The sequence below is a fragment of the Ruditapes philippinarum genome, unplaced genomic scaffold, assembly GCF_026571515.1.
Source record: "Ruditapes philippinarum isolate M1 unplaced genomic scaffold, ASM2657151v2 ctg912_1_1_1_1, whole genome shotgun sequence".
NCBI lineage: Eukaryota > Metazoa > Mollusca > Bivalvia > Venerida > Veneridae > Ruditapes > Ruditapes philippinarum.
Genome location: NW_026852834.1, coordinates 1 through 55,465, shown reverse-complemented (window position 1 = coordinate 55,465; position 55,465 = coordinate 1). Strand labels below are relative to the sequence as shown.

Sequence of the window (55,465 nt, the reverse complement as noted above, 5' to 3'; positions counted from 1 at the left end):
TAAATTTGGTCGCAGCAAAAATTCTTCCTTTACTGCCATCTACACATTAAGGTTGTTCATCCCTGGAAGTTTAAGCAAATCTGCCATCCAGTTTAAGAGGAGTTGCGTTCACAAAATTTCTACATAGTATATAGTGAAAAAATCAACAAAGTGCAATAATTCTGTTTAATTTGGTCGCAGCGAAAATTCCTTCCTTTACTACCATCTACACATTAAGGTTGTTCATCCCTGGAAGTTTAAGCAAAATCTGCCATCCGGTTTTAGAGGAGTTGCGTTCACAAGATTTCGGGACGTACGGACAGACAGACGTACGGACGTTCCAACATTTTGGGTTTAGGGGCTATTTTCTTTGTTTTCTTAAGGGCAACTAGCCCATAAACCCTTTGATCACGGAATGAACCTATTGTTCTCTTTACTGTTACATAGCCCCTAAACCCAAAATGTTTGCTCGGACAGACGTACGGACAAGTGCAACGCTATATGCTCCCCACTTTGTGGGGGCATAAAAATGCTATTTTTGCCCTCTAACGGACAATAACTCAACAGATCAACAAGCCCAAGTATACAATATTGTACATAAGCACAGCATATAAATAACATCACATCCAAGGCCAAAAATTCTCTAAGATTCATCCAGAGAAACGTCAAAACCCAAAACAGGAAACTCAAAACATCAGCCTATGCTACTTATGTCCGACCACAACTAGAATATTGTTCCACCATATGGCACCCCTGGCAGAAACATCTAAGTCATAAGATTGAAAGTGTCCAACAAGCTGCGGCCAGATATGTCTGTAATAATTATAATTTCGACAGTAGTGTAACCCAAATGCTAAATGAACTTGGGTGGCCTTCCCTAGAAAGCCGCAGACTCCAATCCTCTCTAGTAGTGTTCTACAAAATCCAATACAAACTTGTATATGTTGACCATAACCATCTGACCCCAACTAGAAATCTGAACTTCCTGATCCCCCAGTCCCGTACCCAATATCATCTAAATTCCTACTTCCCTAGAACTCTCAGGTATTGGAATAGCCTTCCATATCAGGTCAAATCCAGTACCAGCCTAGATACCTTCAAGGATAGGCTGGCGACAGTCACTTTCTAGTCCCCTCCCCAGTATGTTTTTAATCTTGCACTATTCTTTTTATCCTTTTTTATCTGTGATCTTTATCTTTTAGTATGCACTAATTCTTTTAACACAGTTTTCTTGACAAGCGCCTCCCAGTCATAGTCAGAATTGATTGTTCGGGAGTAACATGTAGATGTAGATGTAATTTATTACTAATTTATTACTAATGTATATACAATCCTGTAACAATAATAATGAACTGCATGTTTTTGTACTGTCTTTACTATTTGGTCATATTCTATAGTCACAAACACAGATTTTGTTGTATTCCATCCTTTTAGATGTGATAAACAGCACCTTTTTTCAAAATGATACAAAAGGAGTGTTTGTTCATTCAGTACTATTTGATGAAAACATTTATTTTTCAGGAGGATACTCAACATAGAAAATATCTTACTGATCAAATTTAGTATTTTATCAACTGAAAAAGATAAAAACACAATGTAAATACCAACTACACATCAAATAGGTATAATTTTGGTATGCAAACATTAACAATTGCCGTTTAACTTGTACATTATATAATTATACACAACTGTGTTTTATATTGCATGCTTGTTAATTTTTTAGACAAGATTTCATTACAATTACCTAATTAATATATCATTACAATTAACTGTCACATATTTATATAATCATAAAGACACTGAAAAGATCTCATTGATTAATTATCTTTGTTTTACATCCAAAATGTTGTTGAGTCAATTTTTACACTTTAAATGCACACTGATAATCAAAAATATAATTTATATAGAGCACATGACATAATTTTGATATCATCAGTCAGTGCTTATTTTAAAGCACCATGTCTCCTGATGATCGAAAATATTTCAATAAATCAAACTTGTGAAAAATGTACTAAGAATTTTGGTAAAGCAAGTAATAATTTACATGTTATGAGCGATTATTGGTGAATTTTCCTGTGTAACTATATTTCTACTGCGATACTTACGCAGTGAGGGCATTTTATGCATATTTTGACCTCTTTTTGTAATTAACGTGGGTTGTAAGTGCCATTAATAATGTGTAAAATGTTTCCTTTTGGTAACTATACAATAACATACATTTTATTTCATTTTCAAAATTTTCATGAAAATAAGCATTAATCTGGAGGCGTGCTGCTTTAACATTAAGCAAACATAAAATTCTTTTTATCAACATATCATCATCTATCACACACAGAAAGTTTTACGTGGTATTCATCACATGAAACTTTTCCAAAATCTTCAAATTTGTCTTTCCAAACTTGTGTCAAACTATCAACATCTAACTTCTCTAACTTAAAGCATGTAAACTCCAGTAGACGTAAGGGTACATCAACAGATAGTTTCTCCGTTAGGGCATCTAGAAATTCTACAGATAGCGGTGACTGGATACCACAATGTTTGGCTATAACTTCTTCTAGATTAGAAGTATTGCTGGCGGATGACTGAAAAAGTTGCTGAAGGACGTGGTTTGTCAGTTTGGGATTCATCGACAAGTCTAGTTTCTGTAAATGCTTTACAACAGCTGGTAATCTATGGGGGTAAAAAGACTTTGGATTAATAAATGGATACACAATAAGATTTTAGACAGGTTGTGTGGCCCAGTTTTAATGATTAGGGGAATTACATAAAAAGCAAATAATTATATATTGTCATTAACCCATCAAAAATATATGTAACAAATTCATGAAACTGCAATATTCTTTCATTGGTTAAAATAGAAATTTATTAAAAAATCTCAAGCAGCCATGTATAGATAAAATAATTATAACAATTTTAGATTTTGCAATTGGATGTGGTGATATACAAAGTTTTTCTGTGTTAAGCACACAAAAATAGCAAATAGAATATTGTATTAGACAACAAGAACCGTCAGAAGGACAGCATGCCAATCTATTTGTAAAACAAAAGATTGGATAATTTCTAAGTTCTAAAAGCTAAAAAAGCAATTTTTACTTTTCCTTCTCTAACTGAAGAACAACAAAAACACATCAAAACATTGACTTTGTTACGGTCAAATGCCAATTTTACAGTATTTGAATTTAAAAATGTTACTAACCTAATAAGAAAATCAGCATCTTCCATAGCTAGGTTACACTGACACAGTATTAGCTCTTGTATTGCACAGCCATCCTGTAACAATATTATATAAAACTTACAGGTTACACAACACAGATTCAAGATTCTAGAGAAAGCTCCATAGGAGAAGTAGTTTCTTTCCCATCTGCCCTTGAACTTAGTTTAACTAAATCCCTTAAATGTGTTCCAAGTGCTTCTGCAGATTTTAATGCATGAAAAAAGGTGCATTAACCCTCTATTAACATACAGCTCATGACCTTGTTAAATAATGCCCCTTCACAAAACTGACATACATGTATATGATAGAAAGAAATGTTTCTATGAGGCTAACAAGAGGTTTAGAAATGGATTTGATTTTATCTAATTTCCAATTTATACATGTATATATGACCCAAGTTTTGGTCATGATTTTTTCAACAAAACGGTTCTTAACATTTTTAGAAAATTTCAAAATAAATACCGACTGAATAGCAAACAGTGCAGACCATTTTCAGAGGACACGAATGTGTTAGCTGAATTTTGTGTGTACTGATTTCATGAGTAAAATTAGTCATTAGTTGTTTAAAAGAGTTAAAAGATATTTCTTGTTTCATATACTAATAGAAACTATAAAACTTAGAAGCAATTATTTAAAAAATTATTTTATAAAATTTTAAGAAAGATAAAAACATTCAAGATCCAGGCAATATTTTACATGTAATGTGCGGTTTAAGACTGATTTTGAAGTATTTTATCACCATATTTCTATTGTGTTACTAATGCAGTAAGGGCTGTTTTTGCATATATTGAAGACTTTTGGGGTAACTTTTGTGAATTGTAAGTGTAAACTGCTTTATTTGTTCACCTCAAAATATTTTACTTTTAAATACATCTCCAAAACTTTCTTGAAAATTAACATGAATCTGGAGGCGTGCTGCTTTAACATAAGATGAGTATATAATTCCCAACTAAAGCTGCCATAGATGTGACAGATACCCCCACCTAATCTCTTTGACACTGGATATCAGCTAGTGCAATATATCATAACTTTGAAATTTTAAAATATATATATAAAAGTTATTTGAAAAGTACAGAATTTCAGTGCAGACAAAAAACATTCAAATTTTGACATATTACATTGACAATGAGACTGCACAATGAAAGGATGGGTTCAGGACATTGCCTTGTTAAGGTGAAAATATTATTCAAGTTTAAAGAAAATTCTTGATGCGGTATACGTTTTATAGAGCAGACACAGATTGTATGACATTTGACTTTCAACAGTTGTCTGACCATTTTACCAAAATATCAGCAAACAAACTTACCTGACTAGCAAAGTTATACAGTTGTCTGTACACCTGTGATGACCTCTGGTCAGTTATTGTTGAGGTCAAATCTAATGAGAGTATCTTTACTGGATTTTGACACTTCAAGAAAAGTTCGACTCCTACACACCCAAGCACATTGTAGGAAATATCAAAATGCTGTAAACTTGAACCTAAAACAAAATTATTCAAAACATTTCACATCTTACATTAACTCAACATATATTGTTTACGTCTTTTTTTCTTTAATTATAAATTAATCATGTTTTTTGGAATTGCATTAGTGACAAGTGACTTGGTTATTTACATTCATGTATGATTTTACACTACAACTTTGACCCCTTTCATGTCAAGATACATTTTAGAAATAAATGGGACATTTCTGAAATAGGAGCTTTAAAAAAAACAAAAAACAAAAACAAAACAAGCAATATAAAAACAAAGAATGTGGGAGAGTGAGTAATGGTAACATACTATGTAAAGCTTCGGTCAGCTGTTGTCGGTCATTTTGAAAGAGTTTCCCTGTAAGTTTACACGATGACACAGATAACCTATTGAGCAGTGGAAGTCCTTGTATTAGTGAAGATATACCAACCAGACAACCATCATACAAAGGATTATGACTTATGTCTAATACAGTCACATTCTGAAATATAGATTATTATGATGTTGATTCTGAAATATAGATTTTTATAATGTTAATAGGAAAACATAGATTAATAATTTAATTAACAACAATATAACATTCTATCACAAGTGGCGTCCATGGCCCAGTGGTTAAGGTCATTGATTTCAAACCGCTTGCCCCTGACTGCTGTGGATTTCGAGTCCTGACATGGACATTCAATTCTTTCATGTGACGAAGCTATCCAATGCTGTATTTCAATAAAGCAATAATCTTTATGTAAATATACATAGATTTTGATCTTGTGAAGAGCTTTCTCATTTAAAATTGTTAATTTATTTTCATTCTATATTTCACTGCATATTCATGGTTTAGAAAGAAGAGGATCAAAATGAATAAATAATATTCAATTTAATACTTGATATTGAGCTTTCCACCTTGTGAATTTACGGTTATACCTATGCACAAATTCTGTGCAATTAAATACCAACATGAAAATTACAAAAAAAATCCTATAATATATACATTTTTTCTTACTACAATTCTGTTTTCAAATACCGGTAAATGAAATAAAAGTTCAATTATAAATAGTAAATCATGAAAATAGTGATTAATTCCAGCATACCAAGTCTTCTATAAGTACATGTATAAATCATTTTAATATTTTTAATTTACCAAATTACAGAAGAATACTTTACAATAAGGAAATGTAATATTACCTGTAAAGTTTTACAATTTTCTCCATTAACAGCTGTACACAGAGACTTTAAACCTTCCACAGTGATGTCATTACATGATAGGCCAAGATAAGTTAAATTTGGTATAGTGTTTAACACTTTACACAAGTTCTCCAGCCCAGCATCACCAATTCTGTTTCCTAAAACAATCAACAAATGATCCTGTATTATCATAATGTTTGTACATTTTATAAGTATAATAAATACAATAAGAATCTATATGATTTCACAATGATAAACATCTTAAGAAGAACACTATAATTTATTTATTAACCTTCAATAAATGATATTTTTTTGCTCTTTCCACTTTAATAGGGTATTTTTTTATGTGAAATTGCATAATTGATAATGGAACACAGAGTCCTAATTGTAAAACTAAAATATATTCCATTAATTGTCTTTTAATTTTTTTTTTTATTCATGTGTATTTTGGGACAGAACCCTTTCTTCACTTAAATAATGTAGAATATGAATGGTAAAAATGAAAGTTTAATGTTCAGTAGAGCTGTCATTGATTGAAACTAAAATTAAGAATGTAAGTATAAAAGTGAAATAATATCTCAATTTATAAGTTTTTTTGTCATTATTTCTCATCCGATATTGATATATAATTAATATGCTTTTGACTGAATCAATAATGGCTCTAATCTAAAGTGTGTTATCACAACATTTTGTAATGCTGTCCGAGGCCAATTTCTAAGCACAGGTGTCCTAAAAAGTATATTTAATAAATACACTATACAAGACAAACAACTGTGATCAATTGACACATAATCATGACATAACCAGTATCACAGTTCAGTTAGCTCCTATTGTTGGTACTAAATTTTCAATAATATTTCTAACATTCTATGATACAGACGGATGATATTCATTACCAACAGAATGTTCTTTAACTATTCTAAACTCACTCTCAGATATCCCAACACTTACCTTGTAAATTTAGTTCCCTGAGGCAAGTTTGATGTTGTATAGCTTTAAGTACTGGTTGAAATCTTGTTGGGCGAAGGGCCAGGTCACCTAAACACAGCTTACCGGTTACCTCACATGACTGTAGTAATGTTGATATATTCTTGTAACATACTGAAATACATCAAATTGTTATATACCAAAACAAAGAAATTATATATAAATTAATTACAAGTGTCATAAAGTCATCTTGCTTAAAACCATATGAGCCGCGTCACGATAAAACCAACATGATTATATCTAGTGTAAGAGTTCAGGTATTGCACTCAGTACATTTGTATATTCGACGTCAATATTCTTGTAAAAGACATAAAACTTAAACTATACCTTTTAAGAAAGTTAAAATCAATTTAATTTACTTAATTACAGAAGAAACATGCAATTATTGTTGATAAAAGGCTGACTGATTTATCTACAACCACTGAACAAAGAAAACATATAAATCTCGCATTTTCGGAGATGTACGGGTTTGATGGTCATCTGGTTTTGGTGGTCCTTTACTAGTATATATCATTTTTATAGTTCCTTCTTTTCCACATTTGAATGCTACAACAGATTTACTGTTTTCAAATTTTAAAGTTACCTGTTTTGAGTGCACTGCATACATTTTTATAACTTTCTGCCATAGGTGGCTGTTCATCTTTACTTTGTACAAAACTTTCTACCTACAAATAAGTTAAATTTTCTATTTTAGCACATCAATGAAACTACATACATATCGATACATGTAGAATAAAATGGCATATCTAGAAATGCTGAAGTACTGAATGTAACATAAATCTGTAAATCTATCTTGTTATACTGGAACACCTTTGAATACATTTCACTATAGATTAAAGTGTTAAAATTTGTTCAGGTAAAAAAGTTGAACAAGAAAACTGCAATTGTTAGAATTGGTTTTTGGACAAATTGCGGCCAGAAAAGTCAGATTCTCTCCAACTTCACTGCTGAAGAAACACCTACCACACCTGTGTATTAATATCATTAACAAGCATGATCATGGTTATATTCAGTGGTTACCTGGCAATTAAGCTACATTTGTAGATAGCTTTAACAAATGCAAGAACTAACAAAAAATCCAAGGTATAGCGGTACAAAATAAGTAACTGCAATCACTCTACCATGGTAGCCATTATCAAAATACTAGTCAATACAAGGAAAGTTCAATTAAACATTCATATAATCACAGAAATGATTTTGAATTTCTTAACTATCAAAGAATAGTAACTTACCAGGTCATTATCTATCAGCATTAGACTGACAAGATCATCAGGTGAAAAGTGTGCTCCATCTTTGCCGAGAGTCAGTTTTAATTTTACACCTTTCATTTTAAAATACCTGGTGGCCGCTTCCTCTGCAAGCCAGGAAAATGTTTTAGTTCCATCATTGTCTACCACAGGGATCAGTAATAAAACACCTTCAACGTTCACTTTAACTCTTATCACATTATTTAAATGATTATTTACTGACTTCTCCCTACTGGTAGCACTAACAGATTCTCCCATAGACTGGTTTACAATTATTGCACTATTTTCAGTTGATTGAGCACTAGAGCACAGTCTATCATTTAAATGTGTTCTGGCTGACATAGTTACAGAACTTCCAAAATCTGTCAATTTCAGTTGTTTTTGAGGATTTTTCTTACCGAAAAAATTACCACTAGAAATTTTGGTAGCAACAGTTTCTTGTTTTGACGGAACTATTTCTACATCGGAGTCATAGTCACTAAATAAAACATCAACATCATTTCCACCTATCACAGTATTATTGAATTCCTCCTCACTATCAATATTTGTTGTATTTGTCAATCTAGAACCCTCATTTCTCACTTCGTCCTGCTGATTTACCACAACTCCTGCCTCACTCTCAGAATCAGAGTCAATAACTTTAATTCTTTTCTTCTGACTGCTACAAGAGTCCCTATTTGACCTATCGGAGTGAGGTAATGGACTAACTGATCCTGACCGACTTCGTTTACGTATATTAGCAGTAGATAGGTACCCATTTACATCAACTTTTCTCTGTTTCGATGGTTTCATATCATCTATCAGCCAATCATTCTCAATAAATTCTTCCTCAGCAATCAGAGCTGCTGTATCCTGATTACTTTGTTTCCTAGAAGACTGTTAATGTAAAACATAACAAAATAATAAATGCTTTTTTTTAAATGACAACCTTTATCATTTTTCTACGAAAAGACAAACTAAGATTAGAAACCTTAAGAATAACAAGATGGTTTGATCTCTTACAATAATTCCCCTTAAGATATTTTAATTTAAATGAACTTTTTTCTGTGACGGAAAGACAAAACCGTTATCAGGATTTTTTTTTTAGTTTTTAAGAGGTGTAACTCAATAAAAATTCTTGCTAAAATAATTGGACTTGGTCAGAGACCTACCATTATGTATGTTTCAAATGTAATGGTAACATAAATTTTGGTAACTTCACAAAGTTGAATAATTCAGAATAATGGGTCCTCGAAAGTGCCCTACAATTATGATCTCAAAGATATGTGTAAAGTTTAAGTGAATACTTTCACTGGTTTAAAGAGATCTGAAGTTACATGCAAACATGCAAAATCTTAAACATGTATTACATGAACACTGACACCTGGGAGAGTAGATAGAAAAGTTTTCAGTGTATATACATTGTTATCAATTTCAAATGTAGACTGGTTTAACATTAATCAAAAACACAAATGTTTGGACTGCAAATTTCTACAAATCAATGTAAATAACTCACCTTTGGTTGTGAAGACTTAGATGCTCTATATGCTGATTGACCAACATTAGATATTGCCTGTTTGTAAGCTTCTGTAGCACACAGATCATAATCATCAGGATCATCTGAGAAGTTTTCATAAGCATTTTCTGATTCAGTTTGTATAGGACTGTTACTTTTCCTCCGGGCACTTAAAATTATAATGAAAACTGAGAATGAAGTTTATTTTGCGACAGTTTAGACTAGAATTTTGTTCATTCATAATTGAACAATTTACCTCCATACTACACTTAATATTAATTACATGATTTTAAACAAAGTAATTACAATTTCTCCAGAGAGTCACTTACAAATCAGTGTAGGATAATGCTTTGATCAACAAGTCATTGTCGGAAAATGTTCTGATTCTAGAATTCAATTCAAATACATGTATATTAACTGTAAAAGAAACAACAAGAAAAAAATGCCTGAATGCAGGTAGAATGTGAAGTTCAGTTACTGTTCTAAATCAGTTTATATGACAAATGATACTGAAGATTTCTAAAACACGAGGCAACAAATACTATAATAATGATAATGATAATAATAGTACCTAGAAGAAGGAAATGGCAAAATTAAAATCCCCCACCCCAAGGACTTATCCTAACCATTAACACTATTGAAATATATACACAAAGTAGTTACATAACCATATTTAATACCCAAATAAATAAAACAAAGAGGCAATAATCATTTGCCAAGAATTATAAAATCAAAAAATAATCAATCTGAAATTACTTGAAAAATGTAGAAGAATATGGCAGGCATTATTTATGACAAGCCTGACGCCAGCCTGCCATTCATCAATCTAAAAACAATAGACAGCCTTACCTCAAACATTTCACTAAAGAATCATCAGAGTCGTCAGAATCACTGTATATCATCACATCATTTCGTGACTGAGATTTTTTCTCAGTTTTAGATTTACGCGAGATTGTTGGTAAATCATAATCTTCATTCTCCGTCACTAGGGCAGATGGTCTGGCCTGTGACAGAACCTTGTTCCGAGTTGTTCCTGTATCAAATATACATATGAGCCGTGTCATGACAGAACCAACATAATGGGTTTGCGACCAGCATGGATCCAGACCAGCCTGCGTATCCGCGCAGTCTGGTCAGGATCCATGCTGTTCGCTATCAGTTTCTCTACTTGTTATAGGGTTTGTAAGCGAACAGCATGGATCCTGATCAGACTGCGCGGATACGCAGGCTGGTCTGGATCCATGCTGGTCGCAAACCCATTATGTTGGTTTTGTCATGACACAGCTCATATATTTATTACCAAACTTTATGAAAAAATTATTAACAAGAAGTTGATCACAGGATAAAAACATGTTCTTTACACCCAACCATTTGCATGTTATGATTCATAAACTTAACATTCAGATTACCCTTTGAAAAGCCTGCTTTAAAATTATAAAACACAAACAAGAAAATTGTCTCTTGCAGTATTTCAATTTCTGTTGTAATGATATATATATAAACTGACCTCTGTAAGCAGGCATTTTCTCTCTCAATATTCCTACAATATTGTTAAACTGAATCTCAGTCTTCTTATCAAGCTTGTCATTTTCTTCTCGTAACTTCATCAAGTGATCTAATGCTGTCATTTGCTAATATAAGAACAGAGATAAACATTTACTGATAATCGTTACATCAAATTTTTCCAGCATATTAAGATAACTTATAAACAAAATAAAAAGTTTTAAATAAAAAATTGTTTTCCACATAAGCAGTTCAAGGAAAATCATATTCCACTGCTAGCAGGATAATTCTAATTGTATATATTGTAAATTGTAACACTAAAATCCCATTTAATCACAATGGACACTTCAAGGTTACAGACAGGATAAGTCCATTACCTAAATTCAGTGGTGTAAAAAAATTGTTTAGCTTTGTTTTTCTGTTAGCTACTAAAATACATTCAAGATTATGACTTGTAATATGGCTAAATTATGCTTTGTTTGTTTGTTTGACTGGGTTTTACATCACACTGACACAGTATAGATCATATGGCAATGTTCCAGCTTTACTGTTGGAGGAAGACCTCAGGTGCCCTTTCGCGCATTATTTCAGGCATGAACTGGAACCTGAGTAGAACCACCGACGTTCCGTAAACTAGCTGGATAGAAATTATGCTTTAAAACATAATTTAAAACTAAGCGCAAAAATAATAAAATATATTTTTTCACAATATTTACTTATTTGTTACCTATAAAATAAGACTGTTAATGATGTAATTCTTACAAAACTAGAAATGTGTCATCATGCCACGGATGCCCCCGCATGCAGCCAAAATTTCAGATGGTGCATTAATTTTTTTTTTTCATTTTAAGTTCAAAGCCCTTAAAACTTTTCAATGTTAACACAAACCATTTCCATACAACGTTCAAGGCACTGAAATTATTCAGTCTTAACCTTTAGAAAAAGCATATTGCATATTTGTAGCCAAAATAATGGCTAAAAGAATGAGTGCTGAAACTGAAAGTTCAAAATTTTTCCAACATTCAGGAAAGATAAGTTTGTCTAAAATCATTGAACCATGACCAAATTCAAACTTAAACTGCTTATTCCTAAGATGTATCTATATTATTTTCAAAGTGAAAGGGACATAACTCTGCCAAAAATCCATCAAACCATGACCAAATTCCAACTTGACCTGCCCATTCCTTTGACATATCCATATGTCAAATTAAAATTGTATATGTAACACTGTTAGGTAGATAATGAACAGAAACTGTAAATTTCATATTATTTTCAAAGTGAAAGGGGCATTACTCTACCAAAAATCATTGAACCATGACCAAATTTGAACTTGACCTGGGCATTCCAAAAACATATCCATATGTCAAATTTGAGTTGAATGTGTTGTACCATTGGGGAGATAATAAACGGAAACTGAAAATTTCATATTACTTTCAAAGTGAAAGGGGCATAACTCTGCCAAAAATCATTGAACCATGACCAAATTTGAACTTGACCTGCGCATTCCATCGACGCATCCATATGTCACGTTTGAGTTGAATGTGTTGTACCTTGAGGGAGACAATGAACGGAAACTGAAAATTTCATATTATTTTCAAAGTAAAAGGGGCATAACTCTGCCAAAAATCATCGAACCACGACCAAATTTGAACTTGACCTGCGCATTCCTTTGACGCATCAATATGTCACGTTTGAGTTGAATGTGTTGTACCTTGAGGGAGATAATGAACGGAAACTGAAAATTTAATATTATTTTCAAAGTGAAAGGGGCATAACTCTGCCAAAAATCATCGAACCATAACCAAATTCGAACTTGACCTGTATCTTCTCATGACGTATCCATATGTCAAGTTTGAGTTGATTGTGTTGTACCGTTCTTGAGATAATGAACGGAAACTGAAATTTCATATTATTTTCAAAGTAAAAGGGGCATAACTCTGCCAAAAATCATCGAACCATGACCAAATTCGAACTTGACCTGTATTTTCTCATGACATATCCATATGTCAAATTTGAGTTGAATGTGCCCAACCGTTCTTAAGATAATGAACGGAAACTGATGATGACGGAATGACAGAATGACGGAAGGACGGAAGGACGGAATGACGGAACAGGGTAACACTATATGCCCCGGCCATTACATGGCGGGGGCATAAAAATCTTATAACTAATAAACAATTTAATTAAATTGCTTACATGATCATCTTTGGCGAGAGCATTGGCACCATACTTCAGCAACAGCTCTACAATGTCCAGCCACCCGACACTGGCAGCATCAATTAGTGGTGTCATCCCCTGACATTTAGGTCCGCCTCTATGATTAATGTCCGCCCCATGCTTCAACAGGTACTCTGTAATGTCATACCAGTTATTGTTGGCAGCCTCGTGTAGCGGGATCCAGCCACTGTTATCTTGTACATTGACAGGGTGACCCTGACACAGTGTATGTAATATATTAATAAGTAATACACTCTGCATTTCATTATTAATATTTTAGTAAAGAATACTGTTTTCATGCCTTTACATTAGTCCGATTGTCCTATACTTTCTACATACAATAATGGATAAGAGCATGTTAGACGTTTTACAACTGAAAAAGTAGTGCTGAACATGTAGTTATGTGATGTAAAGATAGCAAAATGTAAACAAAGTAGTATTTTGACTTCCATACAAAATACTAATTGACTATTGTATCTATAATAACTGCTAACAGAGATAAAGATGCAAAAGATAGTTCATGTTTATAGCAAATGAGTATGCTTTTGGAAACTGTAACAAGATACCGAAATTAAACAGTTTTTGAGAAATAAAAATGATAGCATTTCTGAGGCATAATGGGCCTTTAAGATAAATTCGCTCCTAAATAATTACTACTAATTTTCTCAAAATTTAGAAATATAATTCTAAATTAACCAAACATGTAAGTACTATCGATAAAACCAATTTTCCTACACCAAGAACAAATTGACGGTCAATAACTGTAGTTTATGATGAGAAACAAAATTTACCTCAGATATCAATTGTTTAACTTTCTGTAATTCACCTTTAATACATGCACGATGAAGTGGTGTCTCACCAAAATCATTTCTCTGTGAAATACAAAACACTATATAATGATGTAAGAAAAAATAATTGATCATATTCTACTGCTTAGTTCAGTACCATACATCTTGCTTTTCTTTCAAGATGTTAAAACAACTGTCTCACTTTCATTGTTTAAGCATTCACTAGTGATCAATAAAACACATGTTTCTGGCGCATAATATTTATTAAACAACTTGATAGCTATATTTTTTCTCTATTTTATATACAACATTCCAATTTTGAGCATTTTGTTTAATAACTTTATTTTCATTCACAATAACTTCAATCCTCAAAACAAATACAATCAAAATATTACTTCTGGTATTTTACTAACTTCAACCATTTTTGAGACGGACGCGCCCTCAGGCGCGTTCAGAGCTAAGTCATCTACACATGGGATTTCGTTGGCTACTATCGCGCAATGTGTCCTAAACCAATTAACAGCCCAAGAAATAGTACATGAATTTGATCCTTCAAAACTCCCATACTTTGTCTGGATATCTTAATATCTTCCATATTAAGCCTTTTCAATTTCAAATTAAGTTATCCAAGTTAAAATATGAACGTATATTATTGATAAAACGTTGTAGTCCCGTAGTATTATTGCACAATATGCAAATTACTGCTGAAACGATTTACCGCTGTCGAAAAAGTAGGACAGCAAATTATACTACAATAAAGGTGTAACCTCTGAGTTCCAAGACATTATTAGTAGGAAATAAATATTTCTACATTATACAAAACATTATTATTAACAAATCAAAAGTTTTTCGTGACTCTAGGATAACTCGCGCATTAATAAAAGAAGAACTATTTTTGTGACTCATACCGCGGGTTTAGCTGAATATTCAGCAGTTATTAATATATTAGATACAGTACAATGGTTAGTATAAATATCTATTTTTGAAAATGCATGTAAGACACTTTACCGTCATGTAGTCTTTCATGGTAAGGAAGTTATAATATCAGTTCTACTTCCGATTCTTGTGGTTTGTTTACATATTTTACTAGGTCATGATATGAGTTAACCTTCGCTATTCTAAAAATAGATTCTGCTTCACCTGTTCTGAATTTGGACTGGCGATTAGGAAGTACACATTAAACATGTAATTAATAAACCAGCGGATTGTAATGCAATACTTTTAGAAATGCTATACAATTGTAAGAAGCAAACTAGTTGAAAATGGAATTTAGTGTGAAGTTGAAAAGGACAACTAAACACTGTAGTGCTTAAGTGACATTTAAATTAAAATAAAAACGATGTGCTCTGGCCTCTACATCTTTACCTTGTAAATAAAAAAATCTAAGAAATACACTATTAATTGCTGATGATTTCAACCAATTTTTTTTTTAATGAGACATATCCAAGAGAAATAAAAATACAAATGACTTATATTTTATTGTCTGTATGCCCACTATGATATAACACGAAGCAATTCTAAATAGCATTCTCAAATGTATAATGTATTATGTTTGAAGTTTATTTGCCTGGATTTATTCTAGAAATATTTCGTTGATAGTTTTTTTTCTATTTACATATCATTTCTTAGAATAAATCGATAAGGACACTGATTTACAAGTTTGACCAGAGTTTTTAGGCATAAATTTCATTCTGTATTTAAGTGCTTGAAATCGAAAATCTGAATTATATCAATTTGGGACACAAAATATATTGCTCTACAAATCTCGAACTTGTATGGAACAAATTTTCTCTGTTATATATTTTGTGTTTTGTTTTTGTTTTGTTTTTTTTTTCTAAAAGAAGCCTTAATGTCTCTCCGGTTGCATGTCCGTCGCATTCAGTGCTGCAGCACTTTGATTACCTTTTGTTCTTTTGATCGTTTACCATTCCGTCTTGCCATTCTCACTGTGTTCAAAACAATCTCATCATCGTCTTCTAAAAACAAATACATCAATTATCTGAAAATTTTCACCTGTATCTTATTTGAAATATTACATTTCTAAATAAAGCAAATCAGAGCTATAGATTGTAAAAGAGTATTCAGCAAAAACATCTATCTTATATGATATAAATCAACTAGCAGGGTTGCCAGCATCATAGATAAATAAAATTCCCTGACTTTTCCCTGACTTTTCACTGACCAAATTAGGTTTTTCACTGACTAAAACTACCAAACTTAAACGGTCTCCACCTCCCCTACAGCCGTCCAATTCACCCCAGGGCTTTCTTTCCTTCTATAGCAGGGGCCATTATAGGACTGTTTCCCTAAAAGAAATTCTTTAAAATCATGCAGTTTTCCCACAAAATATAATTTACATCAAGTGTTTTTTTCCCCTTTTGCAAATATACCATTAATGTATCCCCAAAATTAAGGGCAGGGCTGCTTCCCCAACCTGTGAAAAAAAGCCCTGCACCCATAAGTTTTTTTGTTGGTTTTTTTTTTAATGCTTTTAACAATATGGTCAACAAAACATGCTTTATACATCTAAGTTTGGTTTTTTGTGTTCAGTAAAATGTTTTTGATAAGATCAAGTCTGAAGCAAAACTATTATCTTGAGCTACAGAATACTGCCATAGCCAATATAATTAATAACAAGAGGGTCATGATGGCCCTGGAATTACTCGTCTGAATATAAAAACTCTCCATGAACAAGAATAATTTTGACCCCAGGGCTTTTATTTGAACAAAGTTGGTAAACACCCATTGGAAAATGTTTCATGCCAAATATCTAAGCTCTAGCTCTTTTGTTTTTTTAAAAGAAAACTTTTTAGTTTTTACTATATATACATATAAGGAAAATTAATGACCCCATGACTGGACCAGTTTTGACCCTAGGGCTTTTATTTTAACAAACTTGGTAGACACTTACTAAAAGATGTTTCATGCCAAATATCACAGCTCTACCTCTTTGGGTTTTTCAAAGAAGATATTGTTTTTTGTTTTTTTTACTATGTACATAAAAGGAAAATCAGTAACCTCCTGGGGTGGGGCTTATTTTGACCCAAGGACTTTTATTTGAACAAACTTGGTAGACACACACTAGAAAATGTTTCATGCTTAATATCTAAACTCTAGCTCTTTTGGGTTTGTTACAAGAATTTTTAAGTTTATATAAACATATAAGGAAAATCAATGACCCCCTTGACTGAGCAAATATTGACCCAAAGGCTTTTATTTGTACAAAATTGGTAGACAGTCACTGAAGATGTTACATGCTTAATATCTAAGCTCTAGCTCTTAAAAGAGGTGAACATGGTTTTTTTTCCAGTTTTTACTTTATACATATAAGGAAAATTCTTCAAAATTATTTTTCCCTGACTTTTCCTTGACTTTTAAGGATTTTTATTCTTCACTGACCAATTTTCAAAATTCCCTGACAATTCCCTGACCTTGAAAAAATATCAGATTTCCCTGACTTTTCAAGTCTGCTGGCAACCCTGACTAGATACAACGGTTTTGTACTATGCACTGAATACGCACAGTTTTGATATTATAACGTGGGTACAATAAAAGTTCAATCTTAGCAGTAATTTATTCAACTATGAGAAATCATTAAATTGCATCTGCAGCAAATTTTCATAAATACTCATTCCTGTAAAGTTTCACTGAAATATTATGTACTAACAATATGAAAGGAACTTGTACATTGGCAACACAAATACTGGTATCACTTCGTTGTTTAAAATAATTAATTTACAGAATAAATAATATGTCACAAAGTTACCTTCCTTATTGTGGTGCAGAAGCAGTATGCGTTAGAAAAAAAATCTTATTCTACATTAAATCTACTTTATTTTTACTTTCAGAAAAAGTTTTACCAGATTCTGTAAAATCTGACATGTCGACTTCTTCTTCCATGTTAACCATATCATTAAAGTCTGTCACATCATCATCATCTTCCATCACCTGACTCTCCTCCTCATATTCTACATCTGTTATATTATACTTGGTTTTCACATGATCTAACTGATCTGATGCTTTCTTCAGTGACTTCTCATCTTTGTTGATCTTAAACAGCTCCACCAGACATCTGAGTGCTCGACACTGTCACGATATACAAGAAAACACCAATAGATGTTGTCGGAACACAGCAAATGTGGGTTTTTCAAAGCTTATCCCCCGGTACAAACAAACTTCAATCATTACAGCTTAACAGTGCACTACCCGTCACAATAGATTAGTCAACATGTTGTGCTTAATTTCTCAACAAGTTGCATTTATTTTCGAAGCTATAACTGTAAAAGTTTGTACCCCAAGATTAGCTGGGAAAACCTCAAAATATTCTTAAGTCCAAAGTAAATCTATTACAGGCAACAATAATACATTATACCAGCGCCAAATAAATTAATGAATTATAGTGTTTAGCTAATAAAGCTTCATTAGGCACAAAAATTCTACTAAGTTTATCATTTCTATAATAATCCTTTCATGGTTAAATCATATAGTAGTAAACTAAAATCAACAAATCAATATTTAATCAGTTAGTGAGTAAAAGAATCATTTTGTCTAAAAAAATGTCATGCTACTGACATTTGTCAAACAAGTCACCTGTATTGACCATTGACCCTAACAAATGATAGTATTTAATAATTGTCATGAATTGAATTGCATGTACATGAATACACACATAAAACAAACATGCAGTATGATTTAACAAGATTATAGGAACTAGAAACATCCAATTAATCATGAACATTCAGCAAAAATATCAGGTGTTATAATATATAAAGGTATACCTGCAGTTTTCTGTTACCAGCTCTTTTAGCAGCATTGTGAGCATTAACATAGGAATTCTGGACTTTTTTATAATCTACATCATTCTTCTCCTCGTATGATGCTATATTTAACCAACTTCTACAAACCTGTAATATAATACATTTTGTCTCATCATTTTATTTATCATCTACTTTAATTTTCTTATACTAGTTGTTTAAAATTGTTCTTAAATAAAATACTTCAAACATTACATTACATTCTTTACAATGAGCATCAGAATATTGAAATAAAACTGTATTTATTTTTTATATAGTAATGTCCAAGAGTGAGAATACACTTCATCATAAGTATGTAGATGGTAGCAATAAAAGCACAAGCATTCCCTGCAATTAATATCATTTAATGATAACAATATACAAATAACAAATTATGTATTTATTTTTTATTTATTTTTTTTTGGGGGGGAGGGGGGGGGGTACTTTGTTCTAACACAGTAAAGGTCATATTGTGACTTTCCAGCTTCAGTGGTGGCGGGAGACCTCAGGTGCCTCTCTGTGCATTATTTCAGGCAAGGATAGGCACCTTAATAGAACCACAGACGTTAAATAAGCTAGCTGGATAGCTTCCTTACATTAAAGTATCCAGTCTCTGGCAGAAATCAAACCAAAAACGGTGTGGGACTAGTGGTTTGAAGTCAACTACCTTAACCACTTGGCCTCTTATGGCCCTCCTCAAATCTTGTTAAATTATGTACCACTCTGTCTCAGAAAAACAGAATATTTGGTGTTCACTCAATGAAATATACTCCAATCTTACACTGATTAAAACAAATATTACCATATTTGTATTATTTACAATTTATTCTCACCTGTTCTTGGTTTTCATTTCCATAGCATTCTATTTCCTTCTTATAGTAAACAATAGCTTTATCATACTGGAAACAATCACTGTATGTTTGAGCCAGGGAAATATAGGTTGGTATCAACTCCTTCTTCTCTTTATTAGCTGATATACTAGCTGCTAGCTACAATACATAACAACTAACATTAATCTGTTAATACACTTTTTTTTTACAATTTTAAGATCATGTAAAAGGTAAAGGTTTTGTTTATTATAGTGTCAGCCCTACTGAAAAGGCCAGCCATTTCTGACTTATGAGACACCTTTTGCTTGCATAACATGTACCTCCCAACTCCTACCACTATGCCAGGCACCAGGCAGATAGAAATCAGTAACGATTCATTTTAACTACCTCGTGGCTCACAAAGCAGCCATTTCTGAATAAGATCATGTATTATAATGTAATATTCAAGTTCAATTTATATCATAACATAATGTAATTTTAACTCACTAAAGAAAATTATAGTTAGAATGGCTTCTTTTTCTATTTTAACAGGTATCAAGAAGAAGAATTTCTTAAGGCACTTTGTCTTTCATTCTAATCCTGATTTGTTTAATAATATTTGAAATGCTTTGTGTATATCGTAAATTGTAACATGTTTACGTGTATATTCTGAGAAATAAAACATGTTTAAACAAAATAACAGTATCAAATGGTGAAATATAATTTTAAGTGTACACAGCCACCATAAGTAAAAATTAACTTTTGGGGATTAGAACAGGACATTTCCAGCTAAATTAATGGAGGGTGGCTCGGATGTCCTTCACAGTCACTTGCCAGCACCAGTATAAAACTACCATTTACCTCCTGTAAGCTAACTTCATATCTTCCTCATATAAAATAACTGAACATTCACTTCAATACAGTCACACAATATTACATTTATATACAGAAATAAGCCAACATAGTTGAGGAGTTAAAGTCTTTATCACTTAGGCTACAGAATATACACAGGCAAAGTTGAATGTTGCTCATTAACTCAAAGTTATATGTATAATCTATGTTGTTACACTGATAAATAAACTCACCACTTTGTTATAATAGATAATGGCAAGATCAAACATTTTCAGATCTACAGCACAATCTCCTAGTTTATCATACAATGGTATCCTTCCAACCAAATCTTCTTTACCCACTTTTCGCATGGTGTCCATTGTCTTCTCCATACACAATACTGTAAAACAATATCAAACCTTCATACATGCTTCACCAATTTGTTAAGGAGACCTGCAAGTTTTTTATGTATTCTTTGTAATTGATGATTTAAGAAAATATCTACCCAATGTTGTACTGCGCAATTTGAAAACAGTAAAACATTTCCCAACATAAATTACAAATTGGCATGTAACCTTGGCAATTCATGTTCAAGGTATGTAAGATATTAATCCAATAATTTGTTCAAATTTTATTTTAGTTTTATATCTAAATCACATACTTGGTTTTATATGTAAATCACATACTTGGTTTTATATGTAAATCACATACCTGGTTTTCCAAGTCCATTTAATTTATAGTTTACACAATTTTATTTTAGTTTGTGTTGGAAGCTATAGGCTTAATGAATCACTCTCCAACCCGTTTCGGAACTAATCAGTACTAAGCAATGAGTGTAATGTTTCTTGCTCAAGGAAACAACAGCTTGCCCCTGACAGGGTTGGGACCCATGACAGCAATCCTTAGATAACTAGTCTGACGTGTTTTAAGGCTCAACTGATCATGAACTAGCACAGAGTAATTAAATTTTACTTAAAATACATTTTTTTAGGGAGAATATCATTTTTTCTGAAAATTACAAAATATATAATGACTTGTCATTATAGTGAACAACACAGACCATGATCAGATGGATAAAAGTGCCAGTTAATCATGGACTGCACTTATCCCAAGGATAGAACTTATTGCAGCCAGCAGGCTAAGAATTAATAATGGGAATGAGTCTGATAACCTTAACTTTACAAACAAAAAAAAACAATCATTACTTTAGGAATTTGCATTATTTAGATAATTGGAAATGTATAATACATGAAAGATGCTGAAAGACAATAAAAAATAATAATTTAAATGAAAGGATAACTAGCTTTTGATTTAATTTATTCAACATCATGACTATTATAAGAGACCCTTTTCTTAGGATCTTAAGAATTTCCCTAGAGTGGATATTAATGGTGTAACGGTTTACCGGTATACCGATATATTGCAATATGAAAAAATTAATTTCGAACCGCGGTACGATTTTTGGAAAACCGGTATTTTATAAAAATCATTATTTTCAATTAATTGCCCTCTAATTTTGTACAAATTTCACATAAAATCTTTAATTGGCAAATTTTGTTGCCGCCAACATAAGATAAAAGTATCCGACAACTAGTACACTTAAAAGTCAATAAGCGGCCGCATAATTTACATAAGCGGCCCAGATGTGAAAGGTCACATGCGACTAGTTTTGTTTATCAAATTGTGTGACACTACTTTCTATTTATTCCTTACATTTTTATTAAGTTTCTACTAAAAATATATACATATAATGATAATATTTAAATGTTACTCTATCTTTACATCAAAACATATACACGACAATACGTATTGCAATATATTGCAATACACTTCAGCAAAATGGCAATATATTGCAATACGGTTTTTGCTGTATTGTTACACCCCTGGTGGATATTGATACCAAACTGCTTCTACGTCTGTTTCAATGATACTACTTACGATAGAAAAACAAACAAAATTTAACATTACATAATATTTACCTGTCTTATAACAAGCAAATATTTTAGAAACTTCCTCTTCATTATTCTTGTTAATCTTATTAGCTTTCTTTAACAAGTGGCGGGCTGACTGGTACTTTTTCAACTTTATAAAAGCCTGAAAAGGATGAATGACAAAATAACATTTATTTTATTAACTTCTTCCTGCTAGAAAATTAAGTCAAGCATTTGAAAAAAAATCTACTTCATGTATGAAGTAAACTTGATTTTAATAACATGCCATTCATGATTTGCAATATTGTCAATAAATGATTTTTTTTTCCTTTCAGCATTCTGAAATAAAGTTTCCTTATTTAAAAAAAAGAAAAGAAATTTTCTATGTGTAAAGAAAATTAATCATTAATGTACAACATAGCTACACACAAAATGTCTACCTGTATTTTAAGCCATAAAACTTCAGTCTCCAATAGTTTATTCTTCAGTTTCTTAGCAGTAGTGATTGCATCATCCAGGAATTTACCAGCATCTTCAAGTTTGTTACATCTTAGATATATTTCTCCTAACACTTTCTGACATACATACAACATATCGGTCAAATAATACTTCCTGAAATCATACAAACAATTAAAGCTACATATTTCTTACATTTTTTTCTATCATTTTTTTTCGTTTGATTTCAAGAGATATCCATACTGTTACTATCCACATGGTGATGATACAGGTTGCAAGGTGATGGGAGTCAAAATTAGCCTTATATTGCATTATTTTAAACACAATCAGAGGCACCAACCACCTTCCATAATTATTGTTGCTAAGCTACACTCTCCATTCTAACCTTACCATAGCACAAACCATAGATGTTATTTGAGTAATTACAAATTATACATGATTTACAGAACAAATCATTAAGGTTTAGAACTAAAAGCTGAAGTTGCATTTGATGAAACAAGTGTTAATCAAAATGAAACCAGAAAAGGGCAATTACAAATTAGTTATTGATGACAAAAGAAAGAAAGGAAAATAAAGTAGAATCAAATACATACTGACATAGAGACAAAGCTTTATTCAGGTACTGTCTACTATTGTCAGAATCTTCTAATCCCTCATATACAAGACCTACAATTATCACAATATACTTTCATTAATTAATTAATAATTATCATAATATAGTTTAATTAATTAACAATTATTACAATATAGTTTTATTAATAAATAAATAATTATCATAATTTTCTTTCATTTACTTCTTAACTTGTTTGAAATTAAGGTGAACAGTTTAGAAATACAAAATAACTTTGTTTAATCATTCTACATATTTTTAATATGAAGATGCATTTGAGAAGTTCCGATGGAATACCAAAATAATCTGATCACTGGTTGCTGTATATTATAGGTATGAGAACAAAATTAAATGTTTTTTTCTGACATATAAAAATAATTGTATAGCTTTTTCATCAAATAAAATGGTAATTACACAAAATAGTCTATTTTGCTTGGTCAGTTATTATTCAAAAGATTGCATGTAAAAAAAAATTGTACTAAATTACAACATATCTCACTACGACTGAGTTTTTGATACAGTAAGATAATAATCAACTTACCTAGATTATAAAAGTTTCTTGCTTTCATGTCAATAAATTCCTTTTCATCAATGGTTCCCTTCAGGTCATCACAAATCTGTAAACTTTTCAAGTAGACATGTTCAGCATTTTTACTGGCTCCCCTTCTAGTTTTCATAGATAATGTCCTCTCATTACTTTGTTCTAGAAATGTGTTACCAATTGTTGTCAGGGCTCTTTGTTCTTCAACTAAATCATCACATTCTCTGAAAAAATATTCAATACAGAAGTCAATTTGCTAGTAGTTACTGCAAAAATTTGTTATAATTTCACAAGAAAGTGGTTAAAATTATTTCATAGTGGTCTTATCATTTTATCAGGGAATGCGACTGAATACAATTCTTGTCATATAATGTTTTACCTTTAAAGAACCTGAAAATATGCTTGCATGATGATATGCATACTCATATAGTATTACATATACATGTATTATAAATTGTTCATCTGCAACATGAGAAAGCCATATTTAAAGGGACTCCACTGAGTTTTTTTTGACATGATGGTACTGAAAATATTTTTTCCAGATACATTTTTTAAATTTATTTCAAAGTATATTTCTTAACTATCTTTGCATATATCTCTGTTTAAATAAAGTGCCCCAGCTCATTCAAATAAGAAATTTAAATGATCTGATTTTAGGCATTTAAACCTCAGTGGAGTCCCTTTTAATAAACAGGCTTCTAGTCAATTGAATGACTGAGTCACTCAATTCAACATATGGCAGTGTGGCCAAGTGGTTAACATATCAAACTAGTTATCTAAGGATCGCTGGCCTCCTGGGTTCAAACCCTGTTCGAGTCAAGCCGTTGTTTCTGTGAGCAAGAAACTTTACACTCATTGCTCAGTACTGGTTAGTTCTACAAATGGATTTGAGAGTTTCAATAATCTTATAGCTTCCAACACAAACTAAAATAAATTATTTTAATAATTATCTAACATGTGTGGATCTGTATTATATATTTAGTAGCTTTTGGGTATTTCATATTTATATTGATTACTTTTATTACTGTTTCATTATTTCAGAATGTAGTACATGTACAGGTGTTTCACATGTATAACACTGTCACTTCTGTATGAAATGTATTGTCTTTCTACTTGCAGGAGTATAATTTCTCAAAGATTTGGGAAGGGGCCCTTGCTTTAAATTTTGGGGAAAAAGATGTGGTAATTTTACAAAAGGGGAATTTTTTAGGAGGGAAAGACACCTATAAATAGCCCCTGCTATTGAAGGAAACAAGAGCTGTCGGTAGGACAGCATGCTTGACTTTTCCCAGTGCTTGATAGTAAAACAAAAGCATGGATAATGTAGAATTTCCCAAGTTTAAAAAGTGCAATAATTCTATCAAAGTCCATATTAGAGTTATGGGCCTTAGATAGATACTCTCATATAAGTGTGTGAATTCCAGTACTTTTGGAGATACCAACATGCATGCAAAAACTTAATCAATGTGAGGCACTGATGCCTTGGTGAGTCCCTATTCTTTGGAAGACTGGCAATAGAAAGCTGTACGAGATAAGTTCAAATACCTTGCCAAAGAGAGATACTTCTCATGTAACGAATGAGCTTTTTCGTAATCTTTCTTCTTACAGTAGCATTCCCCAAGCAGTCTGAATGCTACAGCTATATCAATCTTTCTCCCGAGAACTTCTCTCAACCTCAGTGCCCTCTCATGCTCCTCAATAGCAGCCTCAAATTCTCCTACAATCAAAACATCATAAGAATCATTAACTATGAGCCAATTGTCCTGAACTTAAAATAAACAATAAATATACATGTGTAGTTAGACATATATAGTTAGACATATATAGTTAGACATATATAGTCGAGTTCTCAGTAGCCCAGTGGAATGTCAGGACAGCAGATAAATATAATGACAGACTGCATTTTTATTCAGATCAAATTTTATTCTTTTTCTTTGGCATTGCTGAGCTTATGTGCAAAATTCAAATAATATAATTATGCTGACAAAGAAGTTTGCTAATACAGGTAACAACCTTCACAGTCCACAAATACATTTCTAGTAAAACTCTATTTGGAAACTACTAAATCAATTTCACAAAATGATGCAAAATTTAAAGAAACTAAACAATTGACAAGAAGCAACATAAAGGAAACACTTATCATTACCTACCATATTTTTCATAGATGTCACCAATATAATTGGAGATACGAGCTTCATTTTCCAGATTACCTTTCTTTTCAGCTTTCAGCCGTTGCTTTTTATATGCTGAAGATGAAATAGAACAGACAACTGTTAATACAATGGCTTTTGTAGTAAACAAAAGATTGCAAATGCTGATCATGGTAAAAGGGTATAATAAGGTAATAAAAGAGCACTATATACACAGTAATTTACAAATAATTCCCATTTGTTCCAATAATCAACTTCACTAATATTATAAAGTCCTGTTCCAATAAATTAATAACTTCTCACTAACATTATGAAGTCCTATCATTTAATTTTAGATTGTGAATACTTATACATGTACATGTATGTAAAAATTGTACCTCCAAAATTTTAAATATGCGTTGTTTTTTTGTTGTTTTTTTCAAGTAATATATTTGACTTGACTAAAAATCACCTTTAACTAAAAATATCCCTGGTCCCTGATTATAATTAATGTTAAACATTATAATTGTGAGAGGGAGGGTGATGTTAACATATTAAATTGTGACAAAAAAAAAAGGTAAAATAAAATGCAACTCTAAAAAAATTTCAATTGTAACATGAGCTGTCACAGGAGACAGTGATACTCGACTAATAAAATACTGGACACAGTAAGGAAGACAAAACTATGAAAGAAAAATCAAATGTATAATTATGTATTAAGTTATAGTAAAAAATAACATTTGGTAAGTCAACATAAATTCCAAGTTCAAGCGGGAATAATTCTGGAAATAGTCATGCTAGAGTTATGAACCTTGTTTTAAAACATGTGTGTAATGATAAGAAATATATATTTGAAGTTTGATACCTTAAAAAGTAAAGAAGTTATAATATTTGATAAAGAAAATCCTAAGTTCAAAGAGAGATAAATCTGAAAATATTGCTTCAAGAGTTATGTACCTTGTCAAATACATGTAAGATGTAATTGATGATAAGTATATGAAGTTTGAGGTAGATACCTTTAAAACTAAAGAAGTTATAGAACATGTACTAAAAAATACCATTTTTTAAATAAATAATATGGGGAGATAATTCTTGTAATATTGGTGCTAGAGTTATGAACCTTATATATTTGAAGTATGAAGTTGATCCCTTAAGAAATAAATAAGTAACAGTAAAAAATAATAGTTTTTAAGGAAAATTCTAATTACAAGGGGAGATAAATGTGAAAATATTGGTGCTAGAGTTATGAACCTTGTCACATAAGATGTGGTTGATGATAAGGAACATATATTTGAAGTTTGAGGTTGATACCTTAAGAAATGAAAAAGTTTTAGGGAAAAATATTTTACTGCACCAACTTTAATCTGAAATCTGGACGCGGACGCCGATGCCGGCGAGTAAGACAGCTCTCCAGTCAAGCTAAAAATGGCATTTTTTTTGTTAAGAAACTGGATTGTGAAGGCCTCAAGGGGCTTTTTCAAATTGTGGCAGGGCCATTACAAGACCCCTGTTATACAGTGAAAATTAGTTCTGCTTGGAATGCTAAGTAGAAAGTAAACAATGATGAACATTCATTTTCAATGAAAATGATGAAAGTGGTGTAACCAGGGCTCTAGCAACTAGGTGATTTGAGCAACTAAGTCACCTGAATTTTATGTACTTAGCTAAGTTTGATCATGGTGAAATCGACTTCGGTGTTCTTTACGTACAGCATGTACAGATCTTTACAATCACACAGCGCTTGTCAATAAATTATATCCTCCCACCGAGCGTAACTTCACTAAATTGATGATAGCTGTTACCATTTGGTCTATTTACCCCAAGACAACCCAAGAAACTTGTATAATATATAATGTTACTTGTATAAATTGGAAAAGTTTTATTATAAACAATGACAGATTATGATTGATTTATAATAGAACATAAAACCCTTGTAATTAGCAAATGTAACATCACATTTAACTCATAACTGAGCATATTTTATACAATACCTAACAAGTCAAGTCATTTTTTTATAAGTTGGATACATATATCAATTAACATGAGCTTTTTACACCAACTACAACAAAAACGTTTTAATCAGAGTTGAGAAAGTTTACACCATGAATTGGTTTTAACATATTTGACATTAACTAATGCATTGTCACATCGACAATGTAAATTTACATGCATAAAAAAACAGGAAGTTAAATGGGCCAAACCGTTCACACTAAATCAGCAAAGAAATGAGATGTTGAAAAATAATCATAAAAATGTTTTGTGATTTAACTCCTTAGCCCACATTGATGAATTTAGTGTTGAATAATTTTTAGTCCAAAAAACCTCCTTAGCCAACAATTTACAGGGTTGAATAATATTTCGTTCCAAAATAATTAAGTGGAGACCTCAAAAGCATCAATGCCTAATGTTTGTCTAACTTTGTGGTCGAAACGTCTTGGGACGAAACGCTTTGAAAGACATGACAAAACGATTTTACAGATAAATAATATTAAGCTCTTTTTGTTTAATACTCCATCCCTATCAGGCTCTTGACTTTAAATACGTACAAGCCAATGCTTTTTCATCATCGTTGTCCATAGAGCTTTAAACTAAAAATAAAGATTAATTTACTAAATATTTTATTTTGTTTTTCGCGGAAACTTCCTGCGCATGAACATTTTAATGGCCCCAAAGATATTTTATTAGCGTAAAGTTATCATGGGGAAATGTTAGTAGCAGACGTAAAATTTTTATAGCCAAAATATAAGTATACTAAAAATCATGAAATCTGATGATCTTATGAATAGTTTAAACAAATAAAATTTAAAAACATTGGTTTGTCATGTCAAATATATAGCTAAGTGGTTTCGTAGAGAAGTAATTCTACAACGTACAATATTGTAATTTCTTTAAAAAGTCTGCGGATGTTTCTAAATTCAAAATTTTACTATTTCACGTTTAAATGTTGAATTCTGCTTAAGCCGGTGCTAGGGGGCGTGGACGGTAACTTGCACTTTCCAGTACCGTCCATGAACAGGCTTAATCAAACCGAGCCTGCAACATTTTCAATTTTGCCGTGTTGGGCTTTCTTTAGGGATTCTGTATTTATCTATTTTAGGTGCTAAATTAAACTTTAATGATAAAGCTTGCTTTACATCTTTAAAATGTGCCCAAGACTAATCTATAGGCCAGTTTTCATCGCCTCTTGCTTAAGATCTTGTAGATCTAGTTTTGAGTAAAATTTCCAAATTATTTGCCAATATGCACGTATTGACCTGTTTATTATTTCTGGTCCTCATCCTTGACATTCATAATGCAAAGTTGCAAACAAAAGGCCCAGCATAACAAATTTTAAAATGATATTTCAAATGTCCCGGAGTTCTAATGATAACTCACATTTTTGTGCTAAGGATGAGCGTACTACATTTCATAATGAATGACAACCTTAATTATTGAATAACAAAAACGCTAAAATGTGCCGTGATTTAGCGCAAGAAACACACTGGCAGTATCAAAAGTTATCATAAGAACTCGAGAACATCTTCTGAGTTATCTCTAGAACTCCAGGATTATATACAAAAGTTTTCCGACGAACTCCGTTTCAATTAACACAAGAACTCCAGACAAGTTATCATTTATAATAACTCCATTGCTCGTGTAACAGTTCCTTCCCCGTGCGGTTGTCACATACTTGCACTTGTTCACAATTTTGTATTTTATGCCACATGTTCTTATGAACCATGACAGTTTTGGATAAATCTTGTCAAAAAGGGGCTATATTCAATTTCATTTTGTAATTATGTCTTAGTTGATTCACCATCAATATACTGTGGAAGGAAGAAAACATAGGTCAGTGCGTCAGTCCAAGCCAATGCCTTCTGACACCATAACTGACCCCTTCCGTAGCGGTGGTGCTCAGCAATATTTCCAGCTCGAAACTTTTCCCAAGGTCTTCTCAGACTCTTGCACGTCTGTCAGAAAGTCTATAGGCAAAAAGCTAAACGGGTATAGGTATTAATCTTGTCTCCAAACCAATAAACGGTGGTATAGTTTTTGATTAGCGTAGACTTGGCGAGATCTGTGAAAACATAGTTGATATGACCAGTGTAGACAAATATCTAAGCTCTAGCCTTCTTAGAAGTTTTTAAGTTTCCACTACATGTATATAAAATAAATACACGATTTACGGGGCTGTGCAGGTCTACTAGACTACTGGGTTTTTTTTCTTCTTTTTTTTTTGCCAAATATCTAAATTCTAGGCTTTGCGGTTTCAGATGGTTATAATTTGAACATTCTCGGTAAAATCCTTTAAGCCAAATATTTAAGCTATCCCGGATAGCTCTTGGATTTTTTTTCAGTTGCTATGGCTACACGAGCTCTGCATGGAATGGAGATTCTTTCCTCAACTTTGAAAGAGCTTCATGCCAGGAACATTCCAGCTAAGTTGAAGCAATATTCAAGCGGTATATGAAAAAAAAATGTTGTTTAAGGAAATGTTTGACGCTTATAACGACGTCCAAAAGGGTAACAAGGCTTAACTAAGCACATTGTGGGAACAATTGCAAAGGATAATACAAAGCCGCCATCATGTTAGGTTCCAAAATGACCCGAATAATACTCGCAGCGTGCTTCTTTTTGACGATTGCGCTAGGAAGATATATTTACTGCTGGGAAATAAAGATAACAACAAAAAGGAAACAAAACGAAACAACCAGGCAACAGTAAAACAAAACAAAAAAAACAACAACAAAACAAAAATAACAAGAAGAACAAACGGAACAAAAACAGCAAGATATATGGACACAGTGATAACTATCATTTATTTGTTGAATGTACAAAATTATTTTATCGGTTATGCATGCGTATCATATTGTAAGGTTTTTATCTTATCCATTTTAATATTTATCTATTTAACTATTCCTTGATACAAATCATCGTGACCTGATGTGATGAAATGATATCATTGGGTCACTGGTTAGTCGAGACACATACATGCACACTTAACTTTTGGTATTTGCTGTAACATTTAATCATGTTAAACACATTTTTTGTGTATCTGTTATATTTAATATATTGCTCCTTTAGATATTTGGAATAAATGAACTGAAACAGATATGGGAACAATTGCAAAGGATTATACAAAGCCGCCGTCATGTTAGGTTCCAAAAGGACTCGAATACTGGTCGCAGCGTGCTTCTTTTTGACGATTGCGCTAGGAAGATATATTTACTGCTGGGAATGGCATGATTCAATCCCGCCACCAGGTATCTCTCAGTAATAATTATCATTAAATCTATATATCCTAAAACATATACATTACTTATCGAATTTCAGCTATTCTTCTTCCAAAACCTTAACAGATGAATCAACATAAATATTTGATACTTGTTTTTATATCCAATTCCAAAGTGTATAAGAAATATATTGTGTTGTTTATTTTTCTAATTATTTTTTTATTATGTGTTGATACATATAACATACTATAAGTACTATTTGTATAGTACTACCATGTATATGTTGTGAATAAAATACTGTTTAAACTAAAATCTCTCAGCCTGTACAAATAATGCATTAAAAGCTTCTCCTCGCGGTTTTGCAAAGGTTGGTAACATAGCGCCAATTTCGGTTTAAAATGTATTGCTATACATGTACTGTTTCATGAACTTTAGAGGATTATATTCATGCAAATTTTAGCACCTCAGTTACGAAGAACTGAAGAACTGAAGAAAATATGCAAATCATCATACATGTATTATATATAAAAATAATTTTATATATTGAAATGCTAATAATGATGATGTAGATGACATATGTATGTCCAAGGTTCATCTAGTATAATTGATTTTCAATATCAAAGTCCATTTTTTAAAATAAAATTCAGTAGGTAGTAATAATAATAATAATACTGATGAACTCTTTATTTAAAAAGGTAGCTTATAAAGAAAATACATCAAGCACCAAAGATAATACATGTACAAATAATTATTATAAGCAATTCACAAACTATCAGAATTTGAAAAACCTTTGGTTAGCAGATTTGGTAATTTCTCATAAATTAGAATATTATAAAGAATTTAACTAAACAGAAATTACAATAAAATTTCGAATATTAAAAGAAATTACAAGCTCTGTCGAATGATAGTTTTGCTCACGGGATTAGCAAGTGGGCTTATTTTAATTATTTCAAATCATTTTTATTTGTTTGGGTCGTCAGACAAAACAAATAATGGTAGCGAAATTTCAGACCCTGATGCTGTTAATTGCAAATGCCGAAAGTAGTCCGCTTTTTTGAAGCGGTTACTTCCCTTTATATGTAAACTAACGCCGAAAAATTCAGGGGAGATCACTGCGTAAAAATGGTCAAATGACAGGCGATATCTCTAATATTGTTTTATTCTTTATAGATATACATGCTTATAGTAAGCTCCATGATTATTTACATCTGTGTTAAACAACAGTTAGCGTCGAAATGATAAGGGTTACAAACCCTAATTTAGAATAATATGGTTTTCTTCAGGCCGTTATTATATAACTTCACCGTGACCGAGGGCTTTGCGCGCTTGCTTAGGAAGCGAGAGGTCTGGAGTTCAATTCCTAGTTACGGCATCCCATTTTTTTCAAATTGTTTAAGTCAAATAAACATTGAATTGACTATCAGTGTTGCAATTAGTCTTATAGCCAATTTACTACAATTAAAACGCTGGAAAGCATTGGTGGCACTATACAAAAACAAATTGGTTTATAATCTCACAACCTTCACCTTTCTGAAATTCTGAGACCCAAACAAATTCAGCGCCTTCTGTGCTTTGATTTGTTAACATACTTATATATTACTTATTATCCATGGTTATCAGACATTTTACTACAGTATGTGTTGTAAGCACATTACTGTATTAATTTTGAAAGTAAATTTTATAAACATAACATAACATAAGTTTATTAATAAATCGTATGGGAACAGCACATTGTTTAAAAATTAAGATTTTACAAGCATGCATAAAATGTTAAGAAGATAAATACATAGCCTACATATGTGGTGAATTTGAGAGATTCGGCTTTAATATCTCTACCTTTTCATAAACAATTATGATTATGAAAATGTTAGACATGGTTAATTTGTGATTATAACATCATACTTGAATTGAATATTTTAAGTCGTTCATTTCATTATACACGTGGTCATTTAATTTGAAATGAAAATGATAGACATATTGCGAAAATCTTTGTCACCCAGGGACTTAAAAGTGAGCCAAGTATGCACAATTATATCATACATTTCTTCTGATCTGATATCTTTATCACTTAAATTTATGTAATACATTACTTTAATCTAAACTAGCGTATGTATGTGACATCACAGTCATGATAAAATTACCCTAATTTTGTTTTCATTGCTATATGAAACTATTATGACTCGTATTAGGCTAAAAAATGATATTGAACATAAACAAGATGTAAAATAGGTGCTATTTGGAAAGACAAAAAAGAACTCTTTTTTATGAAATTGACGAACAACCGTACAAAATATGAATAAAAAATAAATAACATAACCAGATCAAAATAAAGATCTATTTTAGGACCAATAACAATATTTGGGTCTACTGTTAAATGCGCATAGCTTGTTAAATATTTTTTTTCTCTAAAATTCAATAATCATGCGATTTCATATCCACTTTTATTTAGGTATTTTAATAGTAAATATATGAGAATAAACAATAAAGAATTGTATAGTTTTTAATTTTGATCCTGATCTTTACACTGATCCTTAAATATAAGTAAAAAAATGGCCCTGTTGATTAATTTTTGAATTGCTTTATTAATATTAAAAGTCCCTGAATTTTTTGAGTGAGCATGTTTTCATATGTTACAATACATAAATGTCATATGCGGTAGCCATAAGTGAAATATAGTAATTGTCATCACATGATGAAAATAAATCCTGTATTTATAGAAAATATAACTTTAATTTTCTGTTTGTAATTTACTTTTTCTATTTTTTGACCTTATGAGACTTCTCGTTTAATTTTGTGTATTGGCTGAATTAAGAAGAAAGTGGTCGGGCAAGATACCACTGAAAATAGGGAAAGTATGTAGTGAAAAATAAATTTTTAAGGTGAAAATACGGAAAAAAGAAAATACGCATTTTATTTCATCAACATTTCTCAATATTTCATTCATACGTATATAATAAATGTATTTATATAAATTATAGTTGTATTTAATCTTTTCAGATATAGGTGTCGTTTTGTGCGTCGTGATTGCATTAGTTTTGCTAGACATCTATAGGTTAAGACCAGCACAATCACATTCGTTAAAAAGTTTGGTAGCGCAGTACATATTCTTAAAATTCATTTTGGTGATAGGATATGTACTTAGGAAACGTTTTGATAAAAAATGCAAGCAATGTGAAAAGCAACAAGAAAGTATTCTTACGGAAATCTTAACACAAAATAAGGACACGATTTTCGCAAAGGATTATGACCTAGAAAATGTTGATAATGTTAAAATGTTGAAGGAAATAATGCCGCTGACAACATATGAAAATTACAGAAAATATGCTGAGATGATCAAAGAAGAAGGAACAGAAAACGTGTTGTTTCCCGGGAAAGCTTACTTTTTAGCGCTTACATCCGGTACCACATCTGGCAAAAGCAAGATGTTTCCTAAAAACCCTGCAGCTCGAATAAAAGGAGTCCTATATATTTTGTTGATGATTTATGTAATGATCTATTATACCGGGAAGTCATTTCTCAGCAAATGGTTGTACGTGAAAGTGTTACCAAAGGTTGTCAGAACCAATTCCGGAATTGAATCTGGACCAGTCTCGGCAACAACATATAAACTCAGTTTTCCGTTCTCCGCTGTACCTAATACTAGCAGAAGACAACGTATCCTGCCTGTCTACAATGGTTTCTACAACAGCATTATCCCTTTTTTCGGTAATGGAGAAAAATTGGCGAACCCTTTGTAATGATATAGAAAAGGGAGAACTTTCTAAAAGTCTTAATATTCCTCAAGATGAAAGAACTCGCTTAAATGGTATGATGAAACCCAATCCGAAACGAGCTGCTTTTTTAAGGAAAGAGTTTGGAAAAGGATTTGAGAATATTGTGGCTAGAATCTGGCCAGAATGTCCTTGCCTTGTTGCGTTAAATACTGGAGTATTTGAAACACCGGTGTGTATGCTTCATTTTTCTCATACATTTTAGAATTTCATCCGGTTTTGACAATTGATCTAATTCCGAATGTGTAGAATAAATTCTTTCTTAAGTCGACATTACAAATGTTTTTTTCTTTCTTAATCTTTCTTAAGAACAGTCATTTTATACAATTTGTCACTCAGTTTTAAAAGAAATTCCAAATTTCATTCTTTCTGATTTTGGAATTTTATCTATTTACAGATATATAATCAGTTCAATAAAAACAAACGCTTTTCTTAAGAACAGTCATTTTATACAATTTGTCACTCAGTTTTAAAAGAAATTCCAAATTTCATTCTTTCTGATTTTGGAATTTTATCTTTTTACAGAGGCACTTTTCGCACATATAAAACAAGAAAATATGCAATGCAAAATTGATAGAATCGTTTTGATTTTATATGTAATATTCACGTTCAACTTTCTCGTCAAACCTAGTACAAAGAGTTAAATATGATTTAGAACGACTTTTTTTTAACATTTTAAAATTTACATTTGTTGATTCAGGCTAAACTCGTGAAGCAAAGGTACTTGGGTAATCTTCCAGTCGCGTCGTTAATTCATTTAGGAACAGAATCTACGTTTGGTATTAATATTCATCACACGAACCAATCTCCTGAAGCACACTATACGCCTTTGATTACAAATAACTTCTTTGAGTTCATCCCTATAGCAGAATTTGGGGAGAAAACGCCTTCAACACTGCTTGCGCATCAGGTTTGGTTCAAATTTTGCTATATTTATATTTTTCACCTGGTACATGCAGATCTGAATGTTTCATGTATCAATTTATAGGTGGCAATGAAATTTAAAGAATACTATATCAACGCCCGAAAAGCCGACAACGATAAAAGGAAAGTTTAAGCTCGTTTTTGCATGCATTCCTTTCCTCGAAGTTCATGCACCTCATTTTATGAAGTGGCAGAACGATGTTACATTCCCGTTAGTATGAGCAAATATGTGGATTTCACTAAGTTCACAATAGCATCATTTTGAGTTATGAATTTTACTTTAGATGGTTCTAGAGAAGGTGTAGAGGCGTTGTTCAATAGCTTGCATTAAAAATTGATTGTAAGTCTAAATTTACCAAACCCAGCTTACCATGCTTTGAAATTTGAGTGTTTTCGGTTTCATCTAAGGTTCCAATCATTTCATTGATAAGGAAGAAAGCTGCGTGGATAATTTTGGTAACAATATTATACGAATATAAAAGTACAGAAAGAAGAAGTAATGCTAAGCAATGTATCGCTATTAAAATAACATCCATGACTAGGCGAGCGCATAGAATCCCTTTTGTTGCTTTATATTTAAGGTTGAAGTTGGACAAATGTATGAAATGGTTGTAACGACATTTGATGGCTTGTATAGATATAGAACAGAAGATGTTGTCAAGATTATAAGATTTTATGGAACGACGCCAGTATATAAGTTCATTCAAAGGTAAAAACTAACTGGAAAATGATAAAATTACGAAATAACAGTCAAAGAATTTCTGACTATATAAAAAACGTTCAGGATTATATCATATACTTGTACATGTAAATGTAAAAAAAAATATGTAGATTTTCTGTTACATAATGATGTTGTATATTTGATCATGTTTGCAAGTTTTGTTTTTGGTCATATTTAGGCTAATATTATTTATCCTAATTTGTAATTGTTTAAGCTTTGAAAATTGCAAATTCCTGCATTTTAGATTAAAAGAACAATCTGACTGTTACAATCAGAAAACCATGTAATGATTGTTATTATAACTAATCATAACCCTTTATTTCATTGACCATCATAGACAGTAATTATTATGAAATTAACCATTTGGATCCAACATGTGGATTAACTACGGGAAGCAATCATCCGCATCCAAGGCAATAAAATGTTTTTAGATGGACAATGTATCAATTTACATGTACAATGTATAACAAATATCATTATTATCAGGGCTGGTGACACGTTGTCGGCACATTTAGAAAAGCTGCCAGAGTTTCTCCTTCATGACGCCGTGTATGCCGCTGCCGCCGCGCGCAGTAATAGTATTGTAGAATTTACTAGTTGTGAGAGCGTCCATGTACAACTAGCATCAGGTATATATATGAGCCGCGTCACGACAAATTCAACATAGTGCGTTTGCGACCAGCATGGATCCAGACCAGCCTGCGCATCCGCGCAGTCTGACCGGATCCATGCTGTTCGCTTACAAACCCTATAACAAGTAAAGAAACTGATAGCGAATAGCATGGATCCTGATCAGACTGCGCGGATGCGCAGGCTGGTCTGAATCCATGCTGGTCGCAAACGCATTACGTTGGTTTTGTCGTGACACGGCTCATATTATATTTAAATCTTAGTCTGCCGACGGCAACTGCTTCTACACATGCGACCAGTGCAGACCAAGATCAGCCGATACATCAGTGCCGTCTCATCATGGTCTGCACCGTACGCTATTTAATGTGTACATATTTTCAAACTTTCCCTAAATGCTATGAATGGTACGTTTAGTATGACAAGTTCATTCTAAATATTTAGTGGGTAAAGGTCAATTACCTTAATTGCAGACTCAACTTATTAATAATCTGAATATGTACATATGCATTAAAGAAACATACTTAATATGTATATGTTTATTGCACACAGGTGAAATTTATCCATATCCTTACTAGAAATCCTCCTGTTAAAATTTTAAGATTTTGTCAGAATTGTGGTCTAATATAACGAATTAATTATACAAATTATACATACAAATAATATTCTTTTAAATAATGGTCATCCACATTTTTGTTCGTTTTCTTTCAGGGACTGATTACGCCTTAGGATATTTTGTGTTTATTGAGCTCCAGGACGCCGGCAAATTAAATGATCACGAAATAGAGTTGGTAAGTATCACCGTCCCAAAAAACAATACGAGACATTGAGTTGGTAAAACTCAACATCTGACAAATTAGACGAACACAAAATTGAGTTGGTAGCAAATTATAAGAACAAGAAGATAACCATCTGACAAATAAGGTGAACACGAAATATAATTGGTAAGAATCATAATTATAACAAATTGGAGAACATGAACGTGAGTTTAACCGTCTTATGGAATGCTGGCTTATTTGTAAAACAGTTATGATTTTTGAAACTGTGTGTCAAATGCAAGGAACTTTTCATGTCAGTGGCTTAAATGTCTGCTAACACGAAAGACGCAAATAATCTATTACTTTAAAAAAAGGGTAAAAACGTAACTATATGAGAGTTATTCTTTTATTCTGAGAAATGCATAGATGTTTATAAAATTTCGACAGAACAATGCCACTGGGAGGATAATCATTCTGATGTAAACAAATGTTTTATAACATTATTTTTCTTCATATATAAGCACAGTAACTGAATATTTTAGGCATGTTTTGATGTTAGTTTGAAAGGTTTTCTAATTGATACTGGTATCAACCCTAAAGTATATGTCCGGTTAATCTGTGCGGCAGGTCTTTAATACAACTTTGGTAAATTATTGATATTACACAGAATCTTGAAGCAAAATTTAACACAATCACTTTTCGTTACATGTCTGACGTAAAACTGACAATAACGTTCTTGAATAATAATAATAATAATAATAATAATAATAATAATAATAATAATGATGAGGATGATGATGATGATGATATATTTTACAGAAGTTAACTAACGAAGATATACCATCGTAGAAAACAAATAACATATCTTAATTTAAAATGTGATCTTCTAAACAATATATAGAAACACAAAAACAAAACATCAACTATTCCATAGAGATAAGCAATTTTATCTCCAGTCGGTATGTGACAAGAACGGTAAACTGCGATCTTTTGTAAACTTTTGTTTCTAAAAAAGATTCATTAATTTCTATAATTGCATATATTATTGTTACATTATTGATAATGATTCAGGTTGATGCTGAGATTTGTGCCAGACATACAGTGTACGATGCCATGCGGAGAAACAATAAACTTAAACCAATTAAAATTGTTCACCTGAGGACAGGTGCTTTTTGTGAAATAAAAAAGTTGATGCTGTCATCAAACCCAGATGCATTTTACATGCAGTATAAGTTGCCTAGAATCATGAGAAGGGTCGACATTTTGAAGGCCATGCTGGACATGAAAGTATAAAGGAAACATTCGAAATCGATAAAAAAAAATGTTATCAGTTTTGTATTAAACGGAACATCCTAAATCACATTGGATTTTGAGCTAAATACCGGTGCTTTTTAGTGAATTTTCAGTATGACGTTATAAAAATACTTGTATATTGTATATTTTTTATTGTTTTATACTGTTGTTATTAATACAGTACTTTTGTCTGTTTGTTTGTTTTTTACTACCTATTTAACACTTCTAATTGCTATGTAGACAAAATGGAAAATGAAAAAAAAGTTTAAATATACGAAATGTGATTAAACTGTTCGGTAGGGGATACAATTAAAGTACTCGCCATTTATGTTCAACCTACGAAAACGTTACATTTTGGCGCTTTATTTCATTGAAATTCTTTGTGTTATAAGGAATTTGTGTATTATGTATCTCATCCACTCGACACAAAAAAGAAGTTTGAGCACTAACCCAAAGTCACGACTATGTTGCTGTCATTTAACACCAGTACTGCATGGTTTGTCAAACCAGGAAAAAATACAGTAACATTAAATTTATCATATGGTTGTTGATACAAGATCAAACATGATTATCATGAGTACAGATTCACTTTCAACTTGATTTATTTGCGTCCTGTGTTGATTTGAGGTTACCAAAATTATCATTTCGTTACGTTAACTACATAATAAATTAAGTTACTCACTAAACCGTGAGTAAATCAATTATTTTCTATTCTCAAATACTTCTAAACAACAAAAACAACAACAAACATTATAGGTTTAGGTCGTTGTATTTGACAGAATTATCACATATCAAGATCAATAATTTCCCTAGTCTATTGCAAAAAACATCTGCTGGAAAGAGGGCTGTCTCGAATTTCGGCGGAGTCATGATGAAATCAACTGCAAATATCTGAAACTAAGAAAAGACTGTAAAAATAAAACAGAACATAAAAAGGGTGGGTGGGACGGGAATATGTATGCTTTCTTCTGTCATTTTACGAATTGTATTCTGTCAAATACAGACCTCGAGTGACGCTTTTACACATATACTCCCTTATATACAGTACACGCACGTGAAAATCGTTCAAAATTATAAAGGAATGTGCAACAGAGTAAATCGAATTAACGTAAAATCATAAATATTTGCTATAGATATAACAGATACCATAAACTACGTATTGTTCGAAACGAAAATAATTTCATTCAATGTTATGTTAATATATAGATGTTTAACATATTAAATAAGTCAACAGAGCGTGGTATCTTTAAAAAGACGATATGCCCTAACAGAAATGTTATTACTCTAAATGGGCTAGCTGGGTAACCTACATAATTTGACACTAAACCTACATTGTACAATATCGCGAATGAAATACATGTACAAGTGGTTATAGGGTGTATGCCTGCACATTTTTCTGAGCGATTATCACACCCATGTGAGTTTAAAGCTTTTGGATGCTTATTACTTTTTTGTCATTTTGCACAATCAGAATTATTGTTCTGATTAACGGGGTAAGTTATTGGTCCAGATATACATCAAATTGTACACGAATCTCTAAAAAGATATTTCTAGTCCCATCATGTAATAAAAGCAACCTTAGTATCGTTCCTTAAAGGGCATGGTTGTAAATTTGTTCATTAAATTAGAAAACATCAAGAAACAATACACCAAATTTTATTTTATTTTCATCCTATAAAATTAATTCCCACTTACTATCTTATTTTGTCTAGATTAAGATTATGAATAAATACAGCCTTGACCTAAATATTGAGGTACTGTCTTCCATATAACATAACCGCAGACAGAATTGTGGATATACATGATTACGTTGTATAAAGTTACATTTTATTTAAAATTTTGTACGCCGCTTGAAACGAGTCATTGAGATATAAATATCATTCGTTCTATTTACAGCCAAAAAAAACAAGTTTACATTACTCTTCTACTTCAATAAGCATACGATTTAGAAATTAGGTGACTCTGACATTTAAAAAACAACATATTATAACGTTAGCGGAGACATTGTGTAATTTTCTTCTTTTCAAATGATCTTATGGTGTTTGAGCGAAAGGGGAACGATGAAAATAAAACATTGAATAATTTAACTGCAGGAAATTTTATGCGAAGTGGTATTTTTTTTTGCATTCGGAGCAAGGATGTGTGCAATTTACTAAAATATACAGTGTACGCAAATAACAGGAAAAATAGCCTAGCACTTTTAGATTAAGGCAAATTAAAGTTCCATAATACAACAGAAGGGAAGTTAAATAATTCAGATTATAATTCAACCATGGTTTTTGCAACCAGAAATAACATAATTTGTGCAGCTCTTTTTATTTTGGCAATATGTTTTGGGAGATTTTTTTGTTGTTGGAACCAAGAAGAGAAGAATTTACTGCTGGGTAAGTTATTTGTGTATTGGCTTGGTTTCAGATTTCTTTTTAAATGAAGTATATCATGATTGAATGATTTAAATACACATAACGTTTATAGTATTAAATGTGCACAAAAACTTCAAACGGAAAATTTTAATATACATGTATATACATGTATTTGTGTTTGTAAAATTTCATTTGAGTATTTGTTAATAAAAGAAAGTTCGTACATGATCAATTTTTTTGTGTGAGGCGATAAATACATTCCACTGAATTAAGATATATACTTTGCATCATGTTAATATTTTAGAGCATCTTTATATGAGATAAAAATCCAGTGTTAAAGCCAAGCCAAATTATACATTGCAAGACAATCAAACTTGAGAAAAATGTACTAACATTTTAAGAAAAGTAAACGATTAAGGATTTAAGTAAAAATTAACATAATATGGGTTATTAATGACTATTTTGCAGTATTTACACCATATTTCTTCTGCGTTACTAACGCAATAAAGAGTAGTTTTTCATATTTTGGCCTCTTTTTGCTACTTTACTTGGATTGTAATATAAGCGGCGTTTGCAATGAACAAATTAATATCTTCACAATGAAGTACATTTTCAAAATTGTAATGAAGCTTTGCATCAATCTGGAGGTATGCTGCTTTGATATATCAGCAGTAACCAATAATGTACTGTTTAACTATACAAAGTTTGACATAACGTTGAATTTATTTTCCTTACAAAGACTTTCCCATGCGTTTATCTTTACAGATTTGGTATCAGTAGCCGGAATTATGGTTGGATTAATACTCCTTGATATTTACCGTCTGAAACCAGAGCCATCTTATACATTCAAAACTTTGATATTACATTACGCTTTCCTAAAAATTACACAAATACTCGGATTTATTATGCTGAAACGATTTAATAAGCTATGCAAAAATAGCAAAGATCACCAAGAAAAAGTCTTAAAACAAATCTTAACACAAAACAAGGACACACTATTTTCAAAGGATCATGGTCTAGAAAATGTGACCTCCGTCGAATCGTTTAGAGAAAAAATGCCACTTACGACCTACGATGAATACCGGAAGTATGCAGAAATGATAAGAGAAGACGGAGCAGAAGATGTTTTGTTTCCAGGAAAAGCTTTCTTTATAGCACTTACTTCTGGTACTACTTCCGGGAAAAGCAAGGCATTTCCGAAAAACCCTAAAGCAAAATGGAAGGTGGCTCCATGGCTTTTGATAATGCACTACAAGATGATTTTCGCAACTGGAAACAATTTCCTTAGCAAATGGCTGTATGTAAAGGTTATACCGAAGGTGATCACAACTAAATCTGGACTTGAATCTGGACCTATTTCAGCTGTAACATACAAAATTAACTTCCCGTTTTCGGTCATACCAAGCGCCTTAGTGCACACTGAATATGAGTCTCTGTATATTCATTTAGCATTTAGTCTGATAGAAGATAATGTGTTATGTTTTTCAACAATGGTTTCCAGTACAGCGTTATCTATGTTTTCTATCTTGGAAAGGGACTGGGAAACTCTATGCAACGATGTAGAAAACGGAACACTTTCAGAGCATCTTAATATCCCAATATCTGAAAGGACCCGATTAAATAGTTTGATGAAAGCACGTCCAAAGAGAGCTGCATTACTGAGAAAAGAATTTGCGAAGGGGTTTCAGGATATAGTTTCAAGAATATGGCCAGCATGCCCATGTCTTCTAGCGTTAAAAACCGGCGTCTTTGAAACAGCGGTAGGTATTGGATAGGCCTAAGCCAAAACCGGTACGTCAGTTTGATAATTGTACAGTTTGTACAAGGTTCACTTCGCAAAATTTGAATACGTTATATAAATAAAATATTCTGAATTGAGATAAATGGACTTGCTGAAAAGGAAATCTACTGAGGTCCAAAAGCAAAACAGCTGCGACACTTAAAACAGAAAGATGCGCAAATATATTTAAGAAATATACTTAGAAAAAACTGAAAATCGTATTTTTGCGTTATTCTTAGCCCGATTTGAGTAAAAAAGCGTTTCAACGCTTTTCTGTTTTCGGTCATATTTACAATTAGAATTATCATTTTTGTTAAAACGGAGTGAGAGAATGATCTGAAATTTTGCATACAAGTTGTATGTCCAGATCGTCATCAATTGGAATATTTATCTCGAAAAATAAAATGTTTTCAGTCCCGTCATGTTAAAGAAAACCCTCAGTGGAGTCCCTTTAAAGAAGAGATAAATGTTTGTAATATTTTTATCATTGATATATATTCTTTGTATACTATACTTTAAAATGGATATATTTTAAGGCCAACATTGTACAGGAAAAATACCTGGGCAAGCTTCCTATTGTAAGCTTAGTTCACATTGGAACTGAAACATTTTACGGCGCGAACATTAACCCTATGGCGGAACCAGATGTTAGATATGTACCGTTGTTACCAGTAAACTTCTTCGAGTTTCTGCCTGCAGAAGAATATGGAGAGAAGACGCCTTCTACCGTTCTAGCTCACCAGGTTTGCTTTTATATTTGCTTGCAATGAAATTTACCAGTAATAGAATAAAGTCCTTTTTCTTCAATTCCGTTTATTTAGGTTTTAACTTACTGTATTCTCCCAAACTTTAAATGGCAGAACCAGTATCTAATCAAACGTATTGTTTATATTTGCAACTTAATTATCTAAGTACGAAACAAAATTTATGTATATGATACTTCAGTTCTTTCAATTAAACAGTAATTCAAAAGATTTATTCGTAATAAAAGAAGTCAGGAAAGATTAAAAGTCAGTGCTTTGTGAACAGGTTGAAGTGGGGAAAATGTACGAAATTGTCATTACAACATTTGATGGATTATGCAGATATAGGACTGAGGATGTCGTTAAAATAACAGGCTTTCATCAAACGACGCCAATGTACAAGTTTATGTACAGGTAGCATCAATTACATGTATATATATTATATCTGTGATCCGCTATAAATGTTTGTTTTGTCTTAATACTTTGTTCATACCATCTCTTCTTGTATTCAATTACCGAGTTCTGAAGCGATGCTAATTAAGGACCCATGACTGTATACTATGAGATTATTACACGTACATTGTTGAGAACAATACTGAATTCTATTGGACGAGTACATAGCAGCAGCTGAGTACAGTGCTCTTAACCATATTTATTCACACCACCACTTTCTGTCATTTTAACATAACTTTGTTATTTCAATTACATTAAGATTTGATATGGAGTTTGGAGTCTAAAAAAAAGAGAGAGACTAGATGATTCGATACGAAACTTTTGGAATCTAGAAGTAAAAACGAAGCTATATGGGGTGTAATATGGATTTGATATCAACCTTTTTGTTGGACTCTGGAAATGAAAACGATGCTGTATTAAAGGATTTGATATGGATTTGATATGAACTTTTCGGACTCTTAAAATGAAAACGAGGCTTAATTAATAAGATTTGGTCCAATTATGGTTTTTTTGGAACATCACGTGATGAAAATGCTGAAAGTGAATTGACTATAATTTATAATGTGTGAAATAAATGTATATATTAGACCAGAAGCCGTTTATATGTCGGAAATATCAAATGAAATTATGATAATGTGAAAGTGATGCAGATAAGTTAAAACAATCAGTTGTTAAACTGTATTGTGTTGTATACGTAATTCGTCTTTAACCCTTTGATCTCTGTAAGCTATAGACAATTAACACCATTCTTTCTTACCAGGGCTGGTGATATTTTATCAGCTAATTTAGAGAAAGTACCGGAGTTTCTCCTTCATGACGCCGTGTATGCAGCGGCTACCACGTGGAATAAAGGTTTTGTGGAGTTTACAAGTTGTGAGAGTGTACATGTACAACTGGCTTCACAGACTTCAAGTACGTCCTCTTAATAGATTAGCACCTTCAAAGAATAAATACCGATGACATAAATATAAAGTTCGCATAGCTTATTGCTGGATAGCTTCCACCGACGAATCCAAAGTCCTTGACGGGATTCGGTGGTTGGCGAGTGATTTAAAGTCGGAGATCTGAACCACTCGTCAACGGAGCCCTTCTTTCACCCACATACAATTGAAATAGAAAATCAAGACTTTTACAATTTTGATCTGAATTTTGAATAGGTTTTCAAAACCATTTTTCCGGAATGTGATCGGAAATAAAGATCTTGTTGGAAAAGTACAATTTTATATATTATCAAAATAACGATTCATTCAAAATCTATGATTACAATGCAGGTAAATTGTTAATCTAAGGACAATGAACAAAATTAATTCAAGTTCATTTTGCATTACCAGGTGACAGTTTTGAGCAACCAAAATATGTTGTATTTATCGAGATGAATGCAGCACAGAGGTTTAGAACGAACAAGAAATTAACAGGTAAATTGTGTGCTTAAATACTTAAAAAAAATTCTTGTGGTTTTTAATTGGTTTTTTTTTTTGTTTTTGTTTCTTTTTTCAAAAATTATTAAATCACTAGCTTTTTAAGATTTCATTTTTTTAAAGTTATTTCAGCTGCTGTGAACTCCTTCTTTGGCTTCAGACTATAACTATTTATATAACTTATGTAGGTAACTTCGGAACATTCATCAGACGCTTTGAAATTTTATTTTTTTTTTTTTTTGCATTAGGAATATCATGTATGTGGGTTTAATTTTTTTTCTAAAATCTACAAATTGGTTCACTCGAAATAAACTAATCTTAATATTCCAGAATGTCCTTTGAAAACTTTGTTTTAGCATCACGAACACCATTCATATGAGTTTGGGTTAAAATCTACAAAAGTGGTTAAAAGGGGATGTTATTTATAGAATTTGATTAATACGAATGACAAACGTCATACATGTTCCAATCTTCTAACTTTATTTTTTTTTAAAGTATATAACTTTTTTTTTTAATTTCAGGTAGAGACATTGAGCTTGCTCAAGACATTGCTGTTATGCAGCCATGCGCCAAAATAGCAAACTAGACCTATCAAACTTGTCCAGATGAAAACGGGCTGCGTTCAACACCATCAAAAACGCTGTGTTACAAACCACCCAGATGCATTTTGCATGCAGTATAAATTACCGGATCATGGGAAGGAGGGTTGACATTTTTAAGAATGAACTTGGAATATTGAAACATGTTTACTCCTGTACGTTTCTGGAAATTGTAATACAAAAAACCCCAAAACAATTGTATACTATTTAAATGACGAGATGTCAGGTTTAACTTAGAGCAATACCTGACTCAAAAACATAGATAAGTATCTTACATAATTTCTCGAATGCCCATGTTTTTTTTTTTTCCAATTAGTTCCCCCCCCCCATCTGACAACTGTGAAACTTTTATTTGGCACCAAAAACGAAAAAGCCTGCCGTTTGAAATTAGTCCGCAATGTAAGGCATATGTAAGTCTATCACTAAAATTTTACGAAGTTAGGTGATATCAATTGGTTTTCTTTTTTCCATTCTGCCTATGCTGTTTGATTGAAATTACGTGACATCGTTAATAAGTACTTAATTAAGTATATATCCCGGTGAATTGCTTACTGACTACGACAATATTTTATAACATTTTTATTTGTTACAGTGTATGTATTATTTACAGAAATATATGTATACCTAAAACTGTGTTAGTTCATTGTACTTACAGTAACGTTCCCGTTAAACACCATTTGAAAAGATTTTTGCATATTCATTATGATGTTAGTTTGAACCTTGGTAAGAGATGTCACTTCTTTGCCAAGAACAATAGAAATATTCATGATCCAATTAAATTGTAGAGGCCCTTAGTAATCACAAGTCAGGTATCCAATGAAGGCTTTTGATTCTACCACTTATAAAACGTACTATTAGTATAGTAAAGATAAACCTTAAAAGAAGCAGCGCACCTCAGTTTCATGTCAAATACATGGATATATGAGAAATTTTAAATTTTGTTTTAATTGTAGATTGTCATCCATTCAAGATAGTTATTATCCTGGCATTTAATGCAATAACTATCCCGAAATTACAAATAACATGTCCAGATATACATAAAAAAAGCCTTTACTCTGATAGAGGAACAGAAATAAGGTTACCAAAAAAAGGAAAAATTGTCATATTTCGCAAACATCAATAATTAAAACCAATTTCTTTTAAAATATAAGTATATATCTAATAAAACTTATTTTTTCTAATTTTTATTTTTCAAATCTTTGAACTTATTAATCTGGATGTGTGTTCTGATTTAAAACTCACAATTCTAGTATTTTGCCCTACTTTTTTAAGTTCATTCGACCTATATAAATTACACAGTCAATTCTTATGATATTTATCATTTAACATATAAGGTCAATTAGTATATATTACAGTGATATATGTAGTCATCCTAACCTTTAAGGTCAATAACCTATGTCCAAAATCTCTCAGTATAAACTATATTCAGCTTATATATTTAATACATAGAGGTGACGACCTTAACAAACTTAGTTGAAATTAATTATGCTTCAGAATCTGATATTTTGAAGTAAAAGCAAGGATTAAATTACTAATGTTATTACAGCCTCTTGTATAGATGTAAAAAAAAAACCTTGACAAGACACAGAAACATACAATTAAAGTCTACACATGCTTACTCACTAATAAAAAACTGGCGTTATAAGATACACCAATTAGGACTGAAGTAATATGAAAGGCAACTTCCAATAGAACATAGTTTTTACATCACTTATTCAAATGACATTCATGCAGGAAGATTACTAGACTACAATAAATCCCAATTAAAAGTATACTCCCCCCCCCCCCCCCCCCCCCCCCCCCCCCCCCTCCCCCCCCAAAAAAGCATAGCAATCTCTAAAGTAGTTAACATAAAACAGGATAAAAGCTTCTAAGAACTTGATATATCCACTTTAAAGAAAAAAAGGTAAGATTGTTATGATAAATAATGTTGTTATAAATACATATGTACTAATAGTTGTCCAACTTTTACATCAGTCTTCCATTAGGTGATTTTTTTGAAATCTGAAGGTATTGAAAGAACGAGAAATATTAGCAATAAATTTTTGATTTCTTTATGTCTGGATTGTTTGGTAAATATGGTTATCATTAACACAAAATGGTTTCAAATCCATTTTAAAACAATTAACCCCAAAGATGCAGCAAATTTGACCCATTATGGTTACAACTTACAACTTTGGTAACAGTCTGCAAGTCTGGCTGATTACTAATTATCTTAACTTTTGGATGTATTTAAAAATGTTCATATAATTAAAAACATGTGACCAACGGTGGCATATCACTGTATTTCTTGTAGTTGTAATTTTTTGGTATTTTTCACGATCTAATTCTAATAACCTAATATAGACCTTTTTTAACGTACATGGAATCTAATTTAGAGATAGACCTCAAGTAAATGTAAAACCTAGATCTAGACTGACCCAAATTCGAATATCAAGCTAGATAACTTAATAATGTATTTTTACTTTGTATCTAAATTGACAAGTTAACCTTGATCTAGGATTAACTTAGTAAGTTGATCTGAAATGACTAATGTAACTCGACTCTAGTACCTTGATCTAGACTGACCTCTAAAGTAAAACCAATTTTAATGACCTTTAAATGTACCCTGACCTTGATAACGTGTTATACCTCTAATCTAAGATTATGCAATAAACACTAAAACAATGCTAAATAAAATAATTAAATTTGCCTGCATTTTCAACTTACTAAATGACTTCTAATATAAATTTAGGATATCGTTCAATTTGCTTGAAATTATTTTTTGGAAATTTTCCAATGAACGTTTTTATGGTAGACATCTTTTTGCTTACCTTAAATCAAAATGTTATCTGTAATGATAAACATATCTAGACGTCCATACTGGTCATATGTACCCAGGTTAACACTGGTTAACATTAATGTCAGTGGTATAAACGATTTTATGTACACACAAATCTCACTAATTATCACTTTAGGTTTATTTTTGACCGTTGGGAACCAGATCAAATAGAAGACAAAGCAACTAAATGCTAAATCAAACAAATATGTTAACTCAAACAATATGTTCAACAATGGAGATATCATTGAAAGTTAACTTAGGAAATATGGTTAAAGAAATCATTATCAAACACATTATTCTGTTGCAAATAAACAATGAAAATACAGAATAACTTTGAACAATACATATTATTTTATTCATATGAATAAACTGTCCCTGCTTTCTGGTATGGAGCTGATATATACAAGAATATATAAAACATTGATGAATAAAAACTACAAAAAAATCTGAAAATACAATTACATGTGCCATCAATTTAGTTAAACAAACAGCTTGATCATATAAAAGATGAAATATTTCCAAATGTTTTGATTTTGTCTAAACATATGACAAAACATGATCGTTACACACAATTGTAAAGCTAGAGCTTTTTAAAAAGCATACTTATATACAACACTATCCTTTATCAAATGACTTGCATCAATTGCAGGAAATTCTTTTAACCTTTCTATGTGTTCTGAAATAAAATATTTGAAACAATACTGTGGACCACATTTTTTTTTCACTTTCATAATTTTCACTCAAAAATTCTTATTGCAAGTCGCTTTAAACTACATGGTAAAACCCAGTATAATAGTTGTCAGGCTTCTTAGGCAATTTGTTTTCCCCCCACTTTCAAAATTTTTGGTTAACTAATATATAATGTTGATTGTTAACAATTCAAAGAATTGCTGTATACTCTAGAATAACCAAAAATGTATTGTAATTAATTGAGCCTGAACATAACGACAAAAACCAACATAGTGCGTTTTGCCGACCAGGGCAAGGATTCCAGGACCAGCCTTGGCGCATCCGCACAGTTTGATCAGGATCCATGCTGTTCGCTTACCAAACTCTATTTGCAAGTAGAGAGAAACTGCATAGCGAACAGCATGGGATCTTATCAGTCCTGGGGCGGATGCGCAGGCTGGTCTTGGATCCATGCTGGTTCGCAAACGCACTATATGGTTACATACATAATAACATACAATACTGAAAGCCTAAACACATACCAATTTGAATTTCTTATAAAATCAACTGGGGCATTTAAAACAAAAGATATGCAAAAGGATAATTTTAGGAAATATACCCAGAACATAAATTGAAATTGTTATGTGTTTGCTGCTATTTTCTTTGCTCGATTTGAGTGAAATCAGAAATTTTGACACAAGCTCTTAGTCTTAGAACTACATCAAATTTGAACATTACATCATGGAAAGTTATTGTCAGTTCCTGTCATGTCAAAAACCCTCAGTGGAGTCCCTTTAAAGGCAAAGATAAATAAACCATAATGCATAAGGAAAAACTACAAACAACTCAAGAGAGAAAAAAAAAAAAAAAAAGATGGCATGCAAGAATAGCCTTTATTTTCATGGCTTTTCCGGTGTTTTATTGTTAATATTATTCAGATGATTATATTTGATAAACCACTAGTTGAAATTTATAAAATATAATTTTCACCTGTAGCCGGACTAATATCTAGTTTGCGGATGAAAAAGAAAAATTTAAACTAAATGGAATAACGGCAGAAATAAATGTTCGTCATACCTAAATTTTGCTTCTTTAGGGAAAAATAAGTCGATGTCACCATACATCATTGTTAAACATGTAACAAAATTAGAGAATTTTAACAGAACTAGATTTCAAAATTGATGATTGTGACGTCATGATGTGATGACGTCACAAGGAGACTGCGCGACGTTACGCGGCAAAATCAGTAAAAAATACTTTTAAAATCACCTAAAAAAACCATGAAATAAAAAGAAAAATTTATTTGCTTTACATATTTAAGATTTCGAAATATATTTCATTCGTGAACACCAGGCTATTATATTTTCACTCGTGGCTACGCCCACTCGTGAAAATATTGCATCTGGTGTTCCACTCAGTGAAATTATATTTAAATCTTACATGAAAAACAAACAAATATCCTCTATGTCTTAATAATTATATTAATGCCATTGTTATACACTGTCTATAAAACTAAATTAATACATCCAGTAGAGGCAGTCATTTAATCTTTAAAGTTTTTGTAAAAAAGGAAAGGTTTTGGAAAAACCATCTTTAAAGTACTCAGAGACTAGAATACGGGAAACCCCAGTGAAACATAACCATACATAGAAAAAACCTAAATAAAAAAATCATTTTTTCCCAAAAAATATTTGCACTCATTAAAGTACCTGTTTTTGTAAAAATTTTTCAGAAGTGTCTTCAAAATCAATTACAAATTGCACATCATTCTACAGATTCCTTTCTTTTTCATGAAAACTGGCTTTAAAAATTGGGAAATTGTATTTACATAAAAATATTGCATGTATCCTGATGGCGGGTAGATATATATTCACAACTAGACTATTATTCCCTTCAAAATTTTTTTAAAAACTATCCTAAAACAATGCACACCATATAATACACATTTTTAAACTTACAAGATGCAGTTTTTGCTCAATGACAGATACACAGTTATTTAGATGAAAATACATAAAAGTTCAATTACAATAAAATGGAAATGATTTTATGAAAGATAATATGTACTGATACATTATCTGCAGAAAAAAAACTTATCATATCTCCTGAAACAGAATATCCCTGTACGAATATTTCATGACACATAACTGTTACATTAAACATCTCATAAGTGGCTGATCCAAACAAAGCTGTTAACATCCAAATGGTATCAACAGAATCCTTTTCTTTTTGCTGAACCACTTCAAAATATTGAGGTATCTTTAAGCGTTAAATCGAGATCTTAATCACGTCTGGATTTTTCTTTCTCTTGTTTCCTTTTTTGGTTTTTTTCTTGTACATCTTGATCTGAAACTTGCGTACTCAAGAAGTTCCCCGGTTACAAACTTAAACTTTTTAGAAAAAAGTCCATACAACATACCACCTAAAAAAATTCAACGAGAAAATATTGAGAAACAATATCATTTTAGTTATTTTAAAATAAAATTTGTTCATAAAAAAAATTTATCTATTTACACTGTATGTTGATCAATAAAACTTTTTATTTTTTCCCAAAAAAAACGGGGTAATATTTATTGGGCAAATAATAACCATATCTGTTCTTGTAACTTTTTACTACAAAATAGAATTTAGTGACAATAACATATGAAGAGAATAAAATGCTAAAAATTTAAAAACTTATAGACACTAAAAAAAACTGTTTCCAAAGTAGTAAAGTGCTTCAGCTAACAGGTTTTTATAGTTGCTAGCCAGACTGTCCACAAGTTAAAACAAAGAAATTTTTTAGTTTAAATATGAAACCCCGCTAATCAAAGGTTAAAAAATGGTTTTTAAAACTTATAGTATTTGATCATCATCCCTAAAAAAAAAATGCAATGTACAGTTTTGACAAAATCGCATCACATCTGACTACCATAAATACTTCTGTTTCTACCCCTGTCTTAAATTCTACAATAACATCATACTTTTTTAAAAAGTTTTTACAATAATTAACTAAGCATGATGTATTTTTTTACAAAAATATATGTATACTAAAACTGGTGTTAGTTTCTTTGTACTTTACATACGTTCCGTTTTTAAAAACTGAAAATTTTTGCATAATTCATATGATGTTAGTTTGACCTTGGAAGGAGATGTCACTTTTTTTTGCCAAAACAATAAGAAAATTCATGGATCCAATAAAATTTTGAGAGCCCCTTAGTAATCAAAGTCAAGGACCAAAGAGGGTTTATCTAACCATTATAAACGACTTTTTTTAGTTAGTAAAAAAAACTTAAAAAAAGCTACGCACCTTAGTTTTTTGGTAAATAATGGGTAAAGAGAATTTAAATTTTGTTTTAATTTGTAGATTTGTCATCCATTAATTTAATAATTTTTCCCCGGGTTTCAATAAATATCCCCAGAAAATTTAAAAATAAAAGTCCAATATCAAAAGCCTTTTTCCTGATAAAGGGGGAAAAAAAATGGTTAAAAAAAAGAAAATTTTTTTCATTTTTTGCAAAAAAAATCAATAATTAAATTTCTTTTAAAAATAAGTTATATTTAAAACTTATTTTTTTTTTTTTTTTTTCAAATCGTGAAATTTTGTCTATTGTGGTTTAAAAAACCTCAATCTAGTAGTTTTCCCCATTTTTTAAAGTCTTTTCCTTTAAATGACAAGCAATCAAACATTTTTCATTTCAAAAGGTCAAATTTTGTATTTAATTTTAAAATAAAATGTAGTATCCTAATTAAGGAATACCAAAGGTCAAATCTTCAGAAAAACATTTCAGTTTATACATTTATACATGGGCGACGTTAAAAAACTTTTTTCTTTTTTTTTTTATTTCTCAATCTGATATTTAAAAAAAACTGAATTACAAATGTTATACAGCCTCTTGAAAAATGTAAATAAAAACCCTTTTAAAAAGACACAGAGAAAACATTAAATTTTTTTAAACTCTACCCCTTTTATCTCGTATTTAAAAAAACTGCTTTTTTTAAAAGAATAACCAAATAAATTTGAAAGACGTTAAAAAACGCCTTCCAAAAAATTTTTTTTTAACTTTCACTTTTAAATGACATTCATGCGGAAGTTTTTTACTGATTCAATAAATTTCCCCAAAAAAAGTATTTTCCCCCCCCCCCCCCCAAGCATGCATTTTCCCCTTTAAAGTTTTTAACATAAAACAGGATAAAAAGTTGCAAAAGAATTTGATTTTCCCTTAAAGAAATAAGAAAAATTGTTTTGAAAAAATAAGATGATATTCAAATAAATAGTTGTCCATTTTTTACATCAGTTTCCTTAGGTGATTATTTGTTAAAAATTAAAGGTTTTTTTAAAGGAAGAAAAATATTAAAAATAAATTTTGTTTTCTTTATTTTGGGATCTATGGTAACTATGGTTCCCTTTTAAAGATATTTTTTTAAACAAAAAAAATGGTTCAAATCCATTAAAAAAAGAGTAACCCAAAAAAATGCAGTCAATTTTGACCTATTGTTAAAACCCTTTCAACCCGGTAAAAATTGCCAATTCTGGCTGTTTTAAAATCTTAATTTTGGATTGTTTTAAAAAATTTATAATATTAAAAAAAAACAGTGACCCCGAGGTGGGATATCACTGGTATTTTTTTTGTTTTAATTTTGGGATTTTTTAGATCTAATCTTAATAACTTAATATAGACCTTTTAAAATTAATGTGTATCTGATTTTGATAGACCCTAAAAGTAAAAAGTGTAACCTAAATCTAACTGGCCCCAAATTCAAACTTTTTTCAAGCTAGATTAACTTTAAATGTATTTTTTTCTTTTCTAAATTGACCCATAGTGTAACCTTTATCTAGATTACTTTTAATGTAATTTTATCTAAATTGACCCCTTAATGTATTTTTAATCTTTAAATTGACTTCTTTAGTGTAATTGATCTTTACTGACCCTCTAAATGTAACCCTTTATTTTGAAAGACCTTTAATGTACCCCCACCTTGATACATGTATCCCCTAAAAAGTAACTTTTATTAAAAATAAAAAAAATAAACAATCTAAAGAAATAAATAAATTTGCTCATTTCAAACTTTCTAAAATGACTTCTTTTTAAAATTTTTGGATATAGTATTTTTGAAATTTTTTTGGAAAAATTTTTAATGAACGTTTTTTTAATG

General features: G+C 31.4%; 3 protein-coding genes across 3 annotated transcripts; 2 read left to right on the top strand and 1 right to left on the bottom strand.

The window, feature by feature from the left end:
• Window positions 1-1,580: 1,580 nt before the first annotated feature.
• LOC132725691 (tonsoku-like protein) lies at window positions 1,581-28,849 on the bottom strand. Its single transcript, XM_060710875.1, has 25 exons — window positions 28,727-28,849; window positions 26,202-26,297; window positions 25,597-25,768; window positions 24,052-24,275; window positions 23,494-23,566; window positions 22,885-23,056; window positions 22,493-22,607; window positions 20,768-20,913; window positions 19,707-19,862; window positions 18,859-18,984; window positions 17,941-18,166; window positions 15,983-16,056; window positions 14,084-14,164; window positions 13,272-13,508; window positions 11,080-11,203; window positions 10,422-10,605; window positions 9,573-9,741; window positions 8,063-8,953; window positions 7,414-7,495; window positions 6,795-6,944; window positions 5,844-6,001; window positions 4,974-5,145; window positions 4,500-4,672; window positions 3,176-3,249; window positions 1,581-2,649 (listed from the first exon to the last, which is right to left on the bottom strand). Exons 1-25 carry the CDS (start codon window positions 28,755-28,757, stop codon window positions 2,298-2,300), a joined length of 4,458 nt encoding a protein of 1,485 aa, XP_060566858.1. The 5' UTR covers window positions 28,758-28,849; the 3' UTR covers window positions 1,581-2,297.
• Window positions 28,850-35,038: 6,189 nt separating this feature from the next.
• Window positions 35,039-39,574, top strand: LOC132725655 (uncharacterized). The gene is made up of 6 exons (XM_060710836.1): window positions 35,039-35,335; window positions 35,864-36,073; window positions 36,669-36,796; window positions 37,295-37,437; window positions 38,147-38,226; window positions 39,265-39,574. Exons 1-6 carry the CDS (start codon window positions 35,066-35,068, stop codon window positions 39,484-39,486), a joined length of 1,053 nt encoding a protein of 350 aa, XP_060566819.1. The 5' UTR covers window positions 35,039-35,065; the 3' UTR covers window positions 39,487-39,574.
• Window positions 39,575-41,268: 1,694 nt separating this feature from the next.
• LOC132725644 (uncharacterized) lies at window positions 41,269-46,829 on the top strand. Its single transcript, XM_060710825.1, has 7 exons — window positions 41,269-41,870; window positions 42,615-43,609; window positions 44,166-44,372; window positions 44,659-44,786; window positions 45,586-45,737; window positions 46,157-46,240; window positions 46,765-46,829. The coding sequence occupies exons 1-7, from the start codon at window positions 41,759-41,761 to the stop codon at window positions 46,827-46,829; spliced, it is 1,743 nt and encodes a 580-aa protein (XP_060566808.1). The 5' UTR covers window positions 41,269-41,758.
• The last annotated feature ends 8,636 nt before the right edge of the window (window positions 46,830-55,465 follow it).

What these genes read in the sequence shown, in the direction of transcription:
- LOC132725691 (XM_060710875.1), bottom strand. Translation starts at nt 28,757, where the DNA reads ATGGACAACGATGATGAAAAAGCATTGGCTT. An exon ending in AAGAAACTTTTATAATCTAG is followed by an intron (nt 23,567 to 24,051) that starts GTAAGTTGATTA and finishes TGATAATTGTAG; the next exon opens with GTCTTGTATATGAGGGATTA. An exon ending in CTCTCGCCAAAGATGATCAT is followed by an intron (nt 11,204 to 13,271) that starts GTAAGCAATTTA and finishes TTCTTATATTAG; the next exon opens with CAAATGACAGCATTAGATCA.
- LOC132725655 (XM_060710836.1), top strand. Translation starts at nt 35,066, where the DNA reads ATGGTTTCTACAACAGCATTATCCCTTTTTTCGGTAATGGAGAAAAAT. An exon ending in GTATATAAGTTCATTCAAAG is followed by an intron (nt 36,797 to 37,294) that starts GTAAAAACTAAC and finishes CATTATTATCAG; the next exon opens with GGCTGGTGACACGTTGTCGG. An exon ending in ATGATCACGAAATAGAGTTG is followed by an intron (nt 38,227 to 39,264) that starts GTAAGTATCACC and finishes ATAATGATTCAG; the next exon opens with GTTGATGCTGAGATTTGTGC.
- LOC132725644 (XM_060710825.1), top strand. Translation starts at nt 41,759, where the DNA reads ATGGTTTTTGCAACCAGAAATAACATAATTTGTGCAGCTCTTTTTATT. An exon ending in AGAGAAGAATTTACTGCTGG is followed by an intron (nt 41,871 to 42,614) that starts GTAAGTTATTTG and finishes TTATCTTTACAG; the next exon opens with ATTTGGTATCAGTAGCCGGA. An exon ending in CTACCGTTCTAGCTCACCAG is followed by an intron (nt 44,373 to 44,658) that starts GTTTGCTTTTAT and finishes CTTTGTGAACAG; the next exon opens with GTTGAAGTGGGGAAAATGTA.